Source organism: Triticum aestivum, chromosome 4A (assembly GCF_018294505.1).
Source record: "Triticum aestivum cultivar Chinese Spring chromosome 4A, IWGSC CS RefSeq v2.1, whole genome shotgun sequence".
Taxonomy (NCBI): Eukaryota; Viridiplantae; Streptophyta; class Magnoliopsida; order Poales; family Poaceae; genus Triticum; species Triticum aestivum.
The window spans coordinates 496,099,409-496,171,497 of NC_057803.1; positions in this window are offsets into that span (position 1 = coordinate 496,099,409).

The following is a 72,089-nucleotide window of genomic DNA, read 5'->3' on the forward strand; positions in this document are numbered from 1 at the left end:
AAAAAACTTCATCTAGAACTTTTAGTTTCTTTTCTTTCCTTTTTGTTCTGCATTTTCTGCATCCAATTCATTGCAAATCTTTCAGTAAATTCCTTGCATATCCTTGTGAGATCTTACTTGTCTAGTGAGCTGAGGTGACAAGTGGTTTCACTCTAGATGAACTCGGTCACACCGGTTTGTTCTCTTCGTCCCAATCTAAATCTTTCGGTGCAACTGAAGCACACAACTCGGAGTCACCGATTCCATCACAGGAAAACCAACTTGCCACTTATTCCTGATTTCTGTTTGCTCCAGCTCCACTCAATGATTCTTGTCCTCTACCAGCATCATATTAGACATGCCGCTTTGCTCTGTGACTCAAGGACCAACCCATTTGTATCACATGTCCAGAAGAGCCCTTCTTGGAAATTGATGTCAAAGGGGGAGAGAGAGATCACATCAAAGCTTAATCCTTCCTATAGGGGGAGAAAGAGAGAATACTCAGGGGGAGAGAGTTTCTCAACTAGGAGAAAGTAAAATCATCAAAGACCCCAGATGCTTGGTGTTCAAGAGGAGAGATGTCACATGTCTTTAAGAGGGGAAAGACATGTTTGGTTGCTTGCTTTAGCTCAAGCTCTGTTGTTTCCTTTTTGTTGCTCTGATTTTCTGTTCCCTATCTTCTCCCAATATCCCATGCAGATTCAGGGGGAGCAAGACATCTAAGGGAAGGAAATCTCTGATTTTATTGCATATCTTTACCTTTGGGGACATGTCTATATCCAATGTGGTACTTAGTACTCACTCTACATGTCATCCCAGTCTTGGTTCTCTTGTGGTTTCTCTTGCTTGCTCTGGTCAGTAGGTGTATCTGTGTTATTTAACCTTGTTTGCGCAGGTTCATCCCATCCTAAGCCAACTCAAGACCACAAGGTAAGTATATGCATCACAGTCATGTGAATGAGAAGTTCTTGCTGATGTACATACTGTTTGCAAGAAGGACTCATGAGCATGAAGGTACATTTCTCACATTCACATCATTTGCTCTGATGCATATAGCCAAGATACATGTAACACATTGCTTACTCTGTCATGTTTACGCATTCACATGCTCCTATATTCAATATTCACATGATTGCATACATGTAGGGGGAGCCTATGCATGTTACATGTCTTTCCAAAGCTTTACTTGCTATTCTCTATATCTTTATCTAAAGCTTTGATGTATGTTGTCATCAATTACCAAAAAGGGGGAGATTGAAAGCACAAGTGCTCCCTGGGTGGTTTTGGTAATTAATGTCAACATATCTCTTGTTGGACTAACACTTTTACCTAGTATGTTTCAGATAAGTTCAACAATGGAGTGGCATGGACTAGAGGATGTGGAACCCCTTCAAGATGCTAAGGACAAAGGATTGGCTCAAGCTTCAAGATCAAGACTCTACATTTTCTATTTTAGTGATCCAAGATCACATTGAGTCTATAGGAAAAGCCAATACTATCAAGAGGGGATGAGGTGTTGCTTAATGGCTTGCTTGCTCAAAGTGCTTAGTGATATGCTCCAAAACCCTCAACTACCTTCCCACATCCACATATGACCTAAACCAAAAGTCAAACTCGGCCCCACCGATTCTATCTATCCGGCGCCACCGAGTTTCAGATGTCATAGCCACTGCCACAAACCCTAGCAAATCGGTTTCACCGATAGGGATCTCGGTCTCACCGAGATGGGATTGTAATCTCTCTGTGTATGTCCATTACCAAAATCGGTCTCACCGAGTTTGAGCAATCGGTACTACCGAGATTACAATGCAAACCCTCTGGTTAGCTTATTACCAAAATCGGTCCCACCGAGTTTGTGTAATCGGTCTCACCGAGTTTGCCTGACCAACTCTCTGGTTAGCTTATTACCAAAATCGGTCCCACCGAGTTTGTGTAATCGGTCACACCGAGATTACGTTATGCCCTAACCCTAACCATATCGGTCCTACCGAGTTGCATCTCAGTCCCACCGAAAATCCTAACGGTCACTAGGTTTGCTGAATCGGTCCGACCGAGTTTAACCATTCGGTCCCACCGAGTTTGGCAAATTGTGTGTAACGGTTAGATTTTGTGTGGAGGCTATATATACCCCTCCACCCACTCTTCATTCGTGGAGAGAGCCATCAGAACATACCTACACTTCCAATACACATTTTCTGAGAGAGAACCACCTACACTTGTGTTGAGGTCAAGATATTCCATTCCAACCATATGAATCTTGATCTCTAGCCTTTCCCAAGTTGCTTTCCACTCAAATCTTCTTTCCACCAAATCCAAATCCTGTGAGAGAGAGTTGAGTGTTGGGGAGACTATCATTTGAAGCACAAGAGCAAGGAGTTCATCATCAACACACCATTTGTTACTTCTTGGAGAGTGGTGTCTCCTAGATTGGCTAGGTGTCACTTGGGAGCCTCCAACAAGATTGTGGAGTTGAACCAAGGAGTTTGTAAGGGCAAGGAGATCGCCTACTTCGTGAAGATCTACCGCTAGTGAGGCAAGTCCTTCGTGGGCGACGGCCGTGATGGAATAGACAAGGTTGCTTCTTCGTGGACCCTTCGTGGGTGGAGCCCTCCGTGGACTCGCGCAACCGTTACCCTCCGTGGGTTGAAGTCTCCATCAACGTGGATGTACGATAGCACCATCTATCGGAACCACGACAAAAACATCCGTGTCTCCAATTGCGTTTGAATACTCCAAACCCTTCCCTTTACATTCTTGCAAGTTGCATGCTTTACTTTCCGCTGCTCATATACTCATTGCATGCTTGCTTGATATGTATTGTGTTTGTTAAACTTGTGCTTAAACTCCACTTAAACTTAAGAATATTAAAAACTGCAACTTTTGGCACTTAGTGTCTAATCACCCCCCTCTAGACACCTCTTCTCGATCCTTTCAATTGGTATCAGAGATTTGGTCTCCATTGCCTTGGTTTAAACACCATTGGAGGAAGATGGATGTCTCTACTTTGGGAAGTCTTAGACATAGAGTGCCTATTCTTGATGGAGAGTATTTTCATGAGTGGAAAAATGAAATGCTTGAGATTTTCAATGAATATCATTTGAACAAGTACATTAATAGCCCTTGTGCACCTCATATTGATCCTTTGCACCCTACCCTAGATGAAGATATTGACATGATTCGCAATCTTAGAACTATTGAGCTCATCATTAGAGGCTTGCCTAGAAACTTGATTAGATGTTTGCCTACTCTCAAGTGTGCCTACACCATATGGAGATTTCTTGAGGAACGATTTCCAGATTATTCCTTGAAAAATTTAGACAAAATTCTCCATAAGTCTATTGCCTTGAGTAAGATGAACTCTAGTGATCATAGCTTTGGTGACTGTCTATTTGAGCTTACCAATCTCATGCGTGCTAAAGGAAATGTTGGAATCATTAGCGATATCATATCCGAAGCTATTAGAATTCATAAAGGTAACCATTGTGATGATCATTTATCTAATGAATTACCCTATTTAGGAATTGATCAATCACAAGATGATGTTGAACATGGATACTATGATGAAGATGATGATAGTGACTATGATCTTGATGATGCAATGAGGCACAATTTTATAAAATAGCTAAATAAATTAAAATGTTTTAAAACAGAAAAGTAAATAAATAAAAAGAAAACAAACTAACAAAAAAATAGAGGAAAGGAACCACCCCCATCTGGGCCTCTGCCCAGCAGGCCGATGGGCCGCCAGACCGGCCCACCCCGGTCCCCCATAACCCCTCCCCACTCCTAACCCTACCCACCGACGCCCCACTTCCCCACGTCGCTCGTTCCCCTCGCCTCCCGTGATCCAGATCAGGATCGTCCCGATCTCGCCGCCTGACCTCGCCCGGCGCTGCCCCGCCGTTCGCCGGACCTTCCCGTCGGGCTGCCCGACCCCGACTCTCCCTCGCCTGCTCCGTCACCCGTCGCCTCGCGCTCCCATCCCCCTCTCCTTCGACGGATCTGCTCGCGCCCAAGGACGTCATCCCCATAGACGGAGCATGCCACCGTCAATCCCTCCCCGAGCACGCTGTTGCACGTCTACAGGGCCCGGTGAGCGCACCCGCGATCCCCGTTTCACCCCCGTCTCTATGTCGTTCGCCGCACCACGCCCGTCGCTGCGCGTCCGCAGCCACCTGCCCGTGCCACGTTCGTCGTGCCTGCCGCTCCACGCCACCTTCCCGCGCCCGAGGCCGTCGTGGCCGTGCTTCGCCCGCGCCCGTGCTTGCCCCTTTGCTCGTCTCCCGCCATCGCTGCTGTTACTTGCCGCCCGCACGCGCCCCGCCGCCTCCGGCCACCATCATCGCCGCGCCGCTGCTTCCTTGCTCCACTCACCACTCCTACGTGCCGCCCCGGCCGTGCCCTCACGCTGGCCGTGGTCGCCGAAGCCCCACCACTGCCGCAGCGCCTCTCCTGCTGCATGTTGCTTGCCGCGGATCGCCCGCCTGCTTCCGCTGGCCGCTTCTGCTTGCTGCGTCCACGCGCCCGTAGCGCTTGCCCGCATAGCCGCCGCCCTCCTGTTCGCCGCTCCGGTCCGCTGGTCGTGCGCCGTGGCTGCCGACCTGCCCGCGCGTGCCCGGGTCCAGGCGACCCGGCGCCCGTGCCCGGAACCGCTGACCGCTGACCGGCGCCCGCTATGGCCCTCTGGGCCACTGACTAGGGGCCTGCGCCCCTAAAACGAGAACAATTAATAAGAAAAAGAATTAAAAAATAAATAGTAAAAATAAAAATAATTAATTAACTAAATAATTAACTTAATTAGTTCTCTTTAAATCAACTAATTAAGATTAATTAACCTAACAACTAGTTAATCTAATTAACTCCTGTTAATTAGTCAAATAGTCGCTGACAGGTGGGACCCACCTGTCAGGTTGACCAGGTTAGCGGTCAACTGCTGATGTCATGCTGATGTCAGCGTGCACTGTTCTGGATAATGTTGATTTAAAATAATTAAATAAATTCTAAAAATGATTTAAATCTTTTTAAAATTAATATAAAATAAACCGTAGCCCGGATGAAAAAACTTTGTACATGAAAGTTGCTCAGAAAGACGAGACGAATCCGGATACGCAGTCCGTTCGTCTGCCACACACCCCTAGCATAGTGAACACGCAACTTTCCCCCTCCGGTTCATCTGTCCGGAAACGCGAAACACCGGGGATATTTCCCGGATGTTTCCCCCCTTCACCGATATCACCTCATACCGCGTTAGGGCACCCCTACCACCGCTATTTGTCATGTCATGCATCACTATGAATTTGTTTGCATTATATTCATTGTTTCTTCCCCCTCTTCTTTCGCTAGACACCGAGACCGACGTCGCTGCTACCCGGTACGACTATGGTGTTGACGACCCCTCTCTCTTGCCAGAGCAACCAGGCAAGCCCCCCCCCTTGATCACCAGATATCGCCTACTCTTCTCTCTACTACTTGCATTAGAGTAGTGTAGCATGTTACTGCTTTCTGTTATTCCTATTCTGATGCATAGCCTGTCATTGCTGCTACAGTTGTTGATACCTTACCTGCAATCCTAAATGCTTAGTATAGGATGCTAGTTTATCATCAGTGGCCCTACATTCTTGTCTGTCTGCCATGCTATACTATCGGGCCGTGATCACTTGGGAGGTGATCACGGGTATATTCTTATATATATTATATGTGATACATGTGGTGACTAAAGTCGGGTAGGCTCATAGAGTACCCGCAGGTGATTCTGATGTGGGGGCTGAAGGGGAAGGTGGTTCCATCTAAGTAGTGGTGGGCCTGGGTTCCCGAGGGCCCCCAACTGTTACTTTGTGGTGGAGCGATAGGGCAGGTTGAGACCACCTAGGTGAGAGGTGGGCCTGGCACTGGTCGGCGTTCGCAGTTACTTCAAATTAACATGCTTAACGAGATCTTGGGATTTGATCTAAGTCTGGCCACTGACCTATACGCACTAACCAACTACGCGGGAACAATTATGGGCACTCGACGTCGTGGTATCAGCCGAAGCCTTCGTGACGTCAGCGACTGAGCGGCGCGCACCGGGTTGGACCGCGTAATGCAACTTCCTTTGTAATGGAGGTTGCTAGGTCTGCTTTCCGGCCACCCTCGCAACATGCAGGTGTGCAATGGGCGATGGGCCCAGACCCCTGCACCATAGGATTTCGACCGGCGTGCTGACCTCTTTGTTGTGACTAGGTAGGGCTGCGACGTGTTGATCTTCCGAGGCCGGGCATGACCCAGGAAAGTGTGTCCGGACAAAGGGGATCGAGCGTGTTGGTAAATGCGGTGCACCCCTGTAGGGAAGTTAATCTATTCGATTAGCCATGATCTTCGGTAACAGGACGACTTGAGTTGTACCTTGACCTTATGACAACTAGAACCAGATACTTGATAAAACACACCCTTCCAAGTGATAGATACAACCGGTGATCGCTCTCTCACAGGACGACGAGGGGAGGATCATCGGTTAGGATTTTGCTATGCGATGTTACTTGGTGAACTTACCATCTACTCTCTTCTTCTGCTGCAAGATGGAGGTTACCAGAAGCATAGTCTTCGATAGGACTAGCTATCCCCCTCTTAATTCTGGCATTCTGCAGTTCAGTCCACATATGTTACCCCTTTTCCATTTGATACCAATGCATACATATGTAGTGTAGCTCCTTACTTGCGAGTACTTTGGATGAGTACTCACGGTTGCTTTGCTCCCCATTTCCCCCCTTTCTATACTCGATTGCTGCGACCAGACGATGGAGCCCAGGAGCCCGACGCCACTGTCAATGATGACTGCTACTACTCGAGAGGTGCCTACTACTACGTGCAGCCCGCTGACGACGACCAGGAGTAGTTTAGTAGGATCCCAGGCAGGAGGCCTGCGCCTCTTTCGATCTGTATCCCAGTTTGTGCTAGCCTTCTTAAGGCAGACTTGTTTAACTTATGTATGTACTCAGATATTGTTGCTTCCGCTGACTCGTCTATGATCGAGCTCTTGTATTCGAGCCCTCGAGGCCCCTAGCTTGTAATATGATGCTTGTATGACTTATTTTATTTGTAGAGTTGTGTTGTGATATCTTCCCGTGAGTCTCTGATCTTGATCGTACACGTTTGCGTGTATGATTAGTGTACGGTCAAATCGGGGGCGTCACATTTGTTTTCATTGGCATATGCGTATTAAAAATGATGCATTGTTGTTGTAGTACTAGTTTTTGATAGGTTGTGGTAAAATGTTTATGCAACAATGTTGCCAACTCATGAAAGCGATGTCGTATGTCAAATTTTTATGTTACAACAGTCTGACGCTTGAAATTCATTGATTAAGTGAGATTGGATACTGTGGCCGACCAACAAATTTTTTCATGGCCGTCCAACAGATGCTTGGTGCTAGCCATGAATGATTGTGTAGATATCAAAACAACTATGGTGATTTAGTACCCAAGTTCCATGTAAGATATACTCAATTTATTGCAAAATGTAAATGGATTTCTATAATAAATGCACGCCCCTTTAAATGGATTGTGTGCATTGTAGTACGAAATTAGAGTAATCTTCCATGGAACATGGATCATTATTACCTCTAAAAAGAGCCGTGGACTATCAGACGAGTATATATAATACAACACACAACCTGACATGAGAATATCCAAAGATTTATTTTCTTGAAATGAAAACTTGTGCATGCGTCCTAGGTATGCAGGTCAAATGGTATCTTTTGCCATCAATGCAACATATACGAAAACAGTATACCAAGATATGCTGCATATATTACTTCAAGGACATTTATTGTTGGAGATAGGATTGCACAAAAGATGTATATGACTGACGCATTTCTGGCCACACCCTTATATTTTCGTAAATTTGCATAGCATATAAAACCATTTCCATCTTGTCTTTAAGTGTTTTCACTTAACTTCTTATTCAACTTCTTAGGAAATTTCGAGTGCCATTTCTAGAAATACCGTATTTACAAGGCTGAAGCTGAAAACAAGGTATGCTATGTATTCTTTCTTTAATTCTAGGACCAGGCATTGTAGTATAAAGCCCCCCAGTGTGCATCCCACCAGGTGCATGCCTGTGACCAAGGTTCTTATATTTCCAACAAGATCTATCAACGTATGTAACAATAGGGTGTACTCATTTTTATTATTTGCTTCTCACTGTTAGCATACTATTTCTAAAGTTGATATATCACTAGCTTGTAGAATTGAGAGATTCATCTTATTTACTAACCAGAGACCATAGGACGTATCTTCAATGGATGCTTCTCTTGTACCCGAGGGAAATCCAAGGTTGTCACCAACAAGGTTTGTGAAGGTTTTCTTGCATGGGGAGCCCTTTGGAAGGAAGATAAATTTGGCGACTCACAATAGTTATGACTCGTTGTCCTCCACTCTGAAAAGACTGGGAAGCAACTATTCGCGTAAGTATTTTTTTACGACAACTATATGTTATAAATTGTAAGATAAGCTTTCATCAACGAATTTATTCTATATGAATAGTCTGACATGAATCTAAATGTATATGTATTCTCTATCATATAGTTCGAATGCAACATCCGAATCTAGCATTGCATAATCATGCATGGTTGGGGTCAAAAGATCTTCACATGGTGGTGGAGCCCAAGGAAATTTTACGAAATAAAACACTACAATCAAGATAGATCATTGACCATGTTTCCATTTTTGTTTTGTTCACCTAGGCCATGTTCTTAATTATTTCAAATCAGTTACTAGTTGTACATATTGGTGCAGAGGATCCAGATCTTCATTTACTTATAGGTTGCAGACTTTCCCCATGCAAATTGCAAGGCTAGATCGCCGTTTTCTAGTACTCTTTGGAAGTACTAGTGTTTATGCAAGGGAATGTTTCAACTATGTTTGGAATTTTTGTTTCCTACCTGACCTAGTATTGATCCTTACCGTTATAATTGTGTGTGAGCCACCTAACGAACAAGTGAGATCTTTCCTTTTTCTGGTCAAATATGGACAGTTATAAAGTTTATAATTATCTATTTACTGACATTGTTTCCTTTGTATTGTTCAGTTTCACAGTACCAACTTAGTGGCTTGGCGATGAGTGAAGAACAAGGTGCGATAGATGATGACTTCATGTTTTTGTACGATAACATGGATGGTTATCGTTTCTTTCTCGGTGAAGTCCCATGGGAGTGAGTTCTTGGATACTAATCTATGTATTCTTGTTTTTTTGCCTCTTATGTAGAATTCTATAGTTCTTGATATAATGATGAAAAAGTAACAACTAAATGTTACAGGGATTTCGCAGTTTCAGTCAAGAAGATCTACATTCTTCCTGGAGAAAAACAAGATGGTGCGTGCACAATATAAATGAACTATATACATGTGTTTCACATTTATAGACAAATAAGAACACCAATTAACTTATTTGATTTCTAGAACTATATGTGGTAATATATATATATTGATCAGTGGTTTGTTGGACCAACAAAGTGGTGTAGGCTCGTGGCATCACAAGTTTTTCTACTAAAAAAATCAAAGTATGGTAAAAGAAACAGAAGAGATAAGTATTTATTGAAAAGTGACATCATTGACTACATGCAGACAATGAGGAATATCTGGAAGAGGGAGATGCAAATAACGGTGATGGCATTACTGGTGCTGCCGCTGATGGAGATGATGATGCCGCTGGTGAAAATGGAGCCCTGGACGCTGTTGTTGCTGAGGATGAGGGAGATGGAGCTGATGACGATGGAGATGGAGCCGGCGGCGAAGATGGAGATGGAGCTTATGACGATGAAGACGAAGCTGTTGGCGATGATGCTGGTGCCGAGGACAATGATGGTGGCGCCGCGAAGTAGGCCAGAAATATTTAGTGGCATCCAGGAGCTAACCTTGCAAGCATGGTTGCAGTTACATGCTGATTAATTCCCGCTAGCTAGCAAGTTTGCCTTTGAGTTATTTATGCATCTTATTATATCATCTAAACATTTATCCTACATATGTTTGAGACTTCTATTATTAATATAGAAGTTCATATAATCGCTTTTGAATATCCGAATATGTTCTTGAAGGAACCCTGTTGTGAACCGCCCCACACATATCGAAGCTTGCAAGTTGCTTCTTCAGGGTAGTGCAAAAAATGCTTTTGGAGGCCTCCATTTGCAATTTTTAAAATTCATATTTCCATGTTTCAAAAATTTCTAAAAAATACAGATATACGTGTAATGTACATGTTTGTAAAATTTTCAAGGCAAAATACGTTGAAATGAAGGCATGGCAAAAATAAAAATTCATCCTCAAAGTCCATGATTTTTTTGTATAGTTGGCATTTCAAGGTATTTCATCTTGGACTTTTTACACACATATACCTTTCATCGTTATATAATTGCATATTTTTTCAGATTTTTTTGAACCAACAAGTTTGGATTTTGAATTTAAAAAAAAATTCGGGCTCCATGAAGCCCAGTCACCAAAACGCCCCACTCAGGGTAGTGTGCATATATAAAGTTTATCTGTAATGTTTCTTTAGGCAAAAGTTTCTCTCTGATGTGCTTGTTAAAGGTTTCTCTGCACCCTTGTTGCATGCAGTGCAAATATCCCAACGGCCATGCAAGCCCAGCTTATAAGAGGCCCACTATGATGAATTTTAAGAGCAATGCAACAACTAACGGGAGCGGCTAGGTTTTCCTATTCGACGCATTCTGCGTCAAAATGTCGAGGCGCCGCGGAAAACCCTATTCGCCTCGCCGCATTCTGCGGCAAAGTGTCGACCTCTCGCACACCCCATTGGTCGTTCATGGGCCGGTCCATGACGTGTGCTTCCTATAGAGAAAATTCCTCGAAAAAACAAAGAGAGCGAGGAATCGAACCTCAAACCTCCCACTCGTGGAGGGGCGTTGCTAGCCACTCTTTACCTCAACAATGCTAGTGTCTTACACGTGCAAGAGGCCAGCTATTATCTGTTTCTTCTTTTCGCCTGGTTTCATTTTCATTTTTCTGTTTCTTTCGTTCTTTCAATTTTTTTCTAAAAATCACAATTTCAAAAAAGTTCAATATATTCAATATTTTGTTCGGATTTTTTGTCAAAATGTTCGAATTTTTTTGTTCACGTTTCAAAAAATATTTCGTTCTTTTAAAAAATGTACAACTTTTTTGCGTTTTCAAATTTTGTTCATGATTTTCAAAAAATGTTCACGTTTTCAAATTTGTTCAATTTTCAAAAAAGTTTTGGAATTACACATTTGTTCCCATTGTTTTGAAAGAAATTCATGATTTTCAAAAAATATTTGCATTTTCAAAAAAAATTCAATTTTTCAAAAAAGTTTTGGAATTTCAAAATTGTTCCCATTTTTTAGAAAATTGGTCTTGTTTTTCAAAATATTGTTCGTGTTTTAAAAAAATGTCTACATTTTCAACTTTTCTTCAGAAATTTTCAAAACATGTTCCTATTTTAAAATTGTTCACATATTCAAAAAAAATGTTTGGAGTTTCAAAATTTGTTCACATTGTTTGACAAATGTTCGAACTTTGAAACATTACTTACCTCATAGAAAATTGTTTATAATTTCCAAGATTTGTTCGAATGAAATCAAAATGTATTAGAGCTCTGATAATGTTGTTAGTTCTTAGATATTAGCGCTGATAATTGGTCACTTAGAATCATCAGCTCCCATGGCAATTGACAGGACCTCGTTACTGAGAGGACTGTAGTGTAGTTCGATTCCTCTAGAGTGCGCTTCTTTTTTTCCTTATTTTCCCTGTTGCGCTACAGTATCAGCAGTGTCTGCCATGGGCCCGCCCAATCGGTGTTGGAAATATGCCCTAGAGGCAATAATAAATTAGTTATTATTATATTTCCTTGTTCATGATAATCGTTTATTATCCATGCTAGAATTGTATTGATAGGAAACTCTGATACATGTGTGGATAGATAGACAACACCATGTCCCTAGTAAGCCTCTAGTTGACTAGCTTGTTGATCAATAGATGGTTACGTTTTCCTGACCATGGACATTGGATGTCGTTGATAACGGGATCACATCATTAGGAGAATGATGTGATGGACAAGACCCAATCCTAAGCCTAGCACAAGATCGTGTAGTTCGTATGCTAAAGCTTTTCTAATGTCAAGTATCATTTCCTTAGACCATGAGATTGTGCAACTCCCGGATACCGTAGGAATGCTTTGGGTGTACCAAACTTCAAAACGTAACTAGGTGGCTATAAAGGTGCACTGCGGGTATCTCCGAAAGTGTCTGTTGGGTTGGCATGAATCGAGACTGGGATTTATCACTCCATGTGACGGAGAGGTATCTCTGGGCCCACTCGGTAGGACATCATCATAATGTGCACAATGTGACCAAGGAATTGATCACGAGATGATGTGTTACGGAACGAGTAAAGAGACTTGCCGGTAACGAGATTGAACAAGGTATCGGGATACCGATGATCGAATCTCGGGCAAGTGCTATACCGGTAGACAAAGGGAATTGAATACGGGATTGATTGAATCCTTGACATCGTGGTTCATCCGATGAGATCATCGTGAAACATGTGGGAGCCAACATGGGTATCCAGATCCCGCTATTGGTTATTGGCCGGAGAGTTGTCTCGGTCATGTCTACATGGTTCCCGAACCCGTAGGGTCTACACACTTAAGGTTCGATGACGCTAGGGTTATAGGGAAAGTATGTACGCGGTTACCGAATGTTGTTCGGAGTCCCAAATGAGATCCCGGACGTCACGAGGAGTTCCGGAATGATCCGGAGGTAAAGATTGATATATAGGAAGTGAGGGTTTGGCCACCGAAAGTGTTCTGGGCATCACTGATAATGTACCGGGACCACCGGAAGGGTCCGGGGGTCCACCGGGAGGGGCCACCAGCCCCGGAGGCCTTTGTGGGCCAATAGTTGGAAGGGACCAGCCCCTAGATGGGCTGGGGTGCCTCCCACCAGGGCCCAAGGCGCCTCCAAGAGGGGAAGGGGGCAAACCCTAGGGCAAATGGGCCCTAGGGCCCATCCTGGTGCGCCCCCTCTCCCTCTCCCCTCTGGCCTCCACCCTAGATGGGATCTAGGGCTGCCGTCCCCCTTGGGGAGGGAACCCTAGAGGGGGCGCAGCCCCTCCCCTCCCCCTATATATACTTGAGGTATGGGGCTGCCCAACAGATGATTTGATCTCTCTCTTGGCGCAGCCCTACCTCTCTCCCTCCTCGTCTCTCGTAGTGCTTGGCGAAGCCCTGCTGGAGTCCCGCGCTCCTCCACCACCACCACGCCGTCGTGCTGCTGCTGGACGGATTCTTCCCCAACCTCTCCTTCTCCCCTTGCTGGGTTAAGGCGTGGGAGACGTCACCGGGCTACACGTGTGTTGAACGCGGAGGCGCCATTGTTCGGCGCTTAGATCGGAATCAACCGCGATCTGAATCGCTATGAGTACGACTCCTTCATCCGTGTTCCTGTAACGCTTCCGCATCGCGATCTACACGGGTATGTAGATGCACTCCCCTTCTCCTCATTGCTAGATTACTCCATAGATTGATCTTGGTGATGTGTAGAAAATTTTGAATTATTGCTACGATCCCCAACAGTGGCATCATGAGCTAGGTCTATGCGTAGTTTCTATGCACGAGTAGAACACAATTTGTTGTGGGTGTCTATTTTGTCAATTTTCTTGCCGTTACTAGTCTTATCTTGATTTGGCGGCATCGTGGGATGAAGCGGCCCGGACCGACCTTACACGTACGCTTACGTGAGACTGGTTCCACTGACTGACATGCACTAGTTGCATAAGGTGGCTACCGGGTGTCTGTCTCTCCCACTTTAGTCGGATCGGATTCGATGAAAAGGGTCCTTATGAAGGGTAAATAAAAATTGGCATATCACGTTGTGGTTTTGTGTAGGTAAGAAATGTTCTTCCTAGAAACCCATAGCAGCCACGTAAAACATGCAACAACAATTAGAGGACGTCTAACTTGTTTTTGCAGGGTATGCTACGTGATGTGATATGGCCAAAAGGATGTGATGAATGATATACGTGATGTGTGAGATTGATCATGTTCTTGTAATAGGAATCACGACTTGCATGTCGATGAGTATGACAACCGGCAGGAGCCATAAGAGTTGTCTTAATTTATTTATGACCTGCGTGTCAACATAAACGTCATGTAATTACTTTACTTTATTGCTAAACCGTTAGCCATAGTAGTAGAAGTAATAGATGACGAGACAACTTCATGAAAACACGATGAAGGAGATCATGGTGTCATGCCGGTGACGATGATGATCATGGCGCCCCGAAGATGGAGATCAAAAGGAGCAAAATGATATTGGCCATATCATGTCACTATTTGATTGCATGTGATGTCTATCATGTTTTACATCTTATTTGCTTAGAACGACGGTAGCTTAAATAAGATGATCCATCGCAATAATTTCAAGAAAGTGTTCCCCCTAACTGTGCACCGTTGCGAAGGTTCATTGTTTCGAAGCACCACGTGATGATCGGGTGTGATAGATTCTAACGTTCGAATACAACAGGTGTAAGCCAGATTTACACATGCAATACACTTAGGTTGACTTGACGAGCCTAGCATGTACAGACATGGCCTCGGAACACGGAAGACCGAAAGGTCGAACATGAGTTGTATAGAAGATACGATCAACATGAAGATGTTCACCGATGATGACTAGTCCGTCTCACGTGATGATCGGACACGGCCTAGTTGACTCGGATCATGTATCACTTAGATGACTAGAGGGATGTCTATCTGAGTGGGAGTTCATTAAATTATCAGGTGAACTTAATTATCATGAACATAGTCAAAAGGACTTTGCAAATTATGTCGAAGCTTACGCTTTAGTTCTACTATTTTAGATATGTTCCCAGAGAAAATTTAGTTGAAAGTTGATAGTAGCAATTATGCGGACTGGGTCCGTAAACTGAGGATTGTCCTCATTGCTACGCAGAAGGATTATGTCCTTAATGCACCGCTTAGTGAGCTGAACCTCGAGCGTCGGTTGTGGATGTTGCGAGCATCTGGCATACATGTTTTGATGACTACATGATAGTTCAGTGCGTAATGCTAAATGGTTTAGAATTGAGGCACCAAAGACGTTTTTGAAACATCGCAGAACATATGAGATGTTCCAAGGACTGAAATTGAGATTTCAGGCTAGTGCCCACGTCAAGAGGTATGAGACCTCTGACAATTTTCCTAAGCCTGCAAACTAAGGAGAAAAGCGCAATCGTTGAGCATGTGCTCAGATTGTATGAGTACTACAATCGCTTGAATTGAGTGGGAGTTGATCTTCCAGATGAGATAGTGATGGTTCTCCAAAGTCACTGCCACCAAGCTACTAGAGCTTCATGATGAACTATAACATATCAGGGATAGATATGATGATCCTTGAGCTATTTGCGACACCGTGAAAGTAGAAATCAAATAGGAGCATCAATTGTTGATGATTAGTAAAACCACTAGTTTCAAGAAGGGCAAGGGCAAGAAAGGGATACTTCATGAAACGACAAATCAGTTGCTGCTCTAGTGAAGAAACCCAAAGTTGAACCCAAGCCCGAGACTAAGTGCTTCTGTAATAAGGGGAACGATCACTGAAGCAGAACCACCCTAGATACTTGGTAGATGAGAAGCCTGGCAAGGTTGACAAAAGTATGTATTGGACATACATTATATTAAATGTGTACTTTACTAGTACTCCTAGTAGCAGCAGGGTATTAGATACCGATTCGGTTGCTAAGTGTTAGTAACTCGAAATAAAAGGCTACAGAATAAACGGAGACTAGCCAAAGGTGAGATGATGATATGTGTTGGAAGTGTTTCCAAGGTTGATGTGATCAAGCATTGCACGCTCCGTCTACCATCGGGATTGGTGTTAAACCTAAATAATTGTTATTTGGTGTTTGCGTTGAGCATAGACATGATTGGATTATGTTTATCGCAATACGGTTATTCATTTAAGGAGAATAATGGTCACGCTGTTTATTTGAATAATACCTTCAATGGTCTTGCACCTAAAATGAATGGTTTATTGAATCCCGATCATAGTGATACACATGTTCATGCCAAAAGATATAAGATAGTAATGATAGTACCACATACTTGTGGCACTGTAATTTGAGTCATAATGGTATAATACGCATGAAGAAGCTCCATGTTGATGGATTTTTGGACTCACTTGATTTTGAATCACTTGAGACATGCGAACCATGCCTATTGGTATATATGCATGAAGAAACTCCATACAGATGGATCGTTTGGGCTCACTTGATTTTGAATCACTTGAGACATGAAAATCATACCGCATGGGCAAGATGACTGAAAGGCCTCGTTTTCAGTAAGATGGAACAAGAAAGCAACTTGTTGGAAGTAATACATCTTGATGTGTGCAGTCCAATGAGTGCTGAGGCATGTAGTGGATATCGTTATGTTCTTACTTCACAGATGATTTGAGTAGATGCTAAGTATATTTACTTGATGAATCATGAGTCTGAATTATTGAAAGGTTCAAGTAATTTCAGGGTGAAGTTGAAAGATCGTCGTGACAAGAGGATAAAAATATCTATGATGTGATCATAGAGATGAATATCTGAATTACGAGTTTGGCATATAGTTAAGACATTGTGGAAATTGTTTCACAACTAATACCGCCTGGAACACCATAGTGTGATGGTGTGTCCGAACATTATAATTGCACCCTATTGGATATGGTGCATACCATGATGTCTCTTATCGAATTACCACTATAGTTTATGGGTTAGGCATTAGAGACAACCACATTCACTTTAAATAGGGCACCATGCAATTCCGTTTGAGTCGACACCATATGAGCTATGGTTCAGAGAAACCTAAGCTGTCGTTTCTTAAAAGGTTTGGGGCTGCGATGCTTATGTGAAAAAGGTTCAGGCTGATAAGCTCGAACCCAAAGCGGATAAATGCATCTTCATAGGACACCCAAAACAGTTGGGTATACCTCTTGTCTCAGATCCGAAAGCAATAGGGATTGTTTCTTGAATCGGGTCCTTTCTCGAGAAAAAGTTTCTGTCGAAAGAATTGAGTGGGAGGATGGTGGAGACTTGATGAGGTTATTGAACCGTCACTTCAACTAGTGTGTAGCAGGGCACAGGAAGTTGTTCCTGTGGCACCTACACCAATTGAAGTGGAAGCTTATGATAGTGATCATGAAACTTCGGATCAAGTCACTACCAAACCTCATAGGTCGACAAGGATGTGTACTACTTCAGAGTAGAATGTAATCATGTCTTGGAAGTCATGTTGCTAGACAACAATGAACCTACGAGCTATGGAGAAGCGATGGTGGGCCCGGATTCCGACGAATGGCTCGAGGCCATAAAATTCGAGAGAGGATCCATGTATAAAACAAAGTATAGACTTTAAAAGAACTACTTGATGGTCGTAAGGTTGTTAGGTGCTGATGGATTTTAAAAGGAAGACAGAAAATGATGGTAAGTGTCACCATTAAGAAAGCTCGACTTGTTGTTAAGATGTTTCCCGACAAGTTCAATGAGTTGACTATGATGAGACTTTCTCACTCGAAGCGATGCTGAGAGTCTGTTGGAATTATGTTAGCAGTTACTGCATTATTTATGAAATCTTGCAGATAGGATGTCAAAACATTGTTTCCTCTACATTTTTCTTGAGGAAAGGTTGTATGTAATAAAACCAGAAGTTTTTGACAATCCTGAAAGATGCTAACAAGTATGCAAAGCTCCAACAACCCTTCTAAGGACTGGAGTAAGCATCTCGGAGTTGGAATGTACGCTTTGATGAGATGATCAAAGATTTTGGGTTTATACAAAGTTTATGAGAAACTTGTATTTCCAAAGAAGTGAGTGGGAGCACTATAGAATTTCTGATGAGTTTATGTTGTTGACTATTGTTGATCAGAAATGATGTAGAATTTCTAGAAAGCATATAGGGTTATTTGAAAAGTGTTTTCAATGGAAAACCTGGATTGAGCTACTTGAACATTGAGCATCAAGATCTATAAGGATAGATCAAAACGCTTAATACTTTCAAATGAATACATACCGTGACAAGATTTTGAAGGAGTTCAAAATAGATCAGCAAAGAAGGAGTTCAAAATAGATCAGCAAAGAAGGAGTTCTTGGCTGTGTTACAAGGTGTGAGTATTGAGTAAGACTCAAGACTTGACCACGGCAGAAGAGAGAGAAAGGACGAAGGTCGTCCCTATGCTTTAGACGTAGGCTCTATAGTATGCTACGCTGTGTACCGCACCTGAAGAGTGCCTTGGCATGAGTCAGTCAAGGGGTACAAGAGTGATCCAGGAATGGATCGCATGATAGCGGTCGAACTTATCCTTAGTAACTAGTGGACTAAGGAATTTTCTCGATTATGGAGGTGGTAAAAGAGTTCGTCGTAAAGGGTTACGTCGATGCAAACTTTGACACTAATTTGGATGACTCTGAGGAGTAAACCGGATTCATACAGTAGAGCAGTTATTTGGAATAGATCCAAGTAGCGCGTGGTAGCTGCATCTACAAGATGACATAGAGATTTGTAAAGCACACATGGATCTGAAAGGTTCAGACCCATTGAATGATAAACCTCTCTCACAAGCAAGATATGAACACACCCCATGGGTGTTGGATTCATTAGAATCACATAGTGATGTGAACTGGATTATTAACTCTAGTGCAAGTGGGAGACTGTTGGAAATATGCCCTAGAGGCAATAATAAATTAGTTATTATTATATTTCCTTGTTCATGATAATCGTTTATTATCCATGCTAGAATTGTATTGATAGGAAACTCAGATACATGCTGGATACATAGACAACACCATGTCCCTAGTAAGCCTCTAGTTGACTAGCTTGTTGATCAATAGATGGTTACGTTTTCCTGACCATGGACATTGGATGTCGTTGATAATGGGATCACATCATTAGGAGAATGATGTGATGGACAAGACCCAATCCTAAGCCTAGCACAAGATTGTGTAGTTCGTATGTTAAAACTTTTCTAATGTCAAGTATCATTTCCTTAGACCATGAGATTGTGCAACTCCCGGATACCGTAGGAATGCTTTAGGTGTACCAAACTTCACAACATAACTGGGTGGCTATAAAGGTGCACTGCGGGTATCTCCGAAAGTGTCTATTGGGTTGGCACGAATCGAGACTGGGATTTGTCACTCCGTGTGACGGAGAGGTATCTCTGGGCCCACTCGGTAGGACATCATCATAATATGCACAATGTGACCAAGGAGTTGATCACGAGATGATGTGTTACGGAACGAGTAAAGAGACTTGCCGGTAATGAGATTGAACAAGGTATTGGGATACCGACGATCGAATCTCGGGCAAGTGCTATACCAGTAGACAAAGGGAATTGAATACGTGATTGATTGAATCCTTGACATCGTGGTTCATACGATGAGATCATCGTGGAACATGTGGGAGCCAACATGGGTATCCAGATCCCGTTGTTGGTTATTGGCCGGAGAGTTGTCTCGGTCATGTCTACATGGTTCCCGAACCCGTAGGGTCTACACACTTAAGGTTCGATGACACTAGGGTTATAGGGGAAGTATGTACGCGATTACCGAATGTTGTTCGGAGTCCCGGATGAGATCCCGGACATCACGAGGAGTTCCGAAATGATCCGGAGGTAAAGATTGATATATAGGAAGTGAGGATCTGGCCACCGGAAGTGTTCCGGGCATCACCGGCAATGTACCGGGACCACCGGAAGGGGCCACCAGCCCCGGAGGCCTTCGTGGGCCAATAGTTGAAAGGGACCAGCCCCTAGATGGGCTGGGGTGCCTTCCACCAGGGCCCAAGGCGCCTCCAAGAGGGGAAGGGGGCAAACCCTAGGGCAGATGGGCCCTAGGGCCCATCCTGATGCGCCCCCTCTCCCTCTCCCCTCTGGCCGCCACCCTAGATGAGATCTAGGGCTGCCGCCCCCCTTGGGGAGGGAACCCTAGAGGGGGCGCAGCCCCTCCCCTCCCCCTATATATACTTGAGGTATGGGGCTGCCCAACAGATGATTTGATCTCTTTCTTGGCGCAGCCCTACCTCTCTCCCTCCTCGTCTCTCGTAGTGCTTGGCGAAGCTCTGCTGGAGTCCCATGCTCCTTCACCATCACCACGCCGTCGTGCTGCTGTTGGACGGAGTCTTCCCCAACCTCTCCTTCTTCCCTTGCTGGATCAAGACGTGGGAGACGTCACCGGGCTGCACGTGTGTTGAACACGGAGGCGCCATTGTTCGGCGCTTAGATCGGAATCAACCGCGATCTGAATCGCTATGAGTACGACTCCTTCATCCACGTTTCTGTAACGCTTTCGCATCGCGATCTACAAGGGTATGTAGATGCACTCCCCTTCCCCTCGTTGCTAGATTACTCCATAGATTGATCTTGATGATGCGTAGAAAATTTTGAATTATTGCTACGATCCCCAACAATCGGTTCGTCCCCTGTGCCAAGGAGCGTCCTTTTGCCGCAAAGTGCGCGAGAGAGCTATTTATCGCATTCAGCGAGATAACAACGATCTCTCGCTGAACTGTTCGCTGCGAATGGGCCAGCCCATTCGTGACTTCATTTCGAAAAGGTTAGTAAAAGAAGAGGATCACATGGGATTTCAACCCGGGACGTCGATGCTGCGCCGTTGCCCTACTAGCCACTAGGACAGTATCCAATTTGTGTTAAGTTACCTGGGCGCAACCTATTACAAGGAAAACTATTCGTTTTCAATGGTTTTTTGTATTTTTTTCCATTTCTTTTCTCCATTTTCTTCTTTTTCTATTCGGTATTCTTCACCTTTTTTTGTTTTCTTGTTTATTTTCTTTTTTCTTCTCTCTGTTTTTATTTTTTTCATTCTTTTTTCATTTGCTTCTTCAGTTTACAATGCTTTTTTCATTTTTATTTGTTTCTTTTCTCTTTTTCTTCTCCGTTTTTTGTTTTGCTTTCATTCTTTTTTTATTCTTTCTACATTTGTTTCTTTGTTTTTGGTTTATGTTGTTTCTTTTTTGGTTTTCACTTTTCAACTCTGCCCATGTCTCACACGTGGTTAGGACAAGGCATGTAATATACTTGAGGCGAACGAATTCGGTTTTTTCATTGTTTTTAGTGGTTTTTTTCTATTTCCATTTTATCTTCTCTTTTCTTTCTTTTTTGCTTTTTTCGTTATTTCTTCCTTTCTATTTCGTTTTCTTCTCTGAATTTTTCCTTGTTTCTTTTTATTTTTTCATTCTACATTGTTATTTACATGCTCAACATTTTTCAAATGCTTGCTCAACATTTTTCGAATACCTGTTCAACATTTTTTATATAAATAAAAAACATTTTCTGTATACATGTTCAAAATTCTTCCAACGCTTATTCAATATTTTTTGAATACTTGTTCAACAATTTTCAAATAGTCATTTTACATTTGTAACACTTATTCAACATTTTTAAATATGTGTTCAACATTTTTAATACTTATTCAACATTTTCTAAATACTTATTCAACATTTTCAATACTTGTTCAACATTTTCTAAATACCCTTTGAACAATTTTTAATACTTATTCAACATTTGTCAAATACATGTTCAATATTTCTAATACTTATTCATCATTTTCAAATGTTTGTTCAAAAAAATTTCAAATACTTTTCAACATTTTTTAATAGTTATTCAGCATTTTTTAATACCCATTTCAACATTTTAATACTTAGTGGACATTTTTTTCAATAACCGTTTAACATTTTTAATACTTATTCAACATTTTCTGTGTTTGTTAACTGATATTATTTTTGGAAAAAGCATGTGAAAACCGAGTAAAAAGAAAAAACACAGAAAAATAATGTTGAATTAGACGAGTAAAAATTAAGAAAAAGAAGGAAAAGAAAAACAAAGTAAAAACAGGAAAAGAAAGAAAAGAAAAATAAAGTAAAAACAGGAAAATAAAGTAAACATGGTAAATCCCGGCTCATTTTCCTTCTAGTATGCCGCGCTCACTATTGTGTACAACTACTATTCCATTCTGGCGGAGTGGCTAGCTGCTCTCGGAATCAGGTAGTCGATCCCCTCGCTAGCTCCATTTTTTAACTCAGGTTTTTCAGAAACTATTCGCTACAGTGGACAGGCCCAACTATGCGGTGTCTTCAGCGAGAGGAAGCGCTCCCAGGCGTCGCACACCCGCGATCGAAGCGATCCACAAGGATGGGCCGGCCCGTTTAGAAGGCATGCGTTCCACGGGAGCAACTAGTTAACGAGCACTCCTTCGGAAGCCTCGCAACGATTAGCGCCATTTGGCGCGCTCTCAGCCATTCGCCACGTGTCGTGCTCTGGACGCTCCCTTCGGATTTTATTTTTTTATTTTTCCGCACGCGTTTTCGGCTTTTTAAACGGGGTTTTCCGGATTTTTTCGATGTTTTGGTTTTCCCCCGGTCTTTCTTAGCTTTTCGATCAAAAAAATTTGATTTTATTTTGCGCGAGAAACACGTTTTCTTTTTTTTCCTTTCGCGAAAGTCACGGTTTTTCTTCCGCGAGAGTCACGGCCGTGTCTTTCGGAAACGAAAAAAAACACAGTTTCTGTTTTTTTCGCGAGAGTCACGGTTTTTCTTCCGCGAGAGGCACGGTTGTGCTTTCGCGAGAGTCACGGCCGTGCCTCTCGGAAAGGGAAAAATAAAACATGTTTTTTGTTTTTTTCTTTCCTGAGAGTCACGGTTTTGCTTCTGCGAGAGGCACGGTTGTGCTTACGCGAAAGTCACGGCCGTGCCTCTCAGAAAGGGAAAAAATATGTGTTTTCTGTTTTTTTTTCTTTCGCGAGAGTCACGGTTTTGCTTTCGCGAGAGGCACGGTTGTGCTTTCGCGAGAGTCACGGCCGTGCCTCTCGGAAATGAAAAAAACGCGTTTTTTGTTTTTTTTTCTTCCACGAGAGTCATGGTTTTGCTTCGAGAGGCACAGTTGTGATTTCGCGAGAGGCACGGGCGTGCCTCTTTCGGAAAGAAAAAAAACCTTCCTCCCGGTTCGGTTTTTTTGCCCGCTTTTTTCGTCCGGTTTTTTTCGTGAAAAAAAGTTCATCAAAACCTATCAACATGGGATCTAGTTTTGAAGATCTCGACGCGAGAAATCCAATGATGAAAACAGTTTGAGATTTGGACGCACGGTTTAAGAGATAAAATATTTTGAATAAACGGATCTACGGAAAAAAGGGAAAACTCCCAAAGTTGCGACAAGTGGCGCGCTGCATGTGCGTCATTTGTCGCAACCTGGGAAAGTGGAGTATTCTTTGCAACAAGTACTCATTAATTAGTGATTTCGGCGTTCCATCTATCCTTGTTTTGGGAACCATCTAGAAGGTTCCAGACGGTTATTCCCGGTTTTGGGTACCTTCTACAGGTTCCTGAACTGATTTTTCTGTTTCTATTTTGTTTTTTCCTTTTTTCATTTCTCTTTCCTTTTTCTTTTTCTTTCTATGTTTCTCCTTTTCTTTTTCTTTGTTCCAATTTTCTGGTTCTTTTTCTTCTTTCTTTTTTGTTTTCTATTTGTTTTTTTGTTTATTTTCTATTTTTCAAGTTTAGTTTTATAAAGATTATATTTATTTAAAAACTTTTTATTGTTTTCAAAATTTGTTCAGGTTGTTTCAAAATATTGTTCACATATCCAAAAAATGTTCTTGTTTTAAAATTTCGTCACTGTTAAAAAAAGTTCGAAAAATCTAATTTTTTTGTTCACGCTTTAAAAAATTGTTTGCAGTTTCATAAAAACTGTTCAGAAATGGAAAAATTGTTTGTGTTTTCCAAAAATGTTTATATGTTCAAATTTTGTTCGGGTTTCTACAAATTGTTTGGAAATTCTAAATATGTTCATGTTTTCAAAATTTGGTCAAATTCGTAATTCTCAAAAAAATGTTAGAAATTTGAAAAATGTTCCCATTCCAGTTCTCAAAAATTGTTCACAAATTCGAGAATTGTTTACGTTTTGTCAGAAAAGTTCGTGATTGTTAAAAACTTTTCTGGATTTTTAAAATGTTCCCTTTTTCATGATTTGTGCGTAAATTCTGAAAAGAATGTTCCTGATCTTTTTTTCAGAAACTCAATTTTTAAAACTTGTTCGTCTTTATCAAAATTGGTCGGAATTTTCAAAAAGGTTCATGTTTTTAGAAACTTGTCTACAACTTCAAAACTGTTACTCTTTTTAAAATTTGGTAACAAATCCCTAAAGTTGTTCTCGTTTTTTGAGATTTTTCCAAACGTTCGGAAGTTTTTTAGAAAATATTTCGAATTTTCAAGAAATGATTAAAAAGGAAATATAATCCTATCTACCGATGTAGCTAGCTCTAAAGAGTTCGCGTTGTATTTTAACCATGAACACGAAACAGCCGCAGTGGCTAGCGGCCTCAGGTTTGCCTGAGCGCGATCACCTGCTTTCTGCGAGATAGACAGCTGGCTCGCCTATAAGGCGTCGGTAGTGGACCAACCCAGTAGGACGTCGCAGCGACTAGTTATCGCATTAAGCGATTCTACAGGGAAGTCTCGCTTTTTGGAAACAGTATCGGGCCAGCCCATTTTACCGCACGGAGGTTGAAAAATATCAGGAATAAAAAGGAGTGCGCGACCCTAAAGTTGTTCTCGTTTTTTGAGATTTTTCCAAAACGTTCGGAAGTTTTTTAGAAAAAAATTCGATTTTTCAAGAAATGATTAAAAATGAAATATAATCCTATCTGCCGATGTGGCTAGTTCTAAAGAGTTCACGTTGTATTTTAACCATGAACACGAAACAGCCGCAGTGGCTAGCGGCCTCTGTTTGCCTGAGCGCGATCACCTGCTTGCTGCGAGACAGACAGCTGGCTCGCCTATAAGGCGTCGGTAGTGGGCCAACCCAGTAGGACGTCGCAGCGACTATTTATCGCATTAAGCGATTCTACAGGGAAGTCTCGCTTTTAGGAAACAGGATTGGGCCGGCCCATTTTACCGCGCGGAGGTTGAAAAATATCAGGAATAAAAAGGAGCGCGCGACCCTAAAGTTGTTCATGTTTTTTGAGATTTTCCAAAATGTGCGGAAGTTTTTTAGAAAATATTTCAATTTTTCAAGAAATGATTAAAAAATGAAATATAATCTTATCTGCCGATGTGGCTAGTTCTAAAGAGTTCACGTTGTATTTTAACCATGAAAATGGAACAGCCGCAGTGGCTAGCGGCCTCTGTTTGCCTGAGCGCGATCACCTGCTTGCTGCGAGACAGACAGCTGGCTCGCCTATAAGGCGTCGTATTTATCGCATTAAGCGATTCTACAGGGAAGTCTCGCTTTCAGGAAACAGTATCGGGCCGGCCCATTTTACCGCGCGGAGGTTGAAAAATATCAGGAATAAAAGGAGCACGCCTGCGATTACCTACTGGTTTGTCGTAGGATCGCAACTTACTACAGGCTGCCAGATCTAGTCTTCTCCGGGGTTTTCTTTATTTTCTCGTTTTTGTACTTCTCCCATTTTTTCATTCTTTTATTTTTTATTCTCCATTTTTTTCGTTTTCTTGTTTTTGGTTTGTCATTCTACATTTCTATATATAGATGTTCAACATTTCTTAAAATAATTGTTTAACATTTTTTAAATACCTACTCGACATTTTTATATACACGATTAACATTTTTTTAATATTTGTTCAACATTTTCTTTTCCTTTTGTTTTCCATTTTCCATTTCCATATATATCAAAAACATTATTTAATAAGTGATCAACATTTTTTGTATACACGTTCAACATTGTCCCAACGCTTATTCAACGTTTTTCAGATATTTGTTCAACATTTAAACTTATGTCCACGTTTTTCAAATACATATTCAACATTTTTAAAATACTCGCTCAACAATTTTTAATACTTGTTCACCATTTTTTTAAACACTTGTTCAACATTTTTAATACTTATTTCACATTTTCCAAAACCTCGTTCAACAATTTTTAATACTTATTCAACATTTTCAAATACTTGTTCAACATTTTTAATACTTATTCAACATTTTCAAATACTTGTTCACTATTTTTTGAAACACTTGTTCAACATTTCTTTAATACTTATTCAACATTTTTCAAAATACTTGTGCAACATTTTTCAATTGTGTTTTTGAAGAGTGTTTTTTTCTTGAATACGCACGAGTATGCGTACATATACTAAAGGGGAAAGGGAAAGACTCCCTCCGCGCTCAAAAAAAGTTACATGAATATTTACAAGTGGCTCACAGCCACTCCACATACACAACATACTATAGTCTACTACTCGGCACTATCCCACGCCGCGAGGCCATCGAAAAACGCCTCGACTTCCCCTCTCAGCAGTCCTGCCTGTTTCCATGCTCGAGCATCTCTCTCTATTCTTCGTAGCACCTGCCTCGTAGATGGCGTCGCTCCATCGAAGACCACATTGCGGTGCGTCCACAACTCCCATATGACAAGGATGCGAATTGGCCTCACTAGCTTCTTGTGTTGCCCAGTGTCCTCTTGTTGAATGCACCACTCGGGTAGTGTCTCATTTGTTGTAGGGGTTCTGTCTGGTTGCCCCATAGCAAGGCATACCCTTGCCCCAACCTCCCGTGCGAAGACAAAACCAATCATGATGTGGGTCATGGTTTCGTCGTGTTGGCTGCATAATGGGCATGAACTCTGGTGGGGAAGTCCCCTCCGCGCTACTCGATCAAAGGTCCAACATCTATTCTTGATGGCCAACCAAGTGAAGAATCGTTTCTATAGTGGCGCCCCGGACTTCCATGTGAAATCTGTCGTAGGCGCGACCTGAAGACCAGAGAACTTGGCCGCGTAGAAAGAGCGCGCCGAGAACATGTCGTCTTTCTCCCATGCCCACTTGATACTGTCCTGCGTGGCAAGCTGAAGGTCGGTCACGTCCACTCATTGCCATAAATCCAGAAACTGTCGGAGCATGGTTGCCGTAAGGTCTGGCCCAATGTCCAAAGCCCAAGTGTGATCCGCCAGAGCTGCAGCGGCCGTGCGGGTTGATCTAGTTTTCTTAGCACCGTTGTGTATAGCAGGGGTGCCAATTCCTCCACTCGGTAGCCGTTGAACCATCTGTCTTCCCAGAAGAGCGCTACCTCGCCATTTCCCACAGTAGTTGTAGTCACCGCGCGAAAAAGTGCCATTGATTCCGCTGGCACGGAAATCCTGAATTGAGACCATGGCCTGGACTGATCGGTACGCTGCAACCACGACCACCTCGCAAACATGGCAGTGTTCAACCACCGCAAATTTGGTATTCTGAGACCGCCGGCCCACCTTGGGCGGCAAACCGAGTCCCATGCCACAACACAGTTTCCGCCCCGGGCCTCCATCTTGCCACACCACATGAAACCTCGACATATCTTTGTCAATATCATCATAGTTCTCGGAGGTATATGAAGTGCCATCATAGCATGGATCGGAATTGCGCACAATACTGAGAGGATAAGTATGAGCCGACCACTCTTAGGAAGGGTAGCCGCCTTCCAGTTGGGTAGACGACTAGAGAATTGTTCCACCAGATACCGAAACTGTGCGGCGGTGGCCTTCCGAATTGTGAGTGGAAGGCCTAGGTACTTGCATGGGAACGATGCACTTGTTCATGCTAGTGAACGACAAACCGAGTCCATTTCCACGGGCGAGCACCTGATGGGTAGTGTTGTGCTTTTGGATAGATTCACCATGAGGCCCGAGGTTGCCCCGAAGAGTACCAGGATCTCCCGACAGGCCCTTATCTCTTGGTCATTAGGCTTGAAGAAGACCATTACGTCGTAGGCGAACATAGAGACTCGCTGCTGGACACCGACTCGGGCCAGGGGGCGAAGATGCCCCGATCGGTGCCTTCTTGAACAAGGACTGTAGCGGCTCCATGAACAGGATAAAAGGCATAGGGAAACCGGATCGCCCTGTCGAAGACCACACGCATTGTATATCATAGCCCCTAGTACTCCGTTCATCGCAATCCTTGTAGTCGAGGTGGCAAGTAGTCCACAGATCCATGTGATCCACTTTCTCCCAAAACCCATCCGTGTCATGACCTCCAATAGGAAGGGCCACTTAACCATGTCAAAAGCCTTTGAAATGTCGAGCTTGAGCAGCACCGTTAGATCTTTGAGCGCATGCAACCTTCGTGTTGTGCACTGGACGAGCATGAAGTTATCGTGCAGAGAGCGGCCCCTAACGAAAGCACTTTGGTGATTACCCACTAGGAAAGGAAGCTCGTCCACCAATCTTGTGGCAAGTACTTTGTCGAAAATCTTGGTTGTGCCATGGATTAGGCTCACTGGTCGGTGGTCTTTTAGATCAACGACTTTCTTTGGTAGCAGGGTTACCACGACTCTATTGATGGCCGCCAGCCCTCTTGTGTCTCCATGGAAGAACTAATCCATTGCCCTCATGAAGTCAACTATGATGACCGGCCAACAAGTTGCGTAGAACCGTCCTATGAAACCGTCCGGGCCCGGTGCCTTGTCTAGCGGCATCAATTTGATAACCTTCTCCACTTCCTCCGGTGAGAAAGGTGTCTCCAGGTGTGCCAAGTCCCTTGTCGTCAGTTCCAACCTATCCAAATCTATGGCGTGCATTCGTGGCCGGGGTGAGCCAAAGGTGCTCGAGAAGTGGGCGTCAACTGCTTTGGCAATGTTCTCTTGGCTGGTGAAGATCTCGCCGTTGTGACGCAAAGTGAGAATGGCATTCTTACGTTGCTTGTGGTATGCATGGCGATGGGAAAAGCCGGTATTGGCGCCCCCCTCCTTGAGGTTAAGCATGTGGGATCTTTGCCGAGCAATCGTCCTTTCGAGAGAGCTTAATCCCAACAGCTTCTTCTTAAGCACCTTTCGCAGCCCATGCACCTGGTCGGAGAGGATGCAAGAGTCCGCTGCCGTGTCCAGCCGATATATGATCTCACGAGCGCTTAGGATTTGCATCTTGATGTTACCTATCCATCTCTCACTCCACTACTGAAGCTTCTTTGTTGTAGCCTGTAGTTTGTAGTCTAGTACTTTGAACGGGTTCCCTGACGATGGAAACGAGTGCCATGCTTCCGCGACGGCGTCCATGAACCCCTCTGCTTTCGGCCAAAAGGATTCGAAGCAAAACTGCCTTCCCATATGAAAAGCCGCATCTAGGTCAAGTAGGAGCAGGCAGTGGTCAGATACCGCCAAGCCCAGTGCCGCAAGCAAGCAGGATGGGTGCAAGTCCTCCCATGAGTTTGTAGTGAACATATGGTCAATCTTTTCCAATGTGGGGAGTCTCCTTTCATTGCTCCACATGTACTGCCTCCCAAGTAGGTATAGCTCTTTGAGTTCCAGCAGATTTAGCTTGGCTCTAAACCATGCAATCATCCGGCGGTTGATTAGCTCATTGTTCTTGTCCTCCGGGTTCGCAAGCAGGTCGAAGTCACCCGCTAGCGTCCATGGTCCGGCATGCAAGTCCCGAATCTCCTCCAATTCAGAAAGAAACGCCACCTTGTCGGCATCCGACTATAGCCCATAGACGCCCATGAGCCACCAAACCGGGGCTCCATGCAGCTGCACCAACGCCGTCAGGGTGTTCGTAGTGGTGTGTGGGTTGGACATTGAGACTATCGTATCATCCCACACAATGAGGATTCCACCTTGGGTGCCCACCGCCGACAAGTAATAGTAGTTTTCAAATCTATTACCAAGGCACTGCCTAATCAAGTCACGGGATACAACTTTCACTTTTGTTTCCTGGAAACATATGATGCTAGGATTAGAAACCGCCACTACTTGAAAGATTGCACTCCTCCGTGCCGGCGAGTTTAGTCCACAGACATTCCACACTAGGAGCTTTGGTGGTTGTGTAGCCATAGACAAGGCCCACAGAGCCACACGGTGGTACAGACCGAATCACTCCACGTCAGCCATCTCCGCAACGGGTAGGATGGACGGGTCCCATCCAAACATGGCAAGAATGGCCGCCACCCGACCCGCCGCCAACGGTCTGGAAAACAGCTCCGCGTAGGCCTCCAATGCTTCATCGCTAATGATCTCTGCTTCATTTGCCAGGCACAACTTTCTAATGATCACTTGGTATTGCTTGGATGCTTTGGATCTCCTGGCCGGGCCCCGGGCTAGGCGGGCGCTCCTATGGGGTGTGGTGTTTGGGACCGGTCTCCTCCGCCTTTGCCTGCGCGTGGTGGGTGGTGGTGCTCTGTCTGCTGGCTGTGAGAGGATTGGGGTTAGCGCACGCCGTAGCTCCGCACATAGCAGGTCTAGCTGGGAGCTGCCAGGCTGAGTTCTCGTCTTCACATGAGCAGGGGCATCTTCTGGGTCATTCCGGGCAGGGGAGCTGTGGCCAGAGAGACTCACTCGGACCTAGTCTTGCGATTGCATGCGCGTGCCCATGTCTACGTGAGCAGCGCCGTCCTCATGCATGGGCGTCGGGCCCCACACACCTATCGTTATTGGGCGGATGGGAGAATCCCATGCAACCCCATCTCTTTCACTGTCCTGTAGCGTTTGATCTACGTGGCCACCACATTCCTCGGCCGCTAGTGGCCGTTCCTCACAATCTTCCTAGATGATCACGTCCCATGCGCCAAATCTTATCATGTCGGCTCTGCTGTCTCCTGCAGCACCATCTTCTAGCTACTCTGCATCTTGGTCAACATTCTAGTCAAGCGTGTGCCGCGTTTGGGCGACAGATGGGGGGGACCCCAATCCCGAAGCTCCCAGACACCGCGTCAGGTTGCTCAACTGTCGGGATGCACAAGACGACACTGGCGAGTCCAGTTCTACCTCGGGCCACGCCATGCTTTGCGCAGAGATGGCCAGGCCTGCTAGTGGGCCAGGCTCCACGTGTTCCTCAACCAGTGGCCCGTCATTCGGGCCATTGCCAACCAGCCTACTGGGCTCATAATGGACGTGACGAAAGCCACACAGCTGTTGTCGGGGCCGGGTCGTGCGTCAGGTGGGATTGCGGTTTGAACGGCGCGACGAGTCACCGGCGGTGGCGCGGCAGCCGCCAGAGGCGAGCGTGCCTGACCATCCCGGGGCGGGGCGGACGAGCCCATGGGAGCCCCAGAGCCGCCCAACCGGCCACCGGACCGCCATGCCCCACCCGAACCAGCATCCCGAGCCCGATCCACATCACCCTCCTCGTCGTCCACCGGCGGTGGCTGTGGCGGCGGGGGAAGTTGTGGCTGTGGTCGGCTAGAGACCAACACCAGCTCTTCTTCTTGGATATGTCGATTGAGTACCAAAGAGCGTCGACGCCATCATCTCGTCGCCTCGGCTCTTCCACCACCAGGATGCGGTGTGGCGGTATGCGCGCCGGGTCGTCAGTTCGCAGCCAGACACGAAAACATGTCATGTCGTCGCGCCTCGCCGTGCTGCTCGCAACCTTAACCACCATGCTTAGGTCCCTGAGGACGGAGTCGGTGGCACGCTTGGTCCACACGTTGGCAGGGATGCCCACCAGCAGCAGCTGCACGAGGTACGGCATGGCGTTGCCTGTTGCCCAGGCCTGCCGAATCCACGTGCGCAGCGACAACGTAAAGCACGGCGCGCCAACATGCCCTCTGGCCACCATTCTTTCACGAGTGGCCTTGGTCTTGCAGAGGACGAGGAAGTTCTGTGGGTAGAAGGAGCGAATGGACATGTCACCGGGGCCGAGGTCGAACTCCATGTGCACGGCACGAGCGGCATCGGCAAGGTCCACCGGCAGCCTAGGCTCCGCCACGGTGACCACGACCACCAGCGATAGTTCTTCTTTTAGAGAATCAACATCTGCCGCGCGCTGCAGGAAGCAGCAGTCCATGATATGATCCACCTCAGGGCGCGGCGGCGCCACCGGCTCGAACGACACCGAGAAGCACAGGTTGGCCACACTCGCCACCGAGGACTGGGCGGCCGCGTCCTGCACAAATGATGTAGGATTGAACCCTAGATGGCCGATCTTTCACAAAAGGAGCGGATCCCGCGAAGAACACGAAGAACACGAAGGGAAACACGAGGGTAAATCACAAAGGGGAACACAAGAGGGACACTCAAACCAACAAATATGACCACACATGTGCTAGATCCATGAACACAAAAGGAGATATAAGATCCACGATCAACAAGGGCGATACACGGTAACCGGTTCTTCTCCAAAGGAGGTCTTGATGGGGACACCCAAGAGGGGGTCTTGAATCCAAGGGGATCTTCTCCGAAGAGGGGCCGTGGTCTCTCTTTTGGAGTAGATCCGTAATGGATGAGCAAAGCTCTATCTCTAATGAGCTACTACTTTACTAACCCCAAAACGTAGGTAGGAGGAGAGTATATATAGTGTAGGAGGGCAAAAGGGTACATGGGCCTCGGCCCTTTACTGTGCGCAGACAGACGGGGCCGGACATCTGGGCGTTGGGCCTGATGTCCGGGCCTTCGGGAGGAGCCGGATGTTCGGGGCTGGGGCCGGATGTCTGGGCTGATGGGGCTTTTCTTCTGTCCTCTGGATGGAGCTTCTCCGGATATCCGGGCGTTGGGGCCGGATTTCCGGGCTGGGGCCGGATGTCCGGGCCTATAGATGCTTGGCGGCTGGTGTCGGTGTCAAAACCGGCGGATTTCGGGTAGGGGGTCCCGAACTGTGCGTCTAGGCAGATGGTAACAAGAGGCAGGGGACACGATGTTTATCCAGGTTCGGGCCCTCTTGATGGAGGTAAAACCCTACGTCCTGCTTGATTGTTCTTGATAATATGAGTAGTACAAGAGTTGATCTACCACCAGAGAGGCTAAACCCTAGAAGCTGGCCTATGGTATGATTGTTGTTGGTCCTACGGACTAAACCCTCCGGTTTATATAGACACTAGAGGGGGCTAGGGTTACACATAGTCGGTTACAAGGAAGGAGATCTACATATCCGCATTGCCAAGCTTGTCTTCCACGCCAAGGAGAGTCTCATCCGGACACGGGACGAAGTCTTCAATCTTGTATCTTCATAGTCCAACAGTCCGGCCAAAGGATATAATCCGGCTGTCCGGATACCCCCTAATCCAGGACTCCCTCAGTAGCCCCTGAACCAGGCTTCAATGACGATGAGTCCGGCGCGCAGATTGTCTTCGGCATTGCAAGGCGGGTTCCTCCTCCGAATACTTCATAGAAGATTTTGAACACGAGGATCATGTCCGGCTATGCAAAACAAGTTCCACATACCGTAGAGAGAATAATATTTCCACAAATCTAATCTGCTGACGTACCCCGTAGCGTGACATCACACCACAGCCAGGTCTTTATTCGAATCGTTTTTCATAACCTATCTCAGCGTGTTTCGCGAGGCGGTTTCCTTGGCACGTCTTGTCGAAGCAGAGATCGTGTCCCCTTATTACGGGATTCCCATCAATACGGACGTGGGTAACCCAACCGCGCCATCAATTACGACACTTGGGGGATAAGCGAGTTTTACCAGGCTGGTGGGGGCGCATAGTTTCATCCGCCCTTATAAAGGGATAAGGTTTCACCTTTTTCTACCCACGCCTTCTTCCTCCTTACTCATCCATTCTCGCGCACTCGAGCTCCAGCGCCCAAGTCCACATCCTTCTCCTCAACTCTCCCCAAACATGTCCGGAGCGGGAGGCAAGTGGATGGTCTCCTCCGTCACGGAGGGACACATCAAAAAACTATGTGGGGCCAGATACTTAGCCGCGGATATCACGCACCGGCTGCCAGCCGCGGGGCAGAACGTCCCTACCCCGGAACCTTACGGAATGGTGGTTTTCCTCCCCCACTTCGTCCCTGGACTGGGGTTTCCCCTCCATCCATTCGTCCGCGGCCTTATGTTCTATTATGGGCTGGACTTTCATGATCTGGCCCCGAATTTCATCCTCAACATCTCGACGTTCATCGTCGTGTGCGAGGCTTTCCTCCGCATCCGGCCCCACTTTGGCCTGTGGCTGAAGACCTTCGATATCAAGCCGAAGGTAGTAGGCGGCCAACAAGCGGAATGCGGCGGAGCCATGGTGGGCAAAATGCCCAACGTTACATGGCTCGAGGGCTCCTTCGTGGAGACCATAAAGGGGTGGCAATCGGGGTGGTTCTACATCACCGAGCCGCGCGACACCAATTGGGTGGCGCCCCCCGAGTTTCGATCCGGAATCCCCACACGGCTCACTTCCTGGAAGGAGAAGGGCCTGTCCTGGGGCTCATTAGTGGAGCTGGACGGACCCCAAAAGTGTATCCGGAACATGATAAGCAAGAAACTTAAGCTTGTCAACATAGTCCAGGTCATACTCTTCCGCCGGATCCTCCCGTGTCAACAATGGGCTTTCAACTTATGGGAGTTCGACCCGGCCTAGCACCAGACTCTATGCGAGCTCTTCAACACGACGCATAAGGACGTCTAGAAGGTGTTGTTCAAGGGCGTCGAGGTCCCCCCTTCTCTTACCGAGGATCGCGGGCTAAGCGCGAAGCGCCCTGCGAATCCGGTAAGTTCTGTACATATGGTAGGGTATTTATTTCCCATAGCTTAACCATGTGCGGGGTCTGAGCTCCCATGCCTTTGACAGGACTGGGTGGAGACATCGGAGCAGATTAACTGTCCAACCCCTCTGCCCGAAGACCCTGCAGACGCTCTCCTGATGGATATGCGGACTCCGGCTCCTTATGAGGTGCCAGAGAAGACCAAGAAGAAGGCCATGGGAACCCGAAAGAGTTCCCGGCGCCAGGTGGTATCGGACTCATCGTCCGGTAACTCTGAGACGCACTCCTCCCATGAAAACGAGGAGGAGGAAGATGAAGATTCTCCCCCTCCAGCCGGGGGAGACAAGAAAAGGAAGGCCGCCCAACCGGGGAGGCCGAAGGGTCCAAGAAGGGAAGGACTCTCCTTCCGGACTGTTCCACCACCGCCGCCGACGGCGAAGACGAGTGGTTACTCAGGGCCAAGCCCCTGGCGAAGTCGTAAGTATTCGGATACCAGAGTAACTCATAGCATACTTTTGTTGCACTGCTTCTCCTAACGTCGAATATGATTATGCAGTCCGCCCCGAGCCCGTATCGACGTATCCTCGTCGGACGGTTCCTTGGACTCATCGGATATGAATAGTGATACACTTCCAACCGCCTCCTCTCCTCGCCCTACGGACGATGTCGAGGTACTGTCTCAAGGGGCACCGAGCCGGGGGGAGATAGTCCCGGAGGCGCCTCAAGGCGAACTTCCGGACTCCAGGCGCGAAGGGAGCAAGACTCCCAAGGGCTCCAAGTTCGGCCCCCAGCCGAACGCCGCGCCGGAACCTCCAGTGGTTTCGGACTCCGGCAGGCGGCCCCCTTCCAAGAGGGGCAAGCCGCCCGTGCCGGTGACCTCTGTCCGTCCAGAGGCACTGGACAACCTGCTGGGAGCGCTTCGCAGCGCTTCCATCGACGAAGAGCACCGCACTATTATGAGTGCGGTGATCAAGAAGGTTCAGTCCGCCAAGAGCGGACTGACTGAAGCCTGTGCCAGCCTTCTAACAGGCTTTGAGGTAAGTATTTAAAATATAGGAAAATATTACCGCATAGACAGTAGCCCCTGATGCTCTGTTTGGTGTTCACAAAGAAAAGCCGAATAGAGGATCAAATAATATTTGCAAGAGTCTAATATAAGTATGTCTATATGCGTACGCAGGCTTCGCTGCCGACCTTTGCCACACTGAATGCGGAGGTCGCTGCACTGAAGCAGAACCTCGAGCGGTACGAGAAAGAGCTCGGTCTTGCCAAGAGGCAGCTCGGGGAGAACAAAGGTAAGTAATGCATATATATATATATATATATATATAAAGATGCGGTTGCAAAATGATAGGATCATCATGGATGTGCCAGGGGCCACGACCAAAGTGGCGACCCTGAAGCAAGCGCTGTCCGAGGCCGAAAACAAAGCGGCCAAGGAGCGCACCAAGCGGGAAAAACAAGAGGCACGGGTGGGCGAGGTGCAGCAAGAGCTCCAGGCTCTCATGAAGAAGCACGAGGCTTTGGAGCTTGACTCGAAGACGCGAGAGTCCGAGCTTGCCGCGGCCCTCGAGAGCACAAAGCATGCCAAGGCTGAAGCCCAAAAGGCCCTCCAGGAAATTGAGGCGATGAGGAAGATAGCGGCGGGTAAGGCATTCAATATGCAAAGCAAGCATGTGAAGGTAAATTACTTGTTACTTACCCGAGTCCGGAGCTCTCCAGGAGCATTCACAGATTTGCGCCACAGCGTGTCGGATGCCGCGAAGTATTACTAGGCCAAGGAGGGAAGCTCGACGGAGAAGTTGTTCTGGTCTCAGTATACTGGGACCGAACACCCGATGCCTGTGAGCGACCAGCTGAAGCAACTGGTCGAGCTGCACAAGGCGGCCGAACAGGCCATGAGGGGCCTTATAGTCCGGATGTGGCCTGGCGACTCCCTTCCCAACAGCTACTTCGGCCTGGTGAGGCGGCTTGTGGATGCCTGCCCACGGCTGGAAGTCATAAAGCGGTCCGTCTGCATCGAAGGTGCACGCCGGGCTTTTGCCCGTGCGAAGGTGCACTGGGCCAAGATGGACGCCGAGAAGCTGGTGAAGGAGGGGCCGCCGCAGGGCAAGGAGCATCGCCACCCCGAAATGTATTATGAGGGTGTCCTGAAGGGTGCCCGTCTTGTGGCGGACGAGTGTGCGAAGGATGTAATTTTTGAATGAACTTGCTCGTGTGATCCTGTATTATGAAAACTTGTTCATATGCGCTATGCAACGCTTGTTTGAATTTAAAATATTACCTTCTGTGCGGCTGTTTATTAAATCTGAGAGATGGCCAGTCGTCGGCTTCTGCCCCCATGCCACGAGTGCTGGGGTGTTCGGGATAAATCTGAGCACTCTTTTTCCCATTGTTGGGTCCTTCGAGGGAGGTGCTCAGCACAACGAACAAGGCAATCGGACTATAATGCTTTATCACTCTCACTTAGCCATAGAAGTCTACAATTTTAAATTTTGGCGAAGCCCCTAGTATTCGGAAGGCCGAATTCGGGGCGCTATACACGCCTTAAGCCGGACAAAGCCGACTCCTCGCTCTAAGCGGCATAAGTCTTTAGGGACTCGAGACCTCTCGAACAGCGACCAGCTCTCGCCTTATCATGATAGTCAGTTTTAGCTTTCTCTACTGAGGTGCTTACCCAGATGAACCGGGGCACAATTGCAGTAGTTCTCCCAGTGCTACCTTAGCCGATATAGCGGAACGTAAGGTACCAAAACATGGGAGCCGGGCAAACCCAACTATTGACCCAAGACATGATTCGGAGCTGATGCATATAATGCTATAAGTTCGGGGTGCCGCACTGTCGAAAGTGTTCAGACTTCTCACGGCGTATTATGGGGTACGCTTAATCCCCTGGCGTATTGGCCGTACCAGAGTGTACGGGTGCTGAATGTCATGAATGAACATATATATAAAAAGAATAGAGAATGCGGTAATAGTCTAGTGCTATGCATTGTTTATTCAAAAAGGTGCGTTGAAGCAGAATGATACAAGTAGTGCGATAAGCAAAAAGTAGGACTATTTGACATGTCCCCTCCAAGGGCAAGCTGATGAATGGTATTTAAAGCAAGTATTTCACTCGTTATCAGAGACCACCTGGGAGTTCCATGGTGCGACGTAGCTTTCTGCCTCCTTGGTTGTTGTATCGTGTGTCCTGAAATCGTACTGCCAGACGGGGTTTCCGGAGAGTAAAGTCCTGAAAGAGAGAAAAGAACAACAAAGCGGGAAGCCCCTAGTGCGGTTGAGCCGCGTTTTGGGGCGTGCCGTACTCGTGCCCCCCACCTATGCCCATGGTATTTTTAATCCGTAATTATGTACGTGTGGCACATATTTCGCCGTTTGACTGGGACTGGGGTGGGGGCCGCATTGCTATGCGAGCTCGGAACGTGCCATGCGGTCTTGTTGCAGATTACTCCGGGCGCGCTTGACGGTGTCCGGGTGTTTAATCACCAAACTGGTGGATTGCCTGAAGAGGCTGCTTTGTGCTTCTGCTGCGAGGGCCGCAGTGTGCTCCTCCGTGCGGAGAGAGCGTTCTGTGTTTCCATTGACTGTGATGACCCCCCGAGGTCCTGGCGTCTTGAGCTTGAGGTAAGCATAATGCGATACCACATTGAATCTCGCAAATGCAGTTCGCCCGGGCAATGCATGATAGCCACTGCGGAACGGGACTATATTGAAGATTAACTCCTCGCTTCGGAAGTTATCCGGGGATCCGAAGACCACTTCCAGTGTGACTGAGCCTGTGCAATGGGCCTTTACACCTGGTATGACGCCTTTGAAGGTCATTTTTGTGGGTTTGATCCTTGAGGGGTCTATACCCATTTTGCGCACTGTGTCCTGATAAAGCAGGTTCAGGCTGCTGCCGCCGTCCATAAGGACTCGAGTGAGGTGAAATCCGTCGATGATTGGGTCTAGGACCAGTGCGGCGAATCCGCCATGATGGATACTAGTGGGATGGTCCTTGCGATCGAAGGTGATCGGACAGGAGGACCATGGGTTGAACTTTGGGGCGACTGGCTCCAACGCGTATACGTCCCTTAACGCACGCTTCCGCTCCCTCTTGGGGATGTGGGTTGCGTATATCATGTTCACCGTCCGCACTTGTGGGGGGAACCTCTTCTGTCCTCCGGTGTTCGGCGGCCGGGGCTCCTCCTCGTCGTCGCTATGTGACCCCTTATCTTTGTTTTCGGCATTTAACTTGCCGGCCTGCTTGAACACCCAACATTCCCTGTTGGTGTGGTTGGCTGGCTTGTCGGGGGTGCCGTGTATTTGACACGAGCGATCGAGTATACGGTCCAAACTGGACGGGCCCGGGGTGCTTCTTTTGAATGGCTTTTTCCGCTGACCTGGTTTAGAGCCTCTGAATCCGGGATTGACTGCCGTATCCTCGGTATTATCACTGTTGATGCGGCGCTTGTGTTTGTTGCGACGTGACCTGCCATTGCCATCCTTGGTATCCGAAGTACCATGGTTCTTTGATATATTATTGCTGCGAGCCAGCCAGCTATCCTCTCCCGCGCAAAAGCGGGTCATGAGTGTCGTGAGGGCTGCCATAGATTTCGGCTTTTCCTGGCCAAGGTGCCGGGCGAGCCACTCGTCGTGGATGTTGTGCTTAAAAGCTGCTAGGGCCTCTGCATCCGGACAGTCAACGATTTGATTTTTCTTTGTCAGGAACCGTGTCCAGAATTGTTTGGCCAATTCCTTTGGCTGCAGAATTATGTGGCTCAAGTCATCGGCATCTGGTGGTCGCACATAAGTGCCCTAGAAGTTGTCGAGGAATGCGGCTTCCAGATCTTCCCAACAACCAATGGATTCTGCTGGCAGGCTGTTGAGCCAATGTCGAGCTGGTCCTTTGAGCTTGAGTGGGAGGTATTTGATGGCGTGTAGATCGTCACCGCGGGCCACGTGGATGTGCAGGAGGAAGTCCTCGATCCATACCGCAGGATCTGTTGTGCCGTCGTATGATTCGATATTTACGGCATTGAAACCCTCTGGGATTTGGTGATCCATTACTTCGTCTGTGAAGCATAGGGGGTGTGCGGCGCCTCTGTACTGGGCCATGTCGCGACGTAGCTCAAATGAGCCTTGTCCATTGTGTTCGGCCCGGCCGGATTTACTTTTACTGTATCCGACGTGACGGTTATCATCTCGCATAGTGGCGCACCATCGTGATCCGTAGATCGACCTTGCGTGTTTTACTTTGTCCTCCAATACGTCTCACAGGTCTAGCGTGTTTCCCCGTGCCTTGACATTTTTATTTGAGTGGCGTCAGGGTGCGGGCTGAGCTTTTGGCTGAAATGCCTCTCTGTCGCAGCCACGAGGTGGCCGATCAACCGCGTCATACGCTAGAGATGTAGGTTTTAATGCTTCCTCCTCCAGTCGGGGTAGCAACCTACGCTTTGGGTAACTCTTGGAAGGGCTTTCGAGTTCATATTCCTCGGCCGCAAGAACTTTAGTCCATCTGTCAGCTAGCAAATCTTGATTAGCTTGAAGCTGCTGTTGCTTTTTCTTAAGGCTATTTGCCATGGCTATAAGCCGGCGCTTGAAGCGCTCTTGCTTGACGGGATCCTCAGGCACGACAAATTCTTCATCATCGAGGCTTGCTTCGTCTTCGAAGGGAGGCATGTAATTATCATCCTCCGCCTCTCCATCTACCGCTCTCTCGGGAGGGCTGGCTTCTCCATCCTCATGCTCTAAATCTTGCTGGAGGGGATTGTTGTCATCTTCGGCACTGTCCGGAGTGCTATTATCTCCTGTGCCGGTATCACCGCTTTTGCTTTGGCGAGAGCGGCACCGCTGACGTCGGCGCTTGGGTTGCTTCTTGGAGGGGTCATCCTCCGCTATCCCGTCGCCATTGCCTTCTTTGGGTGTGTCCACCATGTATATATCATATGATGAGGTGGCTGTCCAGTGCCCTATGGGCAGTGGTTCCTGTTCGTCTCCTGCATCATCGTCCATACCGTTGATGTCTACGGAGTCGAAGTCGAGCATGTCGGTCAAATCGTCGATAGTGGCTACTAAGTGGGTGGTGGGTGGCGGCGAATTTCTTTGTCATTCACATCCCAATCCTGCCGGACATAGTTCGGCTAGGACTCTCCTGACAAGGAGAGAGACCTTAATGAGTTCAGTCTGTCGCTGAAGGGCGAGTGCTGAAAGATATCCGCGGAGGTGAACTCCATGATCGGCACCCAGTCGGATTCGATAGGCACGGGCACAGGCGGTTCGAAGTCCGTGGCTGGGGAAGAATCCGGCAGTTCGGCGTCACGACTCCCGTGAAGGGTAAGGTCGATACTCGGCTCGATCGCCGCTGAGGATGCGACCTCCGTGGCGGGGTCTATCCACCCGTCCATGGATGGCGCGATTGGCTCCGAATTGAGGGTCAGAGCGGTTGCCGGTGCGATCTCCTAAACACTGTCCGATGGTAGAGCTAAATCATGCTCATGGTGACCATGTGGCGCACTCAGCAGGGGCTCGAATCCGTCGAAGATCAAGTCTCTGTGGGTATCGGCCGTGTAGTTTAAGCTTCCAAATCTGACCTGGTGGCCAGGGGCGTAACTCTCGATCTGCTCCAGATGGCCAAGCGAGTTGGCCCGCAGTGCGAAGCCGTCGAATACAAAGATCTGTCCACAGAGAAAAGTCTTACCCTGGACTACATCGCTATCGATGATTGAAGGAGCCATCAAGCCTAATGATGACGATACAGAGGAACTCTCAATGAAAGCACCAATGTCGGTGTCAAAACCGGCGGATCTCGGGTAGGGGGTCCCGAACTGTGCGTCTAGCCGGATGGTAACAGGAGGCAGGGGACACGATGTTTACCTAGGTTCGAGCCCTCTTGATGGAGGTAAAACCCTACGTCCTGCTTGATTGTTCTTGATAATATGAGTAGTACAAGAGTTGATCTACCACAAGATCAGAGAGGCTAAACCCTAGAAGCTAGCCTATGGTATGATTGTTGTTGGTCCTACGGACTAAACCCTCCGGTTTATATAGACACCGGAGGGGGCTAGGGTTACACAGAGTCGGTTACAAGGAAGGAGATCTACATATCCGTATTGCCAAGCTTGCCTTCCACGCCAAGGAGAGTCCCATCCGGACACGAGACAGAGTCTTCAATCTTGTATCTTCATAGTCCAACAGTCCGGCCAAAGGATATAATACGGCTATCCGGATACCCCCTAATCCAGGACTCCCTCAGCTGGAATGCTGCCGGAGTTGATGTCTCCAGCGGCTGGATGTCCGGGCTCGGGGCCGGATGTCCGGGCCCTGGAGCTGCCTTCTTCTCCTTTCGGCGTTCCTCTTCATCCATGGACTTGGCGGCTTGTCCGTCTTCACATGCATCTTCGGGAGGGTCCTCTTGGTACCTAATCATGCACAACATCTCAGACTTAGGTAGTAGCCATGTCTCGAGGGGATCATATGTAATATCAGTAAGGAGAGAAGTCACCTCGGTCTCGAGAGCTCTAGCTCTAGTTCGAGTCGTAGGTCCTCTTGGCACTTCATGAGACGATGGTTGCTCCATAGGGGTGACCGTAGGATGCTCTGCATCATCTCCCCTCCCTTGGGGAAGATCCGATCTTGAATCAAAATCCTCATCACCACGGTAGGGCGAGAGATCTTTGACGTTGAAGATGTCACTCACGGAGTACTTGTTGTGTGGAATGTCGATCTTGTATGCGTTGTTGTTGTAGCGTTCAAGCACCTTGAAAGGTCCATCCACTCGTGGTCGAAGTTTGGACTTGCATTCGTGGGGGAAGCGGTCCTTGCGAAGGTGTAGCCACACAAGATCTCCAATGTTGAACACCATGGGGTGCTTGTTGATGTTGAGCTTGGTCGCAAGTCATTGTACTTGGTGCTCGATGGTGTGCCTTGTATCTTCATGCACCTTCTTGAGATGGTTCACACAGGCACTTGCATCCATATTGATGTGCTCTTGGAGTGGTAGAAGGAGAATGTCCAAAGGGGACAATGGGTTGAATCCATAGACGACCTCGAAGGGGGACTTGCCGGTAGTTGAGTGTCTGGCGTGGTTGTAGGAGAACTCGGCGATAGGTAGGCATTCCTCCCACTCCTTGATGTTCTTCTTGATTAGCACGCGAAGTAGAGTAGAGAGTGTGCGGTTGGTCACCTCTGTTTGGCCGTCGGTTTGTGGGTGGTAAGCCGTGGAGAAGAGTAGCTTGATTCCGTGCTTTGCGCATAAGGTTTTCCAAAAGTAGCTTAGGAACTTGACGTCGTGGTCCGAGACTATCATCTTTGGCACTCCATGTAGATGAAGTATTTCTCTACAAAAGAGATTGGCAACATGTGAAGCATCGTCTATCTTGTTTCAAGGAATGAAATGTGCCATCTTAGAGAATTGGTCGACAACAACAAATACCGAATCCTTTCCATTTCTAGTTCTAGGCAATCCAAGTACAAAATCCATGCTAATATCTTCCCATGGTTGATATGGAATTGGGAGAGGCATATAAAGGCCATGGGATTGAGCTTTAGACTTAGCTTTGCAACATGTAGAGCATCGGTTGGTGAAGCGGTTGACGTCGCGAAACATCTTGGGCCAATAATAGTTCTTGGAGAGCGTAGCAAAAGTCTTGTCGCGTCCAAAATGTCCCATTAGTCCTCCTCCATGAGATTCATGTAAAAGCAACAAACGAAGAGAAGACTCGGGGATGCAAAGTTTTTTAGGTCTCATAAGATATCCATCTTTGATGTAATATCGATCCCAAGAGGTATGCGTCGAACACTTGGCATAAGGAATAGCAAAAGTAGGATCATGCGCATACAAGTCTTTTATGTGCTCAAAGCCAGTGACATCCAATTCAATTTGAGTAACACGCATGCATATGCGGGAAAGAGCGCCTGCCACAATGTTTTCCTTACCTTTAATGTACTTGATGACATAAGGAAAAGACTCGATGAATTCACTCCATTTAGCATGACGCTTGTTCAACTTGGTTTGACCCTTAAGGTATTTAAGCGTTTCATGATCAGTATGAATGATAAATTCATGAGGGTGAAGATAATGTTCCCATTCATGCAAAACTCACACTAAAGCATATAACTCTTTGTCATAGATGGGGTAATTAAGTTGCGCTCCAGAAAGTTTCTCACTAAAGTAAGCTATGGGGCGCTTCTCTTGCGTTAACACACCTCCTATGCCATTACCACTAGCATCGCAATGAATCTCAAAGGGTTTGTCAAAGTTGGGTAATGCAAGCACGGGAGCATGAGTAAGCAAATTCTTAATCTCATTGAAAGCGGTATCTTGGGATGGTCCCCAAACAAAAGGCACATTTTTCTTGCTCAAAGCATGCAAAGGTGAAGCAATGGTGCTAAAGTCCTTCACAAATCTACGATAGAAACCGGCTAAACCAAGGAAGCTACGCACTTGATGCAAGTTGTTTGGTTGTGGCCAAGTTTTAATAGCATTGATCTTAGAGTCATCAACATGAACACCCTTAGTGGAAACAACAAAACCTGAGAAAACGAGCTTATCAACGCCAGAAAGGCACTTTTCATGTTAGCATAGAGATGCTCTTTTCGAAGAGTTTGTAAAACGGTTCGAACATGGGTGACATGATCTTTGAGAGATTTGCTATAAACAAGGATATGGTCGAAGTAGACCACAACAAACTCACCAATGTAAGGGGGAAACACATAATTCATAAGACGCATGAAAGTGCGAGGTGCTTCCGATAAACCCATAGGCATGACTAACCACTCATACAAGCCAAACTTTGTTTTGAAAGCGGTTTTCCATTCATCACCCTCTTGTATGTGGATTTGATAGTAATCGCTTTTAAGATCAATTTTGGAAAAAATAGTGTCACCACTAAGTTCATCAAGCATATCATCAAGGCATGGAATGGGGTACCTATATCGAACGGTGATAGCATTGATAGGTCTACAATCGGAACACATGCGAAAGCTACCGTCTCGTTTTGGCATAAGAATGACCAGAACGACAAGGACTCAAACTTTCATGCACATGTCCATGGTCTATGAGATGTTTTACTTGCCTTTGTATTTCTTTGGTTTCTTCGAGGTTGACACGGTAGGGAGCTTTGTTCGGAAGTGGTGCTCCGGGGATGAAGTCGATGCAGTGCTCGATGCCTCGTAGTGGAGGTAGTCCCGGAGGTAGCTCGTTGGGGAAAACATCTTGGAATTCCTGCAAAAGAGAAGACAACACTAAAGGTAGAGTGTGAGAGGTGTTAACTTTTGGCGCGTCGTCCTTGCACAAAAGGACATAGTGTAGGACACTTGATGGGTTCTCACACACTCCTCTCATCTCACTTTTGGTAGCAAATAGAACTAAGTTCTTCTTTTCGCTCATCATGGAGGCACTCAATTTGGGCTTGTGGCGCTCACTCTCTTTTTGGTGGTTCGCTCTCTCACTATTCTCTCCATGATGGGTGGCTTGCTTGTCGGTGATCACTTGGCTTGGAGACATAGGGCAAAGTACGTACTCCTTTCCTTTCATCTTGAATATGTAGTGGTTCGTTCGGCCGTTGTGGATGACACCTCTATCAAATTTCCATGGTCGTCTAAGAAGAAGGTGGCAAACGGTCATTGGAACGACATCACACTCCAAAATTTCTTCGTAAGCTCCAATTTTGAAGGAGACTTGCACACTATGCTTGACTTGAATAGTGCTGGAGTCGCTTAGCCATTGAACTTTGTAGGGATGTGGGTGCTTTGTCTTGGGAAATTGGAGCTTGGAGCAAAGTTCTTCACTTGCTAAGTTATGGCAACTCCCTCCATCGATGATGACCTTGACGGACCTTCCATTGATGCCGGCCTTGGTATGAAAGATATGGCATCTTTGGTCTTCTTCTTGTTGCTGTTGAAGAGTTAAGACCTTGGAGACAATGAGAGCGGGACTTGAATCTTCATCCCAAAAGACTTGTTCCTCTTCATCGTTCACTTGCCGATGCATGGCGACTTCCTCAAGTGCTTCTGTTTCTCCTTCACTCATGGAGTCGTATGTACCATCGTCGTTGAGGATCATGGTTCGCTTGTTGGTACACTCGAAGGACTTATGGCCTCGGCCTCCGTATGTGAAGCATTTGAAGGAACTTGTCTTGACGGTCTCATCGGTTGGGGTAGATGATGATGAAGCTCTCGGCTTGAAGTTGCTCGTTGTAGGAGGATGACTTGAGGTTGTCGAAGCTTTCTTGTAACTCGACTTGTCGACGTTGCTTGTAGAAGCCTTGGTTGATGTAGACGGTGTTGGAGTCGTTGAAGCTTGGGTGTTGGAGAAACCATATGACTCTGATGAGAACTTCGCATACTTGAAGTCATCTTGCACTTGACGTTCCGCTTTGGTAGCTTGATGCACTAGCTCGATGAGGTTCGAGTATGGTTGGAAGTCGGTGATCTTCTTGATGGGATGATTGAGTCCATTCAAGAAACATGCCATAGTTTGCTCATCATCTTCCGTGACATTGGCTCGTATCATTGCAATATCCATTTCCTTGTAGTAATCTTCAACGCTCTTGGTTCCTTGCTTGAGTAGTTGGAGTTTCTTGAAGAGGTCGCGGTTGTAGTAGGTTGGCACGAAGCGTGCTCTCATGACATCCTTCATTTGCGCCCAAGTAGTGATGGGTGGTTCACCTTTTGCCTCTCGGCGCTCAATGACTTGTTCCCACCATATGAGGACATAGTCTGGGAACTCAAGGGATGCCATCGCGATCTTCTTCTCTTCTTCATAGTTGTGAAAGCGGAATATTTTGTCGACCTTCAATGCCCATGAAAGTTACTCTTCGGGATCATTGCTTCCATTGAACTTGGGCATGGTGAACTTTAGCTTGCCATAGCATTGCTCTTCATTGTGTTCGGGTCGGGGATGATGACGTCCTTGACAAGGAGGATCGTCTCTCACAACTTGCTCTTAGCGTGGAGGATTTCCATTGTCTTCTTTCTCTTGTTGAACTTGATGTTCTTGGCGAGCTTGTGGAGGAACTTGTCGAGCTTGACGTTGCACGCGAGCTTGGTATATTAGTTCTTGAACTTCTTCGTGAAATGCTTCTTGATGTTCACGAGCTTGTCGGCCTTGATTGGCTACGGCTCGACTTTATTCTCGGAGGGCTTGTTGCACCTCAAGTGCTTGAGCTTCTCGCAATTGTTGGTCTTGACGTTGTGCCTCGGCATTTTGTGCTTCTTGGTGTAGACGCGCTCGCTCTTCCTCTTCATGTTGGCGTTGTCGTTGCCGTTCTCGTGCTTGCGCAAAGGAAGCTTGGTTTTGACGATGTCGTTGTTCTTGAGAGTTGTTGTTGTGTAGAGGGTTGCGGTTGGCTTGACAGTCTTGGCGCGTGGCACGACGAAGAGTGTTTGATGTCGGTGTACTTGAGCTAGAGATGGTGTAGTCTGAGTGTCTACTTGAGTGGCTCCGTCTTGATGAGGACGAAGTGGAAGAAGAGCGGTTGAGCAACAAAGCACAAATATCGTCCATTCTTGCGTCATTCTCTTGCTTGTGGTAATCGAGCTTATGGTTGAAGTAGTCTCTTGTATGTTGCTTGGAGATTCGCAAGTCGGTGGCAAGGTTGTCGATGCGTTCGCTCATTGCTTGTTGCTCTTCATGCAGAGCACGTTGTGCACCAAAGAGATGGCTCTTTGTGACGTAGGAGTTCATGTCATCGTCTTGCCCGATGAAGAGTGGGTTGGTAGAAGTACTTGGCCTATCCATCATTCCAAACAAATATGTGAGTGGAGGAAGGAGAAGAACTTATACCAAATGTACCTTGACCAATGTTGAAGATGGATCAAAGATCACTCCAATGTGGAAGAAGGAAATAGCACAATTGGTACCAATTCTCGTTGGTTTCTCACACCTACACAAGTAAAAGCTTATGGCGGAGCTTGGTTAGGATGGTGGCACAAAATTTGATGCAATTGTAAGTGAGCTTTAATAAAGTTGGAAAAGATTCGCAAATTTGCAATGCAACAAGTAGACCAAGCAAAATATGGTACACGGAAACACACACGCAAAGAGATGAAATGGGGTCGTGCAACCAAGGATGAGCCAAAATGTGGAGTCCACGAAAATGCTCTTGTTGCACAACACTAGAGAGACGCTAGCACGATTGCACAATAGGCAGATACGAAGACTTGTGCACAACCTACTAAGCAAAAATGCAACGACTTCTATCCCAAGTATGCTCTATGTATGGTATTCCGATGATATGATCCAAGATGATCTAGTATGACAATCTTAATGTTTTATGATGCTATGGTTCTTGCTTAAAAGCTCTTTTCTTATCTTTCCCTTTTGCTTAAAATCTTGTTTGGCTCTTTGTTGTTTGAGCTCTTTTCTCATGCAATGCTTCACAAACCAAGATAACAATTGTGTATGCGATGACAACCTTGTGACACAAGAGATGATACGGAGATATGCACCAATGATATATGTATGCTATGGGAAGTATGATCACTAATGTGCACAAGTCACATTGCCAGCAATACTCAAAGGCTAGTCTCGATGGGTGAGATACGCAAAATTGGGCTATGATGGCTATCAATGTAATGGCAAGACTGGTGTATCACGATACCAAGACGAGTTTACTGCTTCTTGCTTACGGTATGGTGTCAAAATGGTGGATTGGTTGTTGTCGATGACGCGTCCGTGGTGAAGATGAGCGGCGGTGATGTTGATGTAGAACCGTACCTAAATAGCCAAAACACAAAAGGACACGGAACCGCAACTCAAATTCTCAAAGAAAAACGTGACAAAATTGTCGAAGTTGGTAGTGGTAAGCGATGGTAGTGTATGTGGTATATGGCGGTGCTATGCGGAAGTGGTGGTGGTATGTGGAAGTCACTACAAAAAAAGACACATCCGTGACATTTTGGGCCGAACGAAATTTTTTTCTATCATACATATGACACTTCTATGACGATAATTGTGACAAAACCCGGTACCATCATAGATGTGGTGGGCTCCTACTTCTATGACAAAAAATCATGACAAAAAATGGGTTTTTCGTCCTGGGCGGGCCAGAGACGCAGCTGCATGACATTCTTTGGGCCGTCCATGACGGAAAAAACCATGGTAGAAGTGAGGGGGAGGAAAATTTCGGGGAGTTCCCGGTTACGGTGGGAGGTCGGGGGCCGAGCGATGCGCGTTTCTCTCATACACGTACGCGCGTGTGTGCGAGGCGTTGGCTCTAACTGAACCCGAGCGAGGCGTTAGGCTCTAACTGAACCCGAGCAATTGCACTGCAGGCTACGCGTTAGTGAACCTGAGCGGTCGATCGATGGCTGTTAACTGAACCCGATCGAGTGATTCCTTCGCTACTGCTGCTAACTGAAGCCGATCGATGCTGCCTCTGGATGAACAGTGAGCGTTGCAGGGGGGGGGGGTTGGATGAACAGTTCCCGGTGGGGGTGGATGAACAGGACCCCGTGGTGTTGCCTCTGGATGAACAGGACCCCGATTGATCGAGCCGGTTGGGGCTGGATGAACAGGACCCCGTGGAGGGCTGGATGAACAGGACCATCCCGTGGAGGGCAGGATGAACAGTAGACGGTGGAGGGCAGGATGAATAGTAGCCTGTGGAGGGGTGGTTGAACAGGAGCCCGTGGAGAGGGCTGGTTGAACAGTAGCCGGCGGAGTAGCGCGCGGTGGAGGCTAGATGAACAGGAGCCTGTGGATGAACAGTCGCTCGTGGAGGCTGGAGGGGGTCGACAGTGGAGATGAACAGTATCCCGTGGAGTCCCATTTTGCGGTACGCCACACCCCTCCCGATGAATAGGACCCCCGTTTCGACCGTAGCGCTCCAACACAAGTCCGTTTCGTCCATTTTGCGGTACGCCACACCCCTCCCGATCAACAGGACCCCCGTTTCGACCGTAGGAGATCCGTTTCCTCCGTTTTGCAGTACGCCAGACCCCTCCCAATCAACAGGACCCCGTTCCGAACATAGGAGGTCTGTTTCCTCCGTTGTGCGGTACGCCAGGCCTCGTTTCCATCGCCTGTTCCGTCCAAGCCCTCCCAATGAACACGACCACGCATTCCGTTCCAACCCAGCCGGTTGGCTCCCACGCGTTCCGTTGCCTCCCCATGAACACGACACATTCCGTTGCCTCCCCATGAACATGGCGCATTCCGTTGTCTCCCCATGAACACGACGACGACACTGTTTCTCTGTTCTGACCCAGCCATGTCAACGAGCCCTCGCCGTATGTATGCGCGAGTAGGCGTTCGAGACCCCGCCCGTATGTACACATACATGGCCATATTTTCTTTCTTGCACCCTGGCCTCCTCTACTACGACACGTGCGCGCCTCTACATCCACCAGTATATATGTATGTACACATTCACGACCAGAATGACAATGCTATGTACGCTTCGACCAGGTGGGTCCTGACTGTCAGGCACTTCCTTGCTTGCGAAGATGTAGCGGGTGGGTCCCAGCAGTCAGGGGGGCTAAATACGGTGGCCGTCTGGTGGGTCCCCGCTGTCAGGTGGAGGAATAATTATTTTGCACGTAATAAGGAGGCACTTCCTTGCTGCGGCCGTGGACCCAGCTTGACCTCTCCACGTACAGTCCACGTCCCATGGAAGCCGTTCCTTGACCACGTTGACCATGCCGCGCCGTGAGCACCAGGGCGGTGGACGACGGCGAGGCCTAGGAAGGGGACGACGCCGAGCCGGGGAAGACGTGGCAGTGGATGCCCACGCGTAGAGGAGTACGAGGGTTCACTGGTTCGCTGCGGTGTGAGGCTGCCGTCACCGCAGAATAACAGGGGTGTGGGTGAGTAGAGGGATGGCCTGGCCAGCGGTGGGAGTAGTAGGGGGCGGTGAGGCCTCCGCCGCATCGCAGCCGGCCACGGGAGGCAGGAGCACGAGGCACGACCTGCACTGGTTTGGGCGGCTGGAGCAAGAAGACCAGAGGTTGAAGAAGCACTACGGCCGTTGGATGGACATCGTACGGTCACTGGAGCTAGAATCATGCATATTGACTAAGTTGACAAAGCCCTCTGTCCCCATCAACTTAGTAGGCCCACAAGTCAGCCTCTCACCAAGGTGGGTCCCAACTAGCAGGGGTATTCATATTTTTGTGCGTAATAAGGAGGCACTTTCGGTGGGTCCGAGCTGACAGCAGGGGAAACGTTTTTTTTCGCGAAATACGGTGGCCCGTCGTGTGGGTCCCAGCAGTTAGGGGCAAACGTTTTTTTCGCAATATACTGGTGGGCATCCGATGGGTCCCTGCTGTCAGGTGGAGGAATAATTATTTTCCGCGTAATAAGGAGGCACTTCCTTGCGGCTGCCGTGGACCCAGCTGTCAGCCTCTCCACGTAAGGTATTCTTCTGATGGAATTCGGTCGTTGACCACATTGACCACGCCGCACCGACAACACCACTGTGGTGGACGATGGTGAGGCCTAGGAAGGGGAAGACGCGGAGCCGGGGAAGACGCGGCAGTGGATGCCCACACGGAGAGGAGTACGAGGGTTCACTGGTTCGGCTGCGCTGCCGTCACCGCAGAATAACAGGGGGTGTCGGTGAGTGGAGTGGAGGGATGGCCTGGCCAGTGGTGGGAGTAGTATGGGGGCGGTGAGGCCTCCGCGGCAGCACAACCGGCCACGAGAGGCAGGAGCAGGCGGCACGACCGACGCTGCTTTGTACGGCTGGAGCAAGAAGACCAGAGGTTGAAGAAGCACTACGACCGTTGGATGGACATCGTACGGTCAGTCGAGCTAGAATCGTGCATATTGACTAAGTTGACAAAGCCCTTCGTCCCCGTCAACTTAGTAGGCCCACTATACTGGGTCCCAGCTAGCAGGGGGGGTATTCATTTTTTTGTGCGTAATAAGGAGGCACTTCCTTGCGTGCGAAGATATAGCTGGTGGGTCCGAGCTATCAGCGGCGGTAACATTTTTTTCGCGAAATACAGAGGCCGTTTCGGTGGGTCCCAGATGTCAGGTGGAGGAAATCATTATTTTGCGCGTAATAAGGAGGCATTTCCTTGCATGCGGCCATGGACCCAGCTGTCAGCCTCTCCACATACAGTCCACTTCAGATGCATGTCGGTCGTTGACCACGCTGACCACGCCACGCCGAGAGCACCAGGGCGGTGGACGACGGCGAGGCCTAGGAAGGGAACGACACGGAGGCAGGGAAGACTCGGCCGTTGTTTTTGTTTCCCACGCGGAGGGGAGTACGACTGTACAAAGGTTTACTGGTTCATCTGCCGTTGCCGGAGAATAACAGCAGGTGTGGGTGAGTAGAGGGATGGCTAGGCCAGCGATGGGAGTACGGTGGGGCGGTGAGGCCTGCACGGCAGCATAGCCGGCCACGGGGAGGAGGGAGCAGGCAGTCCCGCCGGCGCTTGTTTGAGCGGCTGGAGCAGGAAGAGCAAAGATTGAAGAAGCATGACGGCCGTTGGATGGACATCCAACAGTATACAGGCCATCTGTGGAAAGCCTCAAATCTGTGGAAAACAACATACAACCCATCTACCATTATTTCAAATAATTTACAGCCTATTTCCTAATTCTTACAGGTTTTTTGGAGCCCATATTCTTTATGTTAGAATTACAGCCCATATTGTGGCCACGGTTAAAAAATTATACGAAATTTTGCATATGTCGTTGCGGTATGAACTGTTTTTAATCCGGAAATTTCGAGTCACATTCAGACTGATTTTAAAAATAAATGTATATCAATATAAAATCCAATAAATTGTCCATGCATAAAAATCAGTGCAATTTAAAATCTCGAAATGAAAAAAAGATATTTGAAAATAATTGCCAGTTTGATGTGTTTTAAAAATGTACAACCCATTTCTCATTACTGATAGGCCATTTTCTCGGCTAGCCGAATGAAGCTCTCCTCGTCTTGAAAGATTTGCAGCCCAACAGGCCTGATAAAGCGACTTACTTGAGAAATCACAAAAGAACTGGGCTAGCCATTTTTATAAAGAAAAAAAAAACTGGGCTGGTCTGTGGTAAACATAAAAGAAAAGGCTGTCTAGACAGGCCAGAGTGTCCCGCACAGCCCAATTGACAACCTGCTTCCGTCTCAAAAACAAATTAGATAAATGCCACTCCAATTATGGCGATTCATAAAAATGCCACTGCAATTTCCAAACTTTAAAAAATGCCACTGCAATTTTTGCAAACTTTGAAAAACGCCACTGCAGTTTGCAAACTTTGAAAAACGCCACTCCAGACTTCGAAAAATGCCACTAGAAATGACATGAAATGGCATTTTTCAAAGTTTGGAAATTGCAGTGGCATTTCTCGGATACACCAGATTTGGAGTAGCATTTATCAAATTAACCCAAAACAAAAATAACTGGGCGAGCTGCTGGGTCCCTGGTGTCAGCCGCTCGTTGTGCAATTCTCTCGTTTATTGACTACGTTGACAATGGCATGGGACCCAGATGTCAGAAATCCACTAGGAGGAGCCATTTTTTATTGGCTTGAAATAAGGAGGCACTTGCTTGCGTACCGCCATGACCTTGGCGGGTCCCTACTGTCATCCTCTCCACGTACAATCATCTCCTGATTGTGTACGCGTCAACTTGCTAGGCCCACAAGTCAGCCTCTAAACCGTGGAGGACAAATACAGCCCATTTTAAAAAAATAACAGCCCATTCCATACGTTTAAACAGAAAGTTCAACATTCAGACCAAAGTAACAAGTCCGATCCACATATAGAGTACTGAACTTCCACGTTGACAACCAACATAGCCAAGTTAACTATCTACTCCAACTAACACTCTAGTAGCGTACACGTACTAACTTACTCTTAGCTAACTAGACGATGCCGGCCGCCATCTGCTGTCCATGCTAAACGCCGGCACCGGCGTCCTCCGCCTCGCCTCAGACTTGCCAAAGGTGCGATAGGGCGCGTTGCTCGCACGCGTTGGCCCTTTCCATGCTGGCGTGGTCCACCGAAGTTTTGGCTTCCAAGCGGGAAACCCACTTGACGAGCTGGTAGTAAAAATCTGCGTCGTGAACGCGTGCGTGCCCGACAGCCTCCAGGGCTATTTGCCGGGCGCCCGCCTCCATGTAGTCGGCCCAGTTGCGGGCGCTCTGCTCGTGACTCAGAGCGTCGGTGCGCTACTGCTCCATGTCCCGCTGGCGGCGCAAATCGGCGATACGCTACTCCTCTGCCAGGCGGTCGCGCTCCAACAACTCCTGCTCCTCCGCCATGCGGTCGCGCTCCAACAACTCCTCGATCTCCGCATTGCCATCTAAAGATAGATAGAATGCCTCCTCCCTCCGTCTGCCTTCCGGTGAAAACCCGAACACTAGTTCTGGCGGTGACCGCCTCCGGCGTCACCTACCGCGGACGGGCGGGGGCATGGCGGACGTGGCGAGCGACGTCGGGCCGGTGGGGGCTTATGAGGATATGGCGAGTTGGGTCACGGTGGCACCTGAGAAGGCCGGGAAACAGTACTTATAGGCGGAAGGTAGCTCGACGATCATCAGAATTCAATGCATAATGGCTTAGCGCCAGCTTGCCGTGGAAAACTAGAGAAACTGAAATTATGACTGTGCCGTCCCGTCCCATCTAGGTCGCACGCCGGCATGGCGGTCAAACGAATGCACTCGAATCATCTCCCTCCTTGTCAATAATGATTCCACGGATTTAAAGCATATCTTTTTTCTCATCAGTTAGCTGCCTTAATTATGGCCGGCTGCATGCAGGCACTCAGAATCGCTCGTAGGCAGTACGCGAAGCAGCATGCAACGAGTCACAGCCGAGGGCACGCATGCAGCCACTTAAATCGCTGGAATTAATTAGGCTTAAACTTCTGCATGCCGTTAATTCTTGACATGCCTTGGTCTTGCTGCTTTGCTTATGGGACTAATAAATCCCGGACGGAGGGAGTACCTTGGTTGGTGAGAGGTTTGAATTAAGCCCTGCAAACTGGAAAGGAGGTACTCCCTCCGTTTTTATTTAGTTCGCATATTAGCTTTGGTCAAAGTCAAGCTTTACAAACTTTGACCAAGTTTATATACAAAAATATTAAGATATACAATAACAAATAAACAACAAAAATATTAAGATATACAATAACAGATCATATACAAATATGTAGCTCCAAAAGCAGAGATCTAGAAAAAATATATGTTCTTCCTACTAACATGGATGCTTCTCTTGGCCAACATTCAGTACTGACTGAAAGACAAATTTGTTTGTGAAGTCTACAATTCCTCTTGCAAACTTAAGTGGTTTCACCAACAGCTGGAACCATGAGAATGAACCACACATGATGGAGGAACATCACTGCAATATGATTTGGTCTTCTCTCGATCACACCGCGAGACTATTTTCGGAATACAAACTTTAACTTAGGCAAAATGATGCCCGTTGTATAATCAAACCAAAGCAATGAAGCACCTAATGTTGGCCAATAAATAATACAGTACTACTTTTCTGTAGTCCATGAAGTGACTATCCAATCTTTCTGTGTCTATTTTCAAATGGCACTGCATGCAGTGACTATACTATTCTCTTGTGCAGTTCAACCAAAATTGCGGACACTTTGTTTGTTTGCCAAATAGCAACGGGCAGACATCTTTGTCTGCACAAATATCAAGCAGCTAGTAAACATATACCACACCTTGTATTTTCGGTTTAAACATGTCTCTTCCGCTTACATCTGTCATGTTCTGCACTGGACAATCTGATACAGTTATGTTTTGCCCTGGACAATTTCATACTGAATTGATTTGCTGGTTCAGAGCAGAAATATAGCGCCTATTCTTCATCAGACCAAGGATATCCATGTTCGTAGTGATGGAAGAGGTGAAATCAATACAACCGAAATTGAGCATCCAATCATTGAATCCTGTCCTGCACCTCCAATGTAGGTCCACCCTGCCAATAAATTCACATGCAAACCACTAGTCTTACTATCTAATGACAGTACAAAAAGAGTAGCAAGATAGTAGCAAACCATGTACTTTCGTAATGAACAGCTCATAGTGCCACCAATTGGATATAAAGGTTTGGAAAAAAAACATGCTCCTAATGTTGAACCAGTTGGACTTTTTGTGCAGTTCCACTAAAATCGAGCATCCCTGTTTGCATAGATATTGAAAGTGTGATTACTCTAAAAGTGGCACTAGTTGAAGCATAGACTCACAAATATAAGCATTCCAATTTCATAATGGGAAAAGGTAGCAAGACTGTTTCTAACCACCTGTTTGAAGGAATAAATAAAGCAACAACGACTGATGTCAGGAAGGCATACATAGTTTTTTCTGAAAAACTGAGCAATTCCTGACCTTTCCTCTTCTTTTAAGCAAATTTTATGCAGTTCTACTAAAATAAAATGCCATCACCGCCTTGACAATTCAGTGACACTGTACAAAAGGAAATGACTTAACATTACATCATGATGTCAGGTATGTAGTCGACAGACATTAGAGACAAACATACAGACCTCCTCCGATAACATAATGAACATTAATTTTAACAAAGGTGTGACTAGCTTTACCGGGATAATTTGAGTGAACTCTACACCCTTTGTTCCTTAATATAAGATGTTTTCGCGGTCCAATTTAAAGTACCCAAACGTCTAATATTTAGAAAAATAGGTAGTAGTTTTCTTGAGCACATATCTGGGAAAGCTTGCCACACTTTATTTATGTCCGTATGCTAATGCAACACCATTCGAATACTACAAATATACACTAATCCAGTGGCTAGTGCAACAGTAGAGTAGTTAGTTTCTTACAGGTACAGTACAAAGGTTTTACTGAACAGATTTCAATAAACTCTAGCACTGGAAGGTTTCTATAAGAATTAACAATACAAAATGTAAAGGTAACAAGTTTCAGCATTGGTATACTAGCTCTGCATGAGCATTAAACCAAATACAAAAGTCTGAAGGTAACTAGCATTATTAACTAATGATAGTATAAAAAAATTGCAAACCATGTACCTCCAAGGTAAATATCATTTCGAACTCGGGGGGACCTTAAAAATTGCTATCCTAATCTTGATAATCGATCAAACATAAAAACTTGATCGAACAAATCAAGAAAACAGCCGGAGGAGGAGGTGCCCACTCTTGACCTTTCCTTTTGTCTTCATAATTGTCTGTGCAGTTTAACCAAAATAAAATGACATCAGCGCCTTGGCATTTTGGTGACACTGTACAAAAAATTTAACTTATCTCATGAAAGTGAGGTATGTAATCTATAAGCATTAACAGTGCAAAAATCTGAAGGTAGTAACAAGTTTCATCGTTGGTATACTGGCTGTGCAACAACATTAGAATGCCTTAGACTGCTGGCGTTGCTTAAATTTATCAGTGGCATTAGACTGAGAGCGGCATTAGTTAAATGTGGCATCACTTTAGCAGTAGCATTGCTTGAGTTGACTGCTGGCGTTATACTAACAACAAAAAAGTGGCAATAAGAGCATGGGAGGTGTCGGTGTCAAAACCAGCGGATCTCAGGTAGGGGGTCCCAAACTGTGCGTCTAGGCGGATGGTAATAGGAGACAAGGGAAATGATGTTTTACCCAGGTTCGGGCCCTCTTGATGGAGGTAAAACCCTACGTCCTACTTGATTTAATCTTGATGATATGGGTATTACAAGAGTTGATCTACCACAAGATCGGAGAGGCTAAACCCTAGAAGCTAGCCTATGGTTTGATTGTATCTTGTCCTACGGACTAAAACCCTCCAGTTTATATAGACACCGGAGAGGGTTAGGGTTACACAAGGTCGGTTACAAAGGAGGAGATATCCATATCCGTACTGCCTAGCTTTCCTTTCACGCCAAGTAGAGTCCCATCCGGACACGAGACGAAGTCTTCAATCTTGTATCTTCATAGTCCAACAGTCCGGCCAAAGGATATAGTCCGGCTGTCCGGAGATCCCCTAATCCAGGACTCCCTCAGTAGCCCCTGAACCAGGCTTCAATGACGTCGAGTCTGGCACGCAGTATTGTCTTCCGCATTGCAAGGCGGGTTCCTCCTCCGAATACACCCCGGAAGAATTTGAATACAAGGATAGTGTCCGACCATGCAAAATAAGTTCCACATACCACCGTAGAGAGAATAATATTTCCACAAATCTAATCTTCTGACACGTTTCGGCAACATGATGTTATGTCATGGCCCGGTGATTATTCGAACCGTTTCCTTTAACTAACTCCGCACATAATGCGAGGCAATTTCCTGACACGTCTTGTCAAAGCAGGGATAGTGTCCCCCTTATTATGGGATTCTCATCAATACGGGCGTGGGTAACCCAACCGCGCCATCGATTACGGTGCTTGGGGAATAAGCGAGGTTTACTAGGCTAGTGGGGGCGCATGTCTTCTGCCGGCCTTATAAAGGGATAAGGTTTAACCTTTTTCTACCCACGCCTTCTTCCTCCTTGCCTATCCGTTCTTGCACACTCGAGCTCCAACGCACAAGTCCACATCCTTCCTCTCAACCTTCTCCAAACATGTCCGGAGCGGGGGGTAAATGGATGGCTTCCTCCGTTACGGAGGGGCACATCAAAAAGCTGCGCGGCGCCGGATACTTAGCCGCGAATATCGCGCATCGGTTGCCCGCTGCGGGGCAGATCATTCCTACCCCGGAACCTCATGAGAGGGTAGTTTTCCTCCAAGACTTCCTCTGTGGACTGGGGTTTCCCCTTCATCCATTCATCCGTGGTCTCATGTTCTACTACGAGCTGGACTTTCATGATCTGGCCCCGAACTTCATCCTCAACATTTCGGTGTTCATCATCGTCTGTGAGGCTTTCCTCCGCATCCGGCCCCACTTCGGCCTGTGGCTGAATACCTTTAACATCAAGCTGAAGGTGGTGGGAGGCCAACAAGTAGAATGCGGTAGAGCCATGGTGGGCAAGATGCCCAATGTCACATGTCTTGAGGGTTCCTTCGTGGAGACCATAAAGGGGTGGCAATCGGCCTGGTTCTACATCACCGAGCCGCGCGACACCAAATGGGCGGCGGCCCCCGAGTTCTGATCCGGATTCCCTACACGGCTCACTTCCTGGAAAGAGAAGGGCTTGTCGAGGGGTTCATCGATGGAGCTGGATGGACTCCACAAATGTATCCGGAGTATGGCAAGCAAGAAGCTCGAGCTTGTCAACATAGTCCAGGTCATGCTCATCCACCGGATCCTCCCGTGTCAACAACGGGATTTTAACTTGTGGGAGTTCGACCCGGCCCAACACCAGACTCTGAGCGAGATCTTTGATATGACGCACAAGGACATCTGGAGGGTGCTGTTCAAGGGCGCCGAGGTCCCTCCCTCTCTCGTCGAGGACCGTGGGCTAAGCGCAAAGCGCCTAGCGTGTTTGGTGATTTCTATACATCCAGTAGGTATTTATTTCCCCTAGCTTAATCACATGCGGGTTCTGAGCTCCATACCTTTGACAGGAATGGGTGCAGACGTCGGGGCAGATTAACTGTCCGGCCCCTCTGCCCGAAGACACTTTGGATGCTCTCCTGACGGAGATGCTGATTCCGGCTCCTTACAAGGTGCCGGAGAAAACCAAGAAGGCCAAGTGAACCCGAAAGAGTTCCCGGCTCCAGGTGATATCGGACTCATCATCCGAGGACTCCTCGGCGCACTCCTCCCACGAAGACGAGGAGGAAGATGAGACGCTCCCCCTCCAGTCGGGGGAGACAAGAAAAGGAAGGCCGCCCCAACTAGGGGGGGGGGCGAAGCGTCCAAGAAGGGAAGGACTCTCCTTCCGGATTGTTCCACCACCGCCGCTGAAGGCAAAGACGAGTGGCTGCCCAGGGCCAAGCCCCTGGCAAAGTCGTAAGTATTCGGATACCATAGTAGCTCATAGCATTCCTTTGTCGCAGTGCTTCTCCTAACGCCGAATCGTGATTATGCAGACCGCACCGAGCCCGTATCGACGTATCCTCGTCGGACGGCTCCCTGGACTCATCGGATATGGATAGCGATCCACTTCCGACCGCCACCTCCCCTTGCCCTATAGACAACACCGAGGTGTTGTCTCAAGAGGCACCGGGTCGAGGGGAGACAGTCCCGGAGGTGCCTCAAGGCGACCTTCCAGACTCCGGGAGTAGAGGGTACAAGGCCCCTGAGGGCTCCGAGTTCGGCCCTTAGCCGAACACCGCGCCGGAACCTCTAGTGGTTCCGGACTCGGGCAGGCGGCCTCCTTCCAAGAGGGGCAAGACGCCTGTGTCGGTGACCTCTGTCCATCCAGAGGCATCGGACAATCTGCTGGGAGCGCTTCGCAGCGCTTCCATCAACGAGGAGCACCATACTATTATGAGTGCGGTGGTCCAGAAGGTTCAGTCCGCCAAGAGCGGACTAACTGAAGCCTATGCCAGCCTTCTAACAGGCTTTGAGGTAAGTTTTTGAAATATGGGAAAATATTACCGCATAGACAGTAGCCCCTGATGCTCTGTTCGGTGTTCACAAAGAAAGGCCGAACAGAGGATCAAACACTATCGCATGAGTCTAATATAAGTATGTCTATGTGCGTATGCAGGCTTCGCTCCTGGCCTCTGCCGCACTGACGGCGGAGGTCGCCGCACTGAAGCAAGACCTCAAAGGGTCCACAGAAGAGCTCGGCCTTGCCAAGAGGCAGCTCGAGGAGAACAAAGGTAAGTAGTACCTAGTCTATGCACATATATGAAAGGAATGCGATTGTAAAATGACAGGATCATCATGAATTTGCCAGGGGCCACGGCCGAGGTGGCGACCCTGAAGCAAGCCCTATCCGAGGCCGAAAACAAAGCGGCCAAGCAGCGCACTGACCGGGAAAGGCAGGAGGCTCGGGTGGGCGAGGTGCAGCAAGAGCTCCACGCTCTCGTGACAAAGCACGAGGCATTGGATCTTGACTTGAAGACGCGAGAATCCGAGATTGCCGCGGCCCTCGAGAGCGCAAAGAATGCCAAGGCCGAAGCCCAAAAGGCCCTCCAGGATATTGATGCGATGAAGAAGATAGCGGCGGGTAAGGCATTCTATATGCAAAGCAAGCATGTGAAAGTAAATTACTTGTTACTTACCCGAATCCAGAGCTCTCCAGGAGCATTCGCAGATTTGCCCCGCAGCGTGTCAGATGCCACAACGTTTTTCCAGGCCGACGAGGGAAGCTTAACGGACAAGTTGTTCTGGGCCCAATATACTCGGAACGAACACCCGGTACCTATGAGCGACCAGCTAAAGCAGCTGGTCGAGCTACACAAGGCGGCCGAACAGGCCATGAAGGGCTTTATAGTCCGGTTGTGGCCTGGCGACGCCCTTCCGAACAGCTACTTCGGTCTGGTGAGGCGGCTTGTGGATGCCTGCCCACGGCTGGAAGTCGTTAAGCGGTCCGTCTGCATCGAAGGTGCACGTCGGGCTTTCGCCCGTGTGAAGGTGCAATGGGCCAAGCTAGACACCGTGAAGCTGATCAAGGAAGGGCCGCCGGAGGGCAAGGAGCATCGCCACCCCGAGATGTACTATGAGGGTGTCCTGAAGGGTGCCCGTCTCGTAGCGGACGAGTGTACCAAAGATACAATATTTGAGTAAACCCGCTCGTGTAATCCTATATTCATGAAAACTTGTTCATATGCGCTATGCAACGCTTGTTTGAATTTAAAATATTACCTTCTGTTCGGCTGTTTATAAAATCTGAGAGATGGCTAGTCGTCGGCTTCTGCCCCCATGCCACGAGTGCTAGGGTGTTCGGGATAAACCTGAGCACTCTTGTTCCCATTTTTGGGTCCTTCGAGGGAGGTGCTCAGCACAACGAACAAGGCAATCAGACTATAAGGCATTATCACTCTCACTTAGCCATAGAATTCTCTAATTTTAAATTTTGGCGAAGCCCCTAGTGTTCGGAAGGCCGAACTCGGGGCGCGATACACGCCTTAAGCCGGACAGGGCCGACTCCTCGCTCTAAGCGGCATAAGTCTTTAAGGACTCGAAAACCTCTCGAACAGCGACCAGTCTCTCGCCTTACCATGACAGCCAGTTTTAGCTTTCTCTACTGAGGTGCTTAGCCCAGCAGAACCGGGGCACAATCGTAGTAGTTCTCCCAGTGCTACCTTAGCCAATATAGCGGAACGTAAGGTACCAAAACATGGGAGCCGGGCAAACCCAACTATTGACCCAAGACATGATTCGGAGCTGATGCATATAATGCTATAAGTTCGGGATGCCGCACTATTGAAAGTGTCCGGACTTCTCACGCCGTATTGTGGGGTATGTTTAAGCTCCTAGTGTATTGGCCGTACCATAGTGTACGGGTGCTGGATGTCATGAATGAACACACACACATATATATATATATACATATAAAGAAGAATGCAATAATAGTCTTAATGCTATGCATTGTTTATTCAAAAAGGTGTGTTAAAGCAGAATGATACATGCAGTGCAATAAGCAAAAAGTAGGACTATGTCCCCTCCAAGGGCGAGCTGAAGAATAGTATTAAGGCAAGTATTACACTCGTTATCGTAATACACATGGGAGTTCCGTGGTGTGACGTAGCTGTCTGCCTTCTTGGTTGCTGCATCATATGTTCGACAATCATGCTGCCGAAGCGGGTTTCTAGAGATTAAAGTCCTGAAAAGAAAATAACAAAATAGGAAGCCCCTAGTGCGGTTTAAGCCGCGTCTTGGGGCATGCCATAGTCATGCCCCCCTTCCTGCCTGTGCCCATGGTATTTTTAATGCGTAATTATGTACGCGTGGCACGAATTTCGCTGTTTGGCTTGGGCCGGGGTGGGGGCCGCATTGCTATGCGAGCTCGGAACGTGCCAAGCGGTCCTATTGCTGATTACTCCGGGCGCGCTTGAAGGTGTTTGGGTCCTTAAATGCTGAACTAGTGGATTGCCTTAAGAGGCTGCTTTGCGCTTCCGTTGCGAGGGCCGCAGTGTGCTCCTCTATTTGGAGAGAGCACTTTGTGTTTCAGTTAACTGTAATGACCCCCTGAGGTCCTGGCATCTTGAGCTTGAGGTATGCATAATGCGGTAACACATTGAATCTCGCAAATGCGTTTCACCCGAGCAGTGCATGATAACCACTGCGGAACGGGACTATATCGAAGATTAACTCTTTGCTTCGGAAGTTATCCGGGGATCCGAAGACCACTTCTAGTGTGACTGAGCCTGTGCAATGGGCCTCTACACCTGGTATGACGCCTTCAAAGGTCATTTTTGTGGGTTTGATCCTTGAGGGGTCTATACCCATTTTGCTCACTATGTCTTGGTAAAGCAGGTTCACGCTGCTGCCGCCATCCATAAGGACTCGAGTGAGGTGAAATCCGTCAATGATTGGGTCTAGGACTAGTGCGGCGAATCCGCCATGACAGATACTAGTGGGGTGGTCCCTGCGATCGAAGGTGATCGGACAGGAGGACCATGGTTTGAACTTTGGGGCGACTGGCTCCAATGCATATACGTCCCTGAGCGCACGCTTCCGCTCCCTCTTGGGGATGTGGGTTGCGTATATCATGTTCACCGACCACACTTGTGGGGGGAACCTCTTCTGTCCTCCGGTGTTCGGCTGCCGGGGCTCTTCCTCGTCATCGCTATGTGGCCCCTTATCTTTGTTTTCGGCATTTAACTTGCCGGCTTGCTTGAATACCCAACAATCCCTATTGGTGTGGTTGGATGGCTTGTCGGGGGTGTCATGTATTTGACACGATCGATCGAGTATGTGGTCCAAAATGGACGGGCCCAGAGTGCTTCTTTTAAATGGCTTTTTCCGCCGACCGGGTTTAGAGCTTTTGAATCCGGCATTGACTACCGTATCCTCGGTATTGTCACTGTTAATGCGACGCTTATGTTTGTTGTGACGTGACCTGCCATTGCCATCCTTGGTATCCGAAGTACCACGGTTCTTTGATATGTTATTACTATGAGCCAGCCAGTTGTCTTCTCCTGCACAAAAGCGGGTCATGAGTGTCGTGAGGGCTGCCATAGATATCGGCTTTTCCTGACCAAGGTGCCGGGCTAGCCACTCGTCGCGGATGTTGTGTTTAAAAGCTGCTAGGGCCTCTACATCCGGACAGTCGACGATTTGATTTTTCTTTGTTAGTAACCATGTCTAGAATTGCCTGGCCGATTCCTCTGGCTGCTAGATTACATGGCTCAGGTCATCAGCGTCTGGTGGTCGCACATAAGTGCCCTGAAAGTTGTCGAGGAATGCGGCTTCCAGATCTTCCCAACAGCCAATGGACTCTGCTGGCAAGCTTTTGAGCCAATGCTGAGCTGGTCCTTTAAGTTTGAGTGGGAGGTATTTGATTGCATGTAGGTCATCACCGCGGGCCATGTGGATGTGCAGGAGGAAATCCTCGATCCATACCGCATGATCTGTCGTGCCGTCGTATGATTCTATGTTTACGGGTTTGAAACCCTCTGGGATTTGATGATCCATTACTTCATCTGTGAAGCATAAGGGGTGTGCGGCACCTCTGTACTAGGCTATATCGCGACGCAACTCCAATGAGTCTTGCCCGCTGTGTTCGGCCCGGCCGGATTTACTTTTACTGTATCCGGCGTGACGTTTATCGTCTCGCATAGTGGCGCGCCCTCGTGATCCGTAGATCGATCTTGCATGTTTTGCTTTGTCCTCCAATATGTCTCGCATGTCTGGCATATTTCCCCATGCCTTTTTATTTGAATGGCGTCGGGGTGCAGGCTGAGCTTTTGGCTGGAATGCCTCTCTATCGCGGCCACGAGGTGGCCGATCAGCCGCATTATACGCTTCTTCATCCAGTCGGGGTAGCAACCTGCATTTTGGGTAACTCCTGGAGGGGCGTTCAAGTTTATATTCTTCGGCCGCGAGGACTTCAGTCCATCTGTCAGCTAGCAGATCTTGATCAGCTTGAAGCTGCTGCTGCTTTTTCTTGAGGCTATTTGCCGTGGCTATAAGCCGGCGCTTGAAGCGCTCTTGTTTGATGGGATCCTCTGGCACGACGAATTCGTCATCATCGAGGCTTGCCTCGTCTTCGGAGGGGGGGTATGTAATTATCATCCTCCGCCTCTCCATCTGCCGCTCTCTCTGGAGGGCTGGCCTCTCCATCCTCCTGTCCTAGATCGTGCTGGAGGGGATTGTTGCCATCTTCGGCACTATCTGGAGTGTTATTATCTCCTGTGCCGGTATCACCACTTTTGATTTGGCAGGACTTAGAGCGGCGCCGCTGACATCAGCGCTTGGGTTGCTTCTTGGAGGGGTCATCCTCCGCTGTATCATCGCCATTGCCTTCTTTGGGTGTGTCCACCATGTATATATCGTATGATGAGGTGGCTGTCCAGTGCCCTGTGGGCAGTGGTTCCTCTTCGTCTCCCGCATCGTCGTCCATATCGTCGATGTCTTCGGAGTCAAAGTCGAGCATGTCGGTTAAGTCGTCAACAGTCGCTACTAAGTGGGTGGTGGGTGGCAGCGAATTTCTTTGTTATCCACATCCCAATCCTGCCAGACATAGTTCAGCCAGGATCCTCCTGACAAGGAGAGAGACCTTAATGAGTTCAGTATGTCGCCAAAGGGCGAGTGCTGAAAAATATCCGCGGAGGTAAACTCCATTATCGGCGCCCAATCGGATTCGCTAGGAACGGGCGCAGGCGGGTCGGAGTCCATGGCCGGAGAAGGATCCGACAGTCGGACAACACGGCTCTCGTGCAGGGTAAGGTCGATGTTCGGCTCGATCGCCGTTGATGCTGCTGCCTCCGTGGCGGGGTCTAACCACCCGCCCTCGGTCGGCGCAGCTGGATCCGAATTAAAGGTCGGAGCGGATGCGGGTGCGTCCTCCAGGACACTGTTCGGCGGCAGAGCTAAATCATGCCCATCGTGACAGTGTGGCGCACTCGGCAGGGGCTCGAATCCGTCGAAGATCAAGTCTCTGCGGATATCAGTCGTGTAGTTTAAGCTTCCAAACCTGACCCGATGGCTAGGGGTGTAGCTTTCAATCTGCTCCAGATGGCCAAGCGAATTGGCACGCAGTGCAAAGCCGCCGAATACAAAAATCTGTCCGGGGAGAAAAGTCTCACCCTGGACTGCATCGCTAACGATGATCGAAGGAACCATCAAGCCTCATGATGACGACACAGAGGAACTCTCAATGAAAGCACCAATGTCGGTGTCAAAACCGGCGGATCTCGGGTAGGGGGTCCCGAACTGTGCGTCTAGGCGGATGGTAACAGGAGACAAGGGACACGATGTTTTACCTAGGTTCGGGCCCTCTTGATGGAGGTAAAACCCTACGTCCTGCTTGATTTATTCTTGATGATATGGGTATTACAAGAGTTGATCTACCACGAGATCGGAGAGGCTAAACCCTAGAAGCTAGCCTATGGTCTGATTGTATCTTGTCCTACGAACTAAAACCCTCCGGTTTATATAGACACCGGAGAGTGTTAGGGTTACACAAGGTCGGTTACAAAGGAGGAGATATCCATATCTGTACTGCCTAGCTTGCCTTTCACGCCAAGTAGAGTCCCATCCGGACACGAGACGAAGTCTTCAATCTTGTATCTTCATAGTTCAACAATCCGGCTGTCCGGAGACCCCCTAATCCAGGACTCCCTCAGGAGGCCCATTCGGACAGTGGGCGCACCAGTACGATGTACCTCCACGGAAGCAGAGTGGTGAGGGAGGTATGGTTGCCCAGAGCAACAAATATCCAGGCAGCATATGTGTATTACGTCCCATTTTTGCTCTCTTTAGCCACCTTTTTCCTATGCAAGGACAACAAACCGATCGACCTGGTCATTCTCTATTGCGTTGTCATGCCTTTCTACCCTTCTTCAACCAAGAGACACGAGACTCGTTCCTTAGCTACTGATTTCCCCTTTTCAACCAAGATGCGGGTTCGATGCCTACTCTCTTGGACAGTACAGTCTCCCTTCCTTTCCTTATTCAACCCAGACATGAATTAGTCTGCATGAAGTAGGGTTTCCTTTAATAGTGCAAATTATGGTTTTCGTCTGCGTGGCCAGCAGAGCAGAGGATAGAAAATTGGGAAGATGGTGGAGTGGAAAAAGATCCACATGCAACGACGTGGCAGATGGGGCAATAGAACAAGGTTATGGTTCGAAAATAGGTAGCATACCTGAGGGTCGGCGGGAAGTGGCTTCGCTCGTGGTCGTCGTCCTCCGCACACACTACGGCAGCGAGCTTGGGGACGGAGTCCATCCCGCGCGGGCGCTAGGTCTGAGAGGACGGTCTGGTCGTTAGTGCATGACCTCGCTCACCGATGACGAGTGCGTCAACGTTGCACGTCCTTTTCTTCCCCGGCGGATCTATGACCACCGGTGAGGAGGGAGAGAGGGGTCGTCTTTTTTAGATCTGGAGAGAGGGTGGTAGTGTGAGAAGCAAGTGGGCAGCCCTTAGCAAGAAAGCGCTCAAGCTCCAGCCTATATATCTTTTTTATACTACTAGTACTGGAGGTGGAGTAGTGGTAGAGTAGTTTATATTTTCTCTGCGTACAGTACCAGTTAGTCGTGCTTCAAAACTGATCAGCACACCATTAAAAAAATAAAGGTTGATAACTAATGCGGCACCTCGGGTCAACGCGGCCAGATCACATTTTGCACGAGAAATTACACACCATGTTTCGTTGACATGTGGTCCTGTTCCAACATATCAGTGAGACGACGGCGAGTAGTAGGAGTATTTCCGAACGGACGTGTAGGTCGGGGCGCCTCTTCGTGAATCGTGGCAAACTCGCAACCGTCCACCGACTCTTCGCCTTTCCCTCTCGATTTGGAACTGCTGTCGCACGCTCTTCCTCTCCCTCCTCCATTTTCCTTCAGCCCTTCACCCTTTCTCCTGCCATTGTTCGATTGTCTTCTTCATGGAGGGAACAGGCCAGAAACGACCCCGTTATTCTTGCTCGATCTGAAATATGACGTGGTAGAGGAACTCATTGATCGATGCGACGTCATCACCTCGGCTAGCATGGCAGGTTCGTTCAAGCCCATTCTCGACTCAACTAATAACATCATTAGAAAGAACCCAAGAGTCAAGGAGCGGTTTGATCTCCCCTATCTTCTTCGCCATGACCCTGATGATGACTGGCGCCGGCACAACGGAGGCCTCACCCTATGCAAGTTGATGCCACTTGATAATGATACATATGATGTTAAGATGCCATCACTTGAGGGCAAGGCTTGGGCGGGCACAAATGGAGATTGGGTTGTTTACATTGGGTCCAACTGCGAGTGGGAACTTGTGAATGTGTACACTCGTCACCGGGTTCCACTTCCAAAAATCTCAGCACACTGCCTAGAGGTTGAGCACACTGGTAATGTGCGCACGTTCAAATATGATCATAGTGACTGTATTCTACGGAAGATAGCAATTTGTGGAGTTCCCAACCGCTCTTGGAATTACAGCAACTATGATGTTGTTGCTATCTTCGACAAGCTTGTTGCCTTCCTTGATGGTTTCACTCGATGGATATTGCTCAAAAATCAGTTTCTGTACACGGATGAGTACTGTGATGCAATTCAATACGAGCGCCTTGTGTTTGCTGCCACCACTCGTGGCACTGTTTTTGCATGGCATCCTCATAGTTTCGGTACGTTTGTCTTCCACCGTAATTATAATTGTTTCATCCACATGCATGCGGGTTAGCAAGTTTCCCTTTACTAATTAACCTTCTTCTTGTGTTTCCAAGGTCCTGTGAACATCCCACCACCTATACTTGAAAATTTTTATAACCAAGGGGGAGATGACGATGGTGATGATCACGAGCATGAGGACGAGCAGCGCCCATATACTCTGTGGCGCCTGGCAACTAATTCCGATGGATCACCTCTTCTTGTGTGTATACAACCCACTGATGATGTTACTGCTAAGGAAGCAGGTGTCTCCCATGGTCGCACTCTCCGGACCTATTCCAACACCCGTTGCATGGTATTCGGGATGGATACTAGTGTGCTAGCGCCAACTCCTTCTCCCTGGTACAGAATTGATAGTCTTGGAGAAAACTCGCTCTTCCTTGGACAAAACTATCCGATGATGGTGAAAGGCGATCCAACTGATGTTGACACATTTATGAGAAGCAACTGTGTCTATACCTCGGACATTTGTGTGGTTCCCTACCCTGGTAGGGATATAGTAGGCCGCTTCAGCCTGGATGATCAGTCCTGCGTTGGTTTCCAGATCGACAATCGATGGCCCGTCCCAGAGAATCACTTGTGGTTCAAAGCAAGTGTTTCCAACGCCGAGGAATGGTTGAGTTGAAGTTCATTTCATTGCTTGTTATTTGTTGTGTGGTGAAAACTTTAGTATTTATAATGTATCCTCGTTGTCGATGTGGGTTGATGACCTGTTGTATGTAATAAAATGATATGCGTGTGATAAACTTACTAAATTTATGAATGGCTTTCGAGTCGCTTCTCTGAGTGAGTGGTGCGACGAGGCAATGAGTGGTGCGACGAGGCAAAAAAATATTTTCCGAATACATAATTGTACGTGCATTGCAACAGGTTATCGGATGAGGCCAATCAACAATAGTAGTACACTATTTGTACTAGCTTCAGATGCTTCGCGCGTCGGGCGGGTGTTTTTACTGTAGCCATATGTTAATGTGTTCGCTGTACGTAACGAGCACCTCGAATCCTCGATACTAGTACTATATAGTAGGAGTAAGTAGTAGGGAGTAGTAGGGTGGCATGGGCCAGAACAAGCATTCACGTCCAGGAGTACGACACACGTCACCACCACGATATCCATCTGACACCATATTATTTCTTGGAGTCCATGCTAGAGCAATCTCTTCAACCTCGTCGTTTCTCTAACTTCAGCCATCGCACGGCGGGCGAGGTGGGGGTTTGCCGATAGTCGGTTTCCTTAAATGCGGTCCCACTTGTAAGGCCAACTCCAACGCATGACCCCAAACATACCTCCATTTTGCACGGACTCCAACGATAATTTTGACTAGAAAAGCAAGACCAAAGAAAACAAGAACCACAAGAATACATTTTACTACTCCTGCAAGTTGGATTAGTGCCTTCTCGATGCATTCATTGTTGATCTGCGGAGGCTCGATCTTGCGTCTGTGCTAGCTAAAAGTGATAGAACATCTTCTAAATTTCGCTCTATCAATATATGGATGTACTCTTCTTCCCAATACAAAAACTTGCATCCATTCTACTCCCTTCGTTGCACAATACATGCCTTCTATTTGTCAAAATATATATGTATCTAGACATGTCTTAGTATATAGGTACATCCATTTTTGGACAAATGGAAGTCAAGTATTTTGGAACGGAGGGAGTACACAATAAAATTTTTAAGTTAGCACAACTAGTCTAATCCGAGAGCAGAACCGAAGATTTGGTCGGGTTCTTCCTCCTTTTGCCGACACGTGGGACATCCAGCATCCAGGTCGTGTCATGAAAGAAAATAGAGTGGTAGTTGAAGCCACGAGATGTGCAGCTTGGGTTAAACTGTAAATAGAATCTTACTACTCTTGAGTAACTCCAAAAGCGGCCACCGAAGATCTTTATTGGATTTGTTTTTCATCACCAGCACGTCGAGGTGAAAGATGTGCAGGTTCAGTGGGTCCTCTTGCGTTTTCACTGACATGTGGGGCCGCATGTGAGCAAACAGACGATGGGCTCCGCGCGTCCGCTGGCTGGCTGAGAAGAGAGATAGAGGAGGGCTGAGCACGGACTGCAGGAAATTTGTTCTACGTACCTCGATATAGGCTCGATATAGTGGGGTGGCATGGGCCATAACTCAGTAGCATTCACGTCTAGCAGTACGGCACACGCCACCCACACGAGTCCCATCCGACACCAATTTTCTTGGAGTCCGTGCTACAGCCATCTCTTCTCCCTCCTGTTTTCTCAGCCATCGCGCGGTGGGCGGGGTGGGGGTTTGCCGATAGTCGGTTTGCTCAACTGTGGTCCCACTTGTAAGTGAAAATGCAACACCGCACGCATTCCCGCTTGAGCGGCGTGCCGGACCAACCGTGTGGGGGTGCGACGCGAACACGGCAGGCTTTTCCTTTTGAACTCATAACTTGTAAAATTTGGTTCTGCTCCATGGCGCGACTGATAGATAGAAAACAACGATTTTGCCTAGAGTAATGAGAATTTTGGTTCTGGCGCCGTTCATGCATGGAGTACGTACAAAAATTATGAAGTTGATGCGAAAGGTAAGATAATTACTATAGTATCATATACTACTACATGGATTTGACGGAAAGATAAAAATACATACGAATCCATCAACGTTCAACGACATCCTCAAGCCCTAGTGCGCCGGGTCACCAACCGACGTGTGAGGAGCAGCGGCGTTGGCGGCGAGCTCAACGTGCTTCTGAAAAGTGCCGTCCAAGGTTGCCCTGCGCTCCAAGAAGGCCAGCGTCCTATCGCCCTCCTCTTGCATGTAGTAGTCATTGTGGACGATTTGCGCGTAGACGTGGGTGATTATGTCGATGGTGTCTTGCTGCGCCAGGCGCTGCGCGGCGAGCGCGACCTCGAGGTGGACATTCTCCGGCGCGATGGCGGGCAGTCGCAGGGCCACCTGTGCGTCGAAGAGGTTGTTACCATAGTGGCCGTTGAGGGTGGCGGGCATCGCAGAGCCTGGGCGCGTCGGCTAGAGGCTTACGTCAAAGTCGTCCGCAAGCTTCTTGACGATGGTGAACTTGTCGAGGAAACCGACGAGGACCTCATCGAACAAGGAGACATAGCTGTCGTCTAAGCGGCCCCTCGCCCTGGCAGCCTCAAGCAATACTACCTGGAGACATTCCTCGGTGCTGGTGGACGTGGTAGTACTCCTAAATCCAGACGGTGGTGCTACTAGTATTAGTAGTAGTACTACCAATGTAGTAGTAGGAGTACTAGCACTGTACTACCCATTGGTCAAATTATTACGTGCTGCTCCTCACAGTGAAGTGACAAGACCCTGCGCCGGAGATGACACCTGAGTATAGGCGCCGTGTTTGGCATACCATAGTCAGCCTCACTGTCTGCAGTCACTATCATCATGGCTGTAGAGCTAGCCTGCTTACAACTAGCCATGTTCAACATAATTTCCCGTGCGTAGATGCCCGTGCATTGCACGGAACACCAAGATTGGGGGTGGACGGCTCCGACAGCGGCCATCGCGCCAGATTTTTCCACGGCCTTCTACTCCTAGATGTGTACACGTGTGCTGGTGTGTGTTGTGTGCTGGGTGTGCGCGAGTGCGTCCTTCTGTGCATGCCGCCGCGCAGTGGTGAATTGTGCGCGAGTGCGTCCTTCGCGCGCAAGAAGTTTGTCCTCAATGCGCACTCAATTTACTAGCTGCGGGGTGCTACCCCGAGTGGTTTCAACTTTGTTTACTTCACCGCGTGTCAGATGGGCCTCTAGTTTACTTATTTTCACCCACTGCCACATGGGCCAGCACACGAAGATACAGAACACAAGCTGACAAGGCAACATGTGGATTGGTTGACCGGTCAACTAAACAATATACAGAGCTATATGCTGACACAGTGAGCGTATAATCCGTCGGTATAGAGAGTTCGAGTGAGAGGGGAGGCCCATGAGAGATATCAGAGAGAGAGAGAGAGAAAGAGCTACTCCCTCCGTTCGATAATGTAGTTCCAACATTTTTTAAGTCAAACTTTTGAAACTTTGACCAAGTTTATAAAGAAATTACTTATATCTACAATATCAAAGATAAATGATAGTATGAAGTAAGTACATGTTGTGATGAATCTAATGATCGTTCCAGATGTAAATGTTTTTCTCCACATATACCTGGTCAAACGT